The sequence below is a fragment of the Phacochoerus africanus genome, chromosome 6 (genome assembly GCF_016906955.1).
Source record: "Phacochoerus africanus isolate WHEZ1 chromosome 6, ROS_Pafr_v1, whole genome shotgun sequence".
Lineage (NCBI taxonomy): Eukaryota > Metazoa > Chordata > Mammalia > Artiodactyla > Suidae > Phacochoerus > Phacochoerus africanus.
This window is the reverse complement of record NC_062549.1, coordinates 93,749,152-93,819,113: the sequence shown is the minus strand read 5'-3', so window position 1 is coordinate 93,819,113 and position 69,962 is coordinate 93,749,152. Positions and strand designations below refer to the sequence as shown.

General features: G+C 50.9%; 2 protein-coding genes across 3 annotated transcripts; one reads left to right on the top strand and one right to left on the bottom strand.

The window, feature by feature from the left end:
* Positions 1-10,097: 10,097 nt before the first annotated feature.
* On the bottom strand, positions 10,098-54,064 carry IQGAP3 (IQ motif containing GTPase activating protein 3). Of its 2 annotated transcripts, none has more exons than XM_047784300.1 (38): positions 54,004-54,064; positions 50,827-50,914; positions 46,786-46,942; positions 46,108-46,185; positions 43,898-43,974; positions 42,606-42,673; positions 42,402-42,515; positions 41,981-42,159; positions 41,459-41,546; positions 40,468-40,631; positions 39,842-39,929; positions 37,839-38,002; positions 35,932-36,089; positions 34,109-34,230; positions 33,843-34,006; positions 31,954-32,044; positions 30,868-31,035; positions 30,635-30,774; positions 30,359-30,529; positions 26,175-26,258; positions 25,940-26,011; positions 25,770-25,839; positions 23,862-24,070; positions 23,049-23,201; positions 22,600-22,763; positions 21,783-22,007; positions 20,771-20,911; positions 18,761-18,845; positions 17,813-18,045; positions 17,319-17,451; positions 17,083-17,185; positions 16,337-16,463; positions 14,953-15,040; positions 13,979-14,227; positions 13,075-13,241; positions 12,460-12,561; positions 11,908-12,016; positions 10,098-11,262 (listed from the first exon to the last, which is right to left on the bottom strand). In XM_047784300.1, exons 1-38 carry the CDS (start codon positions 54,038-54,040, stop codon positions 11,149-11,151), a joined length of 4,944 nt encoding a protein of 1,647 aa, XP_047640256.1. In that variant the 5' UTR covers positions 54,041-54,064; the 3' UTR covers positions 10,098-11,148. The 2 variants fall into 2 exon arrangements, with proteins under 2 accessions (XP_047640256.1, XP_047640258.1); XM_047784302.1 differs by having other exon boundaries at positions 13,979-14,191.
* A 5,093-nt stretch (positions 54,065-59,157) lies between these two features.
* TTC24 (tetratricopeptide repeat domain 24) lies at positions 59,158-66,159 on the top strand. The gene is made up of 9 exons (XM_047782893.1): positions 59,158-59,925; positions 60,125-60,328; positions 61,658-61,786; positions 61,929-62,041; positions 62,556-62,654; positions 63,902-63,999; positions 64,123-64,236; positions 64,960-65,130; positions 65,908-66,159. The coding sequence occupies exons 1-9, from the start codon at positions 59,220-59,222 to the stop codon at positions 65,987-65,989; spliced, it is 1,716 nt and encodes a 571-aa protein (XP_047638849.1). The 5' UTR covers positions 59,158-59,219; the 3' UTR covers positions 65,990-66,159.
* Positions 66,160-69,962: the final 3,803 nt, after the last annotated feature.

Sequence of the window (69,962 nt, the reverse complement as noted above, 5' to 3'; positions counted from 1 at the left end):
AGCACCACTTCTGTCACCCTTTACTGAGGAAAGCACAGAGGCCTAGCCAGGTTGTGGAGTAGAGGATGGAGCCTCCACCTGGTGGGGTTTGGCAAGGTTTTAGAAGAGCACGTGGGATGGGAAATGTTGTCATGGCCATTTTTGGAAAATACATTTTGCCACGAAAAGTTCATATATGTGAATGCAAATATATAGAAAGAAGGTCTGGAAGGATCCATACCAAACTATCAATAAACTTTCCCTCTGGGGAAAATGGGGTGCAGATACGTTTTACCTTACCTTCACGTGTGTCACTTGAGTCTTTTGCATTGAGATGCAATATATGTCATTTGTTTCATGAAAAGGAAACTAAAGAGGAGAAGAAAGTAAAACTTTTGCTGTAAGCCTTTTGTAATAAAATTATTTGGGAGATCATAATCATAGCTCAATGGAAATGAAGCCGACTAGTATCCATGAGGATGTGGGTTCAATCCCTGGCCTTACTCAGTGGGTGAAGGATCCAGCATTGCCTCAAGCTGCAACATAGGTCGAAGGTGTAGTTCACATCCTACGTGGCTGTGGCTGTGGTGTAGGCCTCCAGCTGCAGCTTCAATTCAACCCCTAACCTGGGAACTTCCATGTGCCGCAGGTGTGGCCCTGAAAAAAAGGAAAAATATAAAAAATTTTAAAAAAATTATTTAATAGATTGGTATTTCTGGGGAATGTTGTATAATGCATGTGAATTTCATGAAAGCATTTAATTAGGTTGATTATAATATATTTTAAGCAAGATGCAGAAATGTGGACAGCATTGTTATTTTTCTGGCTTTAGTTATTTATTTCCTTTTTGGCTGCATCCCAGGCATATAGAAGTTCCTGGGCCAGGAGTCAAATCTGAGCCTCAGCTGTGACCTATGCCACAGCTGCAGCAACACCAGATCCTTAACCCACTGCACCACAGTGGGAACTCTCCAGCTTTATTGAGAGATAATTGACATGTAACATTAAGTTGTACAATGTGATGATTTGATATATGAATATATTGCAAAATGATTACCACAATAGGGTTAGTTAATACCTCCATCAACCTTATGCAATCATCGTGTGAGTGTGTGTGTGTGTGTGTGTGTGTGTGTGTGTGTGTGTGTGTGGTGAGAACATTTAAGATCTACTGGAATTACTGTTGTGGCTCAGTGGAAGTAAACCTGACTAGTAACCATGAGGATGCCTGTTCTATCTCTGGCCTCACTCAGTGGGTTAAGAATCTGGTGTTGCATGAGCTGTGGTGTAGGTCACAGACATGGCTTGGATCCTGCATTATTGCAGCTGTGGTATAGGCCAGCAGCTGAACCTCTAATTCGACCCCTAACCTGGAAACTTCCATGTGCTGCAAGTGAAGCCTTAAAAAAAAAAAAGATTTACTCTCTTAGCAACTTTCAGGTATAGAATACATTATTCTTTTTTTTTTTTTCTCTTTTTGGGCTGCTCCCACAGCATATAGAGGTTCCCAGGCTAGGGGTAGAATAGGAGCTACAGCTGTGTCTGTGACCTACACCACAGCTCATGGCAATGCCGGATCCTTAACCCGCTGAGCAAGGCCAGGGATCGAACCTGCAACCTCATGGTTCCTAGTCAGTTCGTTTCCGCTGTGCCATGGCGGGAACTCCTAGAATACATTATTCTTGTCTACAGTTATTATGCCATATATTAGATTCCCAGAATTCCTCTTATAACTGGAAGTCTGTACCCTTTGACCAACATCTCCTTACCTCCCCACCTCTCATGGACAGCATCATTCATTCATTTAACAAATATTTATTGAATATCTACGTGTATTCATTGAACAGCTAAACCCAGAACATGCGTCCATTTTGAGGGCACATCTCAGAGAGTTCCCTCCATTACCTTATCCTTTTTCACACTTTTATCTGGAAAGAGAAAAAGCTGGCTTGGCAAAGAGTGGCATCTTGGTGTAAAAAAAACTTCAATGTGCCGTTCTCTGGTGGCCTAGTGGGTTAAGGATCTGGACTTGACCCAGAACCGGATTGTCATTGCAGTGGCTTGGGCCACTGTTGAGGCACAGGTTCAGTCCCTGGCCCTGGAACTTAACACATGCCGTGGGCATGGCCAAAACAAAACAAAACAACAGCAACAAAAGCACCGTGACAATGACAATGATGAGGATGAGGATGATGTTCTGGGCTTGACTAACTCAGCCCAGCAGCTCTGTCTTAGAGTCTCTTACAGGGTTACAAACAGATCATAGCTGGAATCCTCACAAAGCCTTCCTCACATGTTTAATTGGCTGGGAAGGTCAACTGGAACACCTACACCTGACTCTTCTGTGTCACCTCGGCTTCCTCACAGCATGGCAGCAGGCTTCCAAGAGCAATTCTTCCAACACTGCCAGACAGAAGCTATACCATTTGTTATGACCTAGCTTCCAAAGTCACATTGCCTCACTTACAGTGTGGTTATGGGCCTGCCCAGATTCAAGGGAAGGGAACATAAATGCCACCTCCCCGTGGGAGGAATGCCAATGCCATGACAAGAGTATGCGGAATGGCCGATTTTGTTATGGCCATCTTAGAAATCACAGTCTGCTATATTAAGTAATTATCAGAGAAATTAAAACTAAACAATGATGCTTGCATTTTTCAAAAGAACTCAGTTAACGTAGAGTAAAAGCCAAGTTCTTCTGTATCAGGTCAGATGGGCTGTGATATTGCCGTGATGACCATCCCTCAAATCTCGGTAGCTTAACATAGCCAGTGCCTGGCTCTCTCTCCAGGGTGCCACCAGGTGGTGGCTTAGCTCATGACATGTCACACAACAGGTTAGTAGAGGGAGGCTCTGCTCCACAGAGTCACTCAGGAGGGATCCAGGCTGATAGAGCCTCTATCATCTTGCAGCTGTACCATCTGGGACACAGATACCAATGAAGGAAAGAAAGACCAGAGAAGCATGTGTGGGACTTTTGTCACTTGAACCTGGAAATGGCACACTACATTTCTACTCACATTTCATTGGTCCAAACTGTCTAACTGGAAGGGGCTGGGAAATGTAGCAGAGTAACTGGGGTTTTGGGTGAGTGGTGGTCTCTGCCAAATTGTGTATGGTCCCAACTAGGCCATACACAATTTGTCCTTCCACCTTACCTCTCAAACCTTTTCTCCAGCCAGCCACATGGCTTACCCCTTCACATCCTTCAACGCTTCTCCTCCGTGAAGCCTTTCCTGATCACCTATTTAAAATTGGAGCCCAGGAGTTCCCGTCGTGGCGCAGTGGTTAACGAATCCGACTAGGAACCATGAGGTTGCGGGTTCGATCCCTGCCCTTGCTCAGTGGGTTAACGATCCGGTGTTGCCGTGAGCTGTGGTGTAGGTCGCAGACGCGGCTCGGATCCCGCGTTGCTGTGGCTCTGGCGTAGGCCGGTGGCTACAGCTCCGATTTGACCCCTAACCTGGGAACCTCCATATGCCGTGGGAGCGGCCCAAAGAAATAGCAAAAAGACAAAAAAATAAAAATAAATTAAAAAAAATAAAATTGGAGCCCACCCCTTATTCCTCTCCTTTGACTATGTTTTCCCTGATCTGCTGTTCCCCTTTTCCAAAGTGTTCATTACTTCTTCTTCTTCTTCTTTTTTTTTAATTGAAGCATAGTTGGAGTTGCTGTCATGGCTCAGTGGTTAACAAACCCAACTAGGATCCATGAGGACACGGGTTCGATCCCAGGCCTCGCTCAGTGGGTTAAGGATCTGGCGTTGCTGTGGGCTGTGGTGTAGGCTGGCAGCTACAGCTCTGATTCGACCCGTAGCCTGGGAACCTCCACATGCCATGGGTGCGGCCCTAAGAAAGCAAAAATAAATAAATAAAAATAAAAATCGAAGTATAGTTGACATACAGTATCTTAGTTTCAGGCATATAGCAAAGTGATTCAGGTATACATATATATGCACATATAATCTTTCAATCCTTTTCCATTATGGTTTATTACAAGATGTTGCATGCGGTTCCTTGTTCTGTAAGGTAAATCCTTGTTCAAAGCCCTTATTACCTGCAACACACTAAAGTATCTTCCTTTGCTACAGTGTCAACACCATGAGAGCACAGTCTATGTCTGCTTTGTTTAATGATGGCTCCCAGGTACCTAGGATAGTGCCTGGCACATAGAGGGCACTTAGTAAATATTTGTTGAAGGACTGAATTTTTAAAAATACTTGCTGTTGGCAAGGTTGTGGTAAGACTAACACTTCTATGCCCTCTGAGTGGGAATATAAATTGGTGCAGTACAGTTTTAAATAAACTTTTAATTTTGGAATAGTTTTAAATTTACAGAAAAGTTGCAAAAGTAGTACAGAGAGTTCCGTATGTCCCTAAAGTTAACATCTGACATTGCTGTGGGACATACGTCAAAACTAAGAAACCAGTATTAACATATTAACTAACCTCTAGACTTTATTCAGTTTCACCAGTTTTCCCCATTAATGTCCTTTTTCCTGACTAGGATCCAGTCCAGGGTACCACATGGCAATTGGCAATCTGTAATTTTAAAACCTGTGTGTTCCTTGCAGAGGAAGGGGCCCTCTTATGCTATGCTGGTTGTGGTAGAAAGGCAACTGGGAGGTTTCGCAAGCCCCACGAGGACAGGTTTGGGTTGATTTGCCAGAGTCAGGCTGGGCTTCATTCTTTTTTTTTTTTTTTTTTTTTTGCTTTTTAGGGCCGCACCCAAGGCATATGGAAGTTCCCAGGTTAAGGGTGAAATTGGAGCTGCAGCCACCAGCCTATATCTGCCACAGCAATGCCAGATCCAAGCCCTGTCCGCGACCTACACCACAGCTCACGGCAACACCAGATCCTTAACCCAGAGCGAGGCCAGGGATCAAACCCGCATCCTCATGGATCCTAGTCAGGTTCTTTAACCGCTGAGCCATGAAGGGAACTCCTGGGCTTCATTCTGGACCCAGGATCCCTGGCCCCAGTAGGGTATACAGTTTTCTCTCACCTTCTGCACCTTTCTTTGTTAATTGATATGGATTTTCTGGAGGACATTAGGCCACATGTAGAAAGTGCCTTTATAAAATTCCCACCCTTTGACACAGCAACTTCCCTTCTAGGAGTACAGTCCAAGGAAATAAACTCAGGCACAATGATTTACGTGCAAAGATAAGTCAGGAAGGAACCTTTGTAAACAATAAAACATGGTGCTGAGGAGTTTCAGTAAGCAGGGATTTGTTGGGAGATGCTGAGTAGCACTCAGGGTTACAAGGAGTGAGATGACTTGACCTGGGAAAGGTGACACGCTGACTCCTCTGGGGATCCCAGTGCCAGAAACTGGTAGCTGTCTCTCCAGGGTGCTGCCAGTTGGTGACTCATCTCCACTGGCTTCTCTTCCTGGGTGCCGCCCTTGGAATTCAAATTCCCACGGCAGAGGGGAGGAGAGTCTGTGTCTGTTCTAGAGCCTTGAGCCCAAGGTCTTATTCAGTGGGAGGCAAGTTCTGCTAACTATTAACCTCACCAGTCATCTGTAGGGAGGGAGGGTCAGTTCCCTGAAGGAGAAGCCCCAGAGAGAACAATGGCAACAGAACCACCCCCCCACCACACACAGGATTTGCAACACATAGCATTCTTCTATACATCAAAACTTAACCTGCTAGGAGTTTCCTGGTGGCTCAGAGGGTTAAGGATCTGGTGTTGTCATTGCTGTGGCAAGGATTTGATCCCTGACCTGGGAATTTCTGTGTGCTGTGGGCACGGCCAAAAAACACCCAAAGCCTCTAGATGGTTATTTTGTAGTGGATGGATGAAGTAAATATGGCATAGCCCATTTAATATGGGGAAATGTTTACAGCGTTAAATGGAAAAAGCAGTTTACACAATAAGATGCATAGTGTGATTCAATTACAAATATGATTGGGGAGGGAAGAATTAGGAGTTTGGGATTAGCAGATACAAACTATTATATATAGGATGGATAAACAAGGTGGAGTTCCTGTCATGGTGCAGCAGAAACAAATCCGACTAGGAACTATGAGGTTGCAGGTTCGATCCCTGCCCTTGCTCAGTGGGTTAAGGATCCGGCGTTGCCATGAGCTGTGGTGTAGGTCGCAGATGCGGCTCAGAACTGATGTTGCTGCAGCTGTGCTGTAGGCAGGCAGCTGTAGCTCCTATTCTACCCCTAGCCTAGGAACTTCCATATGCCACAAGTGTGGCCCTAAAAAGCAGAAAAAACCAACCAACCAAACAAAAAAACCCAGAAAAAACCAAGGTTCCACTGTATGTAGCACAGGGAATTATATTCAATATCCTGTGATAAAACATGAGGGAAAAATATATATTTATCAGAGCCACTTTGCTCTATAGCAGAAATTAACACAAGGTAAATCAACTATATTTCAATAAAATTAAAAAAAAATATTCTTTCATACGCACCAAATATGATTGGAAGAAAATACATCAAAGTGTTACAAATGTTTATCATTTTGGCTTTTTAAATATTTTCTAAATTTTCTACAATGACTATGTGTTATAATCTGGAAAAGACTAATTTTTTAAAAGTTCAGTCTCTTTGATCTAGTAATTTGTTTTAGCATTTTTGTTGTAAGGAGATAATTAGAAATGTACCTAAAGAGCTTATACCCTAAAATATCCATTGCATATTTATATAAAATTCAGAACATTGAAAACAACTGTCCAATATTATAAGAAATACATGAACAATATGGGCTCTATTATAGACATTGATAATGTTTTTGAGGAAAATTTAAAGACACTGAGAAAGGTTTTTCATGGCTAAATGAGTAAAGCAGAATCTAAAATTTCATACATAGTATGATCTCAGCTACTCTATTCAGTCTCTCTGGTTTAATTCAATGGTGCTAATGTATTCTTGTCATATGACTAAAAGCATGCCCTGTGGGATGGTTCTTCTCAGACTGTCTGTAGTGAAGGGCGACATCTGAAAATTTCCAATCTGTTATGGGCTGGTATTTTTGTGGAATACAATAAAAACTAGTTACTATTTTTTACTACTAGAAAAATGAAGTGAGACCTATAAAATATAAACTCAGTCTTTTATTATTAAATTCAGGGGTTAAAACTGCTGGCTGTTTTTTTTTTGTTTTTGTTTTTTTCTTTTACAGCTGTACCTGTGGTATATGGACATTCCCATGCTAAGGATGGAATCAGAGCTGCAGCTGCTGGCCTATGCCACAGCCACAGCAATGCAGGATCCTTAACCCTATGAGCAAGGCCAGGGACTGAACCCAAATCCTCATGGATACTAGTTGGGTTCGTTACCGCTGAGTCACTGTGGAAACTCCTAAGCTGTGAATTTCTAAATGCTTGCTCTCAAGTTCTGCGTGTATCCAGTATTGGGCCAGGAAGAGCTTGTGGTGCCTAGTCTGAGCGGCACTGCTCTAGAACAAGGGACACGCCACTCCTCACACCTGTTCTAGAGCCATAGCCTGTGTTGGCTTCCCTGTTTATAAAACTAGTCTAAGTTCATTGTAATAACAGCACAGAAAGATACATCATCACCAACACATTATTGTTTTACTTTAGCCATCCTAGTAGGGGTAAAGTGGTATCTTAATATGATTTTGATTTGCATATCACTAATGCCTGGTGATTTTGAGCATTTTTTCATGTGCTGATTAGCCAGTTGTATTATCTTCTCTGGAGAAATGGCTATTCCAATTCTTTGACCTTTAATTAGGCTTTCTTTTTTTTCCCCCTTTTCTGGCTTCACCTGCAGCATATGGGAAGTTCCCTGGCCAGGGATCCAATCCAAGCTGCATCTGTGACCTGCACCATAGCTGCAGCAACGCCAGATCCTTAACCCACTGCTCTGGGCTGGGGATCAACCCACACTGCCTCAGAGACACCAGATTCTTAACCCGCTGTGCCACAGCAGGAACTCCTGGGCTTTTTGTTTTTGAGTTGAAGAGTTCTTTATACATTGTAGATATGAGTCCTTCGTCAGATACAGAATTTGAAAATATCTTCTTATTCCTTTTTTTTTTTTTGTATTTTTAGGGCTGCACCTGTGGTATACGGCAGTTCCTAGGCTAGGGGGCGAATCGGAACTGCAGTTGCTAGCCTATGCCACAGCCACAGCCACATGGGAAACGGGCCACATCTGCAACCTACACCATAGTTCACGGCAATGCCAGATCCTTAACCCACTGAGCAAGGCCAGGGATCAGACCGGTGTCCTCAGGGATCCTAGTTGGGTTCGTTACCACTGAGCCATGACAGGAACACCTATCTTCTTCCATTTTGAGTTGCCTTTTTATTTTCTTGAAAGTGTGTTTTGAGGCACAAGTTTTGAATTTTGATGACATTCAATTAATCTACTGTTTCTTTGTCTCTGGTGCTTTCAGTGTCCTAAGAAACCATTGCCTAAGCCAAAATCATGAAGTTATATCCGTGCCTGTAAGAGTTTTAGTGTTAGCTGTGATGTCTATGTTTATAATCTGTTTTGATTTTTGTCTGTGGTATGAGGCAGGGGTCCAACTTTATTCTTTTACATGTGGTTACCCAGTTGTCCCAGCACTATTTGCTGAAAAGGCTATTCTTTCCCCATTGAATTGTCCTGGCATGCTGCATTTACATTGTTGATGTCAAATCGTCCTCCAAAGAGGTTTCACTGGTATATATTCCCACCATCAGAGCTAAGTGCCTGTATCTCAGGTTGGGTATCAATGGTTAAGAAAAGACTTGATAGGAATTCCCATTGTGGTGCAGCAGAAACAAATCCGACCATGAGGTTGCAGGTTCAATCCCTGGCCTCGCTCACTGGGTCAGGGATCCTGCCTTGCTGTTAGCTGTGCTGGAGGTCAGAGACATGGCTCGGATCTGGTGTTTCTGTGGCTGTGGCATAGGCTGGCACCTGTAGCTCCAATTTGACTCCTAGCCTGGGAACTTCCATATTCTGCGGATGTGGCCCTAAAAAGCATAATAAAAAAAAAATTAAAGACTTGATAAACTGAAACTCATCAGGGAACAGTGGCATGAGAGGGTGGGTTGAAGGAAGCTGAAATGTTTCGGAGAAGAGAAAAATGCAGGGAAATATAAACGCTGAGCAGATGGACCTGAATTTAAAGACTTTCTGCCTCCTTACCAGCTGTGTAGCCTTGGGTAGTTACCTAACCCGCTGAACCCCACTTTCATCATCTGTTGAACAAAAATAGCAACCTCTGACTTTTGTAGAGTTGTGAGGAGTAAATGTATGTAAATATCCCAGCAATAATGGTAACTATTGTGACTTTTCTACCGGTAGCATCTGAGGCTGAGATCACGTGGTCATGGGGGAGCATCGCAGTGGGATAGTGTTGGAGCCATTTGGGCAGTGTGAAACTTTTAATGATGACTGATCATGTGTAGACACTGGGATCCACTGGTATGTCACTGTCACCCAGAGCGAGGCAGTACTTGAAGTCTTTGCTGTGACACGTTAAGTGGGGGGAGAGAGGATGTGACTGAGATTGAATGTGACAGCAAGACAGATCCTGAGTGACAGAATGGAACGGAGTGCAGGGAGACAGGCTGCACCGGGCAAACTTGGGTGCACCCGCCCAGGAGGAGCTGCTTGGGAGTTCAAATGTCAGGACAGGTGTCTGTCTAGACGGTCCCCTCCTCCAGACATCCCCTCCTGCTTCCTGAAAGCTGGGAGAAAGGAGGGGGCTTTCCTCATGGACAGGGGATTCGATCAGAGTGTAGAAGCTACAATGCTAAGGCGCTGCAGCTTGAGCACACTTGGTGCTGTCACCCAAGGCTCAGGAAAAGTACCTGCTGGAAATGAGCACAAAACGGGTGGAGTTGAACTCCGACTGGTTTCTCCTCCTCTTGGCTTTAGTCTTCAGCGTGGCTGATAAAAACAGAATCGAAACCTAAGCATTCCTTCCTCCTCTCTGTCCCCTGGGGGAGGAAAGAGAGGAATAAACGCCACATCTCATTAAGCATTTATGAGCTCAGGCAGGCAGAGTAGGCCCACAGTGGAGGCAGGCAGGAGGCTGGGGGAGGCTGCAGGAAGGACTCCCCCGATCACCAGGGAAGATACGTTCCAGAGCTGAGGGGCCTGCTCTGCAGGAAATGAAATAAGGGGTTAACAACAGAGGCGGGGGTGACAGCTTTTATTAAAACGAAATCAGAAGGGCTACAGGGATGGAAGTTGGGTAGATGTGGGGACCAGAGAGACAGTGGCAGAGACGGGGTTGCAGATCTACGGAAATTGCCTGGAAGAGTCAGTGCTCTGGTGCAAGGACCCTGAGGGTGAGAGAGAAAGGGAAAGGCGGCTCTTCGTACCATGTGAAACTGAAACAGTGACATCTTAAACAGGAGTGACCCAAGGTGACTTTATAGACAACATATAAAAGACTGGCATGGATTTTCGTCTGAATAGGGAAATGGGGACTTTTTCTCAGAGCTCGAAAAGAAAGAATTCAAGCCCTGATTAAGGATGCACAGAGGGCAGGGGTAGGAAGGAATAAATACCCCAGTGACCCACATGTAAAACAGACCGTAAACAAGGGAGTGAGATCTGAGGTTAACGGAGGGTCATCTTGACTCGGCCACCACGGAGGGCGACAGTGTCACAGTGCCACGTGGGCATCAGTGAGGGCTGTCTGCCAGGGGTGAGGGTGCGGGGCTGCAGGGTGTGAGGCTTCCCAGCCGCAGAGCGGCCTGGGATTCAGCAGGGCAGAAACACACACTGCTGATGCAGTGGGGTGGGGGCAGGGATCCGGGCCCTGGCTTTGGGGTCTGCAGAGAGAAGGGAGGCGGGGGGGGGGGGCGGGGGGGCGGTATCAGGCCACTGGGGCAGTGCTTATAAATATTGAGAAGGCAGCAGCAGGCACAAGAGCAGTAGCCTTCGTAGGCCAAAGGGCAGGCCCGAGGTTCGTTCCCTACCACCTGGCTGGTGCGGTTCTCAGACTCAAACGCCATACAGCCAGACTCCAAGGCAAGGCTCACTTTAGCCCAGTTAGAGGCTCTGCCTGTGGCCCGGCGCTGGCAGACAAACTCCTCCCAGTCGGGGAAAGGGTGAGACCCCCTTGAGCTCTGCCTAGTCCCGAGCTCTGGGTGTCAGCAGGGGCGTGGAGCAGTGCACTAGTGTTGAGAAAAGCATCCAGCGAGGTAAGAAGGGCTTGCATAGCACCCACTGCCTCGGTCACTTCCGCAAGAATTTCTTGTTGAGGAGGAAGATGAGAAGGTTGACGTTGACCTTGGCCTTATTGAAGAGTTTCATGACAGCCACACCCTCGTACTGGAGCTGCAGGAGGTCCTAGGAGGGAGGGAAGGGGCAGGGGTCCTCACAGTGGCCTCGCTGGTCCACAAAACACTAACATCTTGGAGCCTGACATAGTCATTGCGCATTGAAACCCCCTTCACAGATGAGGAAACCAAGGCCAAGAGACAGGTACAGAAACTTGACCAAATGTCAGTTCAAGCAGAGCCAGGGCTTGACATCATTTAAAAGGCAAAACAGCAAAGCAAACAAGATTTGGATTTAAAATGACTGCTTCCCTGAACACTGGCCTATGACTTAGGCCAGCTTCTTAACCTTTTAGCCCTCGGAGCCTGTAAAAGAGGGATAATGCTTGAGCGCCTCGGAGAGGATTCAGTGAGGTAACGTGTAAAGTCCCTGACACGCGATAGGGCTTCAAGTATTAATTCTGCTCTGACCTCGCCAGCCCACTCCACTCTCCTGGTGCTGGACAGGGGGGTCCGTGTCCAGGCACGAGATCAGAGAGGCTTGGGCTGCCCAGACCATCACCCTTCTCTTCGGGAGCAGATGAGAATTCCCCAGATTGGGAGGGAACAGAGCTGAGGTGCTCCGAGGCCCAGGAAGCAAGGCCAGCCTGCCATCTTTTGGCTGGCACCTAAAGCCCATTGGGCGTCTTGAGGGCTCACGGGAGGGTCCCCTTACCTGATACTGAAGCTGAAACCGCTCCATGTCCACACCCAGGAATTTGGCATTGACTTCGAACTTTCCCGCCTCGTCTCCAGGGGTGATGTCGAAGATCACATTTCTGAAGCTATCGAGAAGAGAATTCAAAACGGGGAGCCACCGCCTCGCTCCAGGGCCACAGCCCCGCTGCTGCTCATGCCAGGCAGTGGTGCGTGTCACCCAGGGCCAGAGCCAGAGTCCCCTCTATCACTCTCAGGGACTCTCTTTCTCCTCCCAATTTTACTTCTGCCCACCACATCTCAGCACTTTTATCTGCTTGGCCCTAGTCCGCTGTTCTCTCCTCCAGGACACTTTCCCAGCATCTTCTGCCCTGGGGTGTCCAGAACTGCGCCAGACCACACCCACTGCCCTTAACTCTCTGCAGAGGCCTGTCTGCCCCATCATCCTAACGGCTCCTTCAAGGCAGGGTCCATGCTTCTCCTTCCCTCCTGCTCAGTGCTCAGCCCAAAGTCCGACCCCCAGGCTGGGGCCTGGGAAGGGGCTGACGTTCTGGCCGCCAAAGACACATACTGAGAGGTGGGAAGATCTTCAATTTCCACCAGGACACCCTTCTCCAGGAGCTGGGCAGCTGTGTAATGGAGTGATGGCTGCTTCTTTCCTTTTCCAGAACTCCTGATGAAGAAAAGGCCCCATGGGAGTTCCCGTTGCAGCACAGTGGAAACCAATCTGACTAGTATCCATGAGGATGTGAGTTTGATCCCTGGCCTTGCTCAGTGGGTTAAGGATCCAGCGTTGCTGTGAGATGTGGTGTAGGCCAGCATCTGCAGCACTGATTCCATCCCTAGGCTGGGAACTTCCCTATGCTGCAGGTGTGGCCCGAAAAAGCAAAAAAAGAAAAAGCCCTAGAGAATTCGTCTAACAACCTCTTCAACACCAAAGACACTAGTTCTCTCTGTGGCTGGTAGGAAGGAAATTAGATCCCGAGAAAGACTTCTCCCTTCTCAAAGGAGGGGCTGCACTTGAGCCCAAGATGGCGAGTGAGACTCAAAGACCAGGGTCCGGAAGGGACCAGGCAGTGCTGGGGTGAGATGTCCCTTTCAAAGCTGGTGAAGGGTGGGGCAAAGGTTGACGTGGCCATGAGGAGAGGTCATAGATAACCTTCAAAGCTAGGAAGGAAACACCTACTTGGAGCTGGGGGCCAAGTGGTCCAGGCAGGCCCGGATGTACTGGCTGTAGTAGTCGCCCTGCTCCTCGTAAAAGGTGGTCTTAGCGCTCAGGCCCTGGAACGTGGCCTGGAGCTTCACCAGCTCTGCTTTCCGCCGCTGCCGGTGCCTGCGCTGGTTGCGGATGTCCTGGGGTTGGGGGGACAAGGGACAGGTGAGTTGACCCTTACTGGCAGCCTCAAGCCCAAGAACAACTCATGGTGAGGATCTCCAGGAAAAGAAAGATTTCAAGGCTGTTTTTTTTTTTTTTCCTTTGTCTTTTGTTGTTGTTGTTATTGTTGTTGTTGTTGTTGCTGCTATTTCTTGGGCCGCTCCCGCGGCATATGGAGGTTCCCAGGCTAGGGGTCGAATCGGAGCCGTAGCCACCGGCCTATGCCAGAGCCACAGCAACGCGGGATCCGAGCCGCGTCTGCAACCTACACCACAGCTCACGGCAACGCCGGATCGTTAACCCACTGAGCAAGGGCAGGGACCGAACCCACAACCTCATGGTTCCTAGTCGGATTCGTTAACCACTGAGCCACGACGGGAACTCCTCAAGGCTGTTTTTTCTAGGAGGAAGACAATCTTGAAACTCTATCCCAAACCCTCAAAGGATGTCTTTGGGGCTTCTCCCCCACTGGGAAGTAAGTGTTCCAAGTTTCCTTGTTTTTGAGTAAAAGAAAGTTGCAAGAAAACTCCCTTCCCTGACTAATTTTGAGAACTTTCCTTCAAAAAGGACCCTTTGGAGGTCACTTGGCCTTCTCCTGGCTGGCAATAACTTTGGGTGGGCACCTGCCAGGCAGAGGCCCTTGAGGTGCCAACACTATGCATGCACGCACACGTGCACATGCACACACCCCCCCACCCCACGCCCAGGCAGTTACCTTGGCCAGTTCATCCACCAGCCCCTGGTAGCCGTCGCTGGCTCTGACCAACCCCAGGCCCTCGAGTCGACGCAGGTTCCGCAGGACACGCCGTTGTTTCTCTGCCAGCGGCAGGAGGGAGTGAGCTGTCATGGAGCGGTGTCGCCGCAGAGGCTCTGGGGTCTGGGCCTCACAGGCCTGGCGTCGGCACATCAGCTGCTTGTGAGCTGCTTCCTGGGGGGCAGAGATGCTGGAGGGGTCCAGCAGATCCTATCCAGCCGGGGGTTCAGGGGAAGGGATGGGGTGGGCTGGCTTGTGAAGGACATCAAAATATATAGCCTCATAGACAGAAGGGCCTGTGAGTCAGCACAGAGGAAGCGGCCAAGGGAAACCCAACAGAAGTACAGCATAAAGGATTCCAGATAGACACTGGGTGCGACTTCTCAATAACAGAGCTTTGTCATGGCTCCAGGGGATTTGGAGGCGTTTCCATCTTCTGTCCTGTTTTGGGACAGGCCTCTACTGGCTGTCCCCACCTTTTCTCTGTGAAGCCCCTGGCTGAGTCTGCCTTCCAGCTGGCCCAGTTTGCCTTGCCCCCCAACACTTACCACCTTCTTTTGCCTCTAGGCCTCTAGGCGGCCCACTCCCTCTGTTGGGTGCCAGCCCTTTGGTGCTCTTCAAGGGAGCCTGCCCAGACTGCCTCTCCGCACCCCGGACAGACCCTAGCACTGCATCAGGGGCTGGAGTCCCAGCAGGGCTCACTCTTGCTTCAGTCGGGAGTAGGGAGGGAGGTGGACTCCTGGGACTCTGCAGCCTGAGGGCCTCTGGGGGTCAAGGGCATGGGCCTGGGCCCTGCAGAGCCTGAATTACTGATGAGCACAGGTGTGGCACAGTTTGTGGCAGGCTGTGGGTGGGGTCCTGGGGAAGGAATTGGCCGCGCTGGTGCGGGGTTGGGGGGAATGAGACAGCACCTGCGGGCCAGCCTGGCTACTCACTTGCTCTCTGGAAGCTGAGAGGGACAGGATCTCCTTGAGGGTGTCCCCAGAGTGGAACTGCATGATGTCAGCCAGCATCTGCTTGGTGCTGTAGGAGGAGGGGCGCAATGGGGGAGAGGTAAGGGACCGGGGAGGGTCTGGACCCGAGGAGAGGGGGCGGAGTAAGTAGACCCCACTCCCCCATCACGGCTGCCAGGGATGCTGAGGAGGTGAGGAGAGAGCGACAGAGGGAGGTGTCGTGAGAACATAACCAGGAGGAAGACTTGAAGGTGGGGTGACAGGCCTGCAGTGCAGAACGACCATGGTTCTGAACACACTGTGCTCTTGTACCACTGTGTCCTCTGCCTGCAGTGCTTCCCACAAACGGTCTCCCTTTGAGTCCTTCAGCTGAAGGACACACTTCCTGGTCTGTGAGCCCCTTCCTGACCCAGGTGGCCCTCTGAGCTCCCCTGCACCTGACACCCACCTCTGTCTTGGTGGCTCTCTGATGTGTTTTCACCCCCCAGCCCCGCCCCACTGTAAGGCCTTCAGTGGCAGGACTGAGCTGAGCACCCAGCTCACTGGTTTACAGGACGAATGGCTGAGTGGGAGCTGGGGGCTGGAGGCTGCCTTGTTGGCAGGGGATCAAGGTGGTGAGCTGGCTCTTCTTCTGCCCAGATGATGACCAGCCCAGCCCTGCGGCGGCTCCTCCCTCACGTGCACAGAACTGGGGATGTAAAGCTCCAAGCCCGTCTCCTGACCGCTGCTCACAGGACAGACGGGCTGTGGGAATTTAGGCAAGTCACTCAACCAGACTTTTCTTGCCTCTGCTGCTCAGCAGGGAAAACGTCACCTACCTCCCTGTTTGTTCCTGAGATTAAATGACGTACGAGAAAGCATGTGGGAAACAGCACCACAACATGCAAACATTTGTGTTGCCAGTGTCCTAACTATTCCTGTGCCTTCAGCCACAATAGGCTGCCAGAGGAAGACAGCTGAGACTGAAGCAAGGAGTCAGTTAGGCTTCAAGGAGAACTTTCCTCTGGTTTTTTTTTGCTTTTTAGGGCTGCACCCGCAGCATATGGAGGTTCCCAGGCTAAGGGTTGAGCAGGAGCTGCAGCTGCTGGCCTACACCACAGCCACAGCAACTCGGGATCCAAGCCACATCTGTGACCTACACCACAGCTCACGACAACACCGGATCCTTAACCCACTGAGCAAGGCCAGGGATTGAACCGGCATCCTCATGGATGCTAGTTGGATTTGTTTCTGCTGCACCACAACAGGAACCCCCAAGGAGAACTTTCTGAAGTATAAGAGAGCCCAGGAAGAAGGTGGACTGTCCACTCCAGAGTCGCTATCCTACTGGCCCCGGGGGCTCAGGAGGCCGAGGCTGCTTGCCCACCTCAAAAGCAGGCTCTGGGCATTGGTGTCATCAGCGTCTGTCTCTAGCCCTTCAAACTTGTTGGTGAGTGTCAGGGACATTTCTAGCTTGCTCAGATCCACGTTCCCATCCGCAGCTACGTTCTCTCCTGAGGCAAATGAGAAAGGAGAGAGACTAGCAACACACACATACACAGATGCTAAATATGCTGCTCCACGCGCCCCTCTTCCAGGAAGCTGCCCCGTAGCAGCACCCGGAGGACCAGCAGAAGGGCTGTTACCCACAGCACTCGCCCCTGCATTACTGGGGATGTGCTTCCCCAGCAGCCCCAGCCTGAGTGTCCTGAGGGTGGGGCTGTGCCTCCCCAAGCCTAGAGCTCCTGACCGTCTCTTATCTGTCACCACCTCCGCCCGGCCCCTCCACCCCGGTAAGCCAGCTTCCTTCCATTCCATAGCTCCTGAAATCCCCCCCACATCAGAGTTACCTTGCGAGACCCCAAACAGGCCCTTATCCCTCCACGTCTACCTCACATAACTTAACTGGCCATGTATATGACGGTACAGGGTCCCTCTACTGTCCGTCCACTCTCTCCGCATCAGTCCGACTGTGGTCCCCCCCAGGGCCAGAGCAGGAGAGGGAGGGAGAGGGTGTAACCAGCTTCCTGGCACACATCCCAGAGCCAACAGAAACTTGAGAGGGCACGTTCCTGGGCTCTGCCCCACCCCGCAGCCCCTACCGCTGGGCCCAGCTGTCAGGAGGGCACTCACCAATGAGGTCAGGGATGGTGGGCAGCTCCCCGAGGTCCTCCAGGAGCTCGTGCAGGGGGTCACGGTGGTCAGGGGCGATCCAGTCCTGGTGTTCCAGCAACAGCTACAGGATGAGGGGAGAAAAAGAGATGCAGAGTCGGAGCCAGGCCTTCCTTCCAGGGCCGGGCCCCCCACCCTCTCGTGGACTTCCAAAGCCCCGCCCACCTACACAGCACCCCCAGCTTGCGGCGCCTCACCCTGTGTGTGTTGACCAGCTCCCCCACGGTGATGTACACCACGGGTTTGGCCACGGCCACCGTGTCCGAGTACTCATCCATCGCAAAGCGCTCTTCTGGCTCTGGCACCTGGCAGGCTCGGCAGATGAACCTCCTGTCTCCAGAGGAAGAGCATGTGAGAGAGGGGGGCGGGCCAGCACCCCCCACGCATGCAGCAGCCCTTCCTCCGGCCCTGTCCACTGATGCTCAAGCCACCTGACTCTCCAGTCTGGGCTCCGGCCCCTCTGTCCAGCCCTTCCTTCTCTCCCAGTGTCCCCCTCAAGCAGCCTTCCTTCAATAGTCCTCTTTTTTCTCCACTGGGGAGTTTTTCCAACCAGCTGTCCTCCAGCTCACTAACTATACCCTTCACCTCTATGCCTCTCTTCCTTGTGGATGTAAGCCGAAGCGGTACATGAAAGAAGATGGGAGGAGGAGAAAAGACGGACAGGGAGGGATAGGATGCCAGGACCCAAGACCTGAACTTGAGGTGCGTCTCCTCCAGATAGTCATTCAAGACCCGCAGGTGCTGGCTCTCCCCGGAGAAGGCCTTGCCCGCCGCAGCATGCTGCAGGAGTTGAGCCACAGCCCCCAGGGCGTGGCGCTGCGGGGCGGCCAGGGCGCCACCTGCTGCCATGGCCACAATGTCGAAGGCGTCAGGGGCCACTACAGCCGGGTTCAGGAAGCGGTAGTACAGGAGGTTCCCTACCACCTGAGGGCAGAGGAGATCCTAGAAGTGCCTGGGTTCTGCCTCCACGGCCCCAGCCCCACTCTTCCAGCTCACTTGGCTGGAAGGACTGCCTAGGTCAACCCCATCATTGCATAGAAGAGAAAACAAAGCCAGAGTAGGCTGGCAACTTGCTCAAGGTCACACCCCGAATTTGAGCCACAGCTGGGAGTAGAACCCAGATCTGCCAAGTGCAGGTTGGTCTACTGTTAACTCACACCCTGGGTGCCTTTCCAGCTGCCATCTGAACCTGGCTGGTGAGCCAGGCTTAAATGACAGGATGGAGAATTTTCCTTCTTGGATTTTTACAGCATGGGGTTTTCTTTCTCTCTCTTTCTTTTTTTTTTTTTTGTCTTTTTGTCTTTTCTGGGGCCACACTGGCGGCATATGGAGGTTCCCAGGCTAGGGGTCTACTCGGAGCTGCAGCCACCGGCCTACACCACAGCCACAGCAATGCCAGATCCAAGTTGAGTCTGTGACCTACACCACAGCTCACGGCAATGCCGGATCCTTAACCCACTGAGCACAGCCAGGGATCGAACCCGCAACCTCATGGTTCCTAGTTGGATTTGTTAGCCACTGAGCCACGACGGGAACTCCAGCATGGGGTGTTCTATCCTTTGGTCTCAGAATGTGGGTTCACAGGCACCATCAGGGCAAAGGTGAGCTTGAGAGGTGGGGGATGGAAGACAACACTTGCCTTATAGACCTCACTCTCTGTGGCGTCAGGGAACTTCTCTGCCAGAGTTGTCTTCAGGACCTTGGCCACATAGCGCATCCCGTACCTGGGGGCAAAGCGGTAGGAGCACCGTGGCCCTGCCCATCCACACTCGAGAGCCGGCTTCTTCTCTGGGCTGAGCAGCACTAGAGCTGAACTCAAGCACCGCCCCCCCCCCCGCCCCGATATCCACAGCCTGCTCCTTGCTGCCTTCCTCCAAACACCTCTGGGCCTTGTCTCTCGCTCCTGCCCTTATGTCAATACCTAGGAACAGGGCCCTGTTACCCATTAAACTCTCACGCGGCCTCCAACCTGGTCTGGGAGCCTCTTCTTTGGCCTCCTTTAGTCTCCCCTGGGGAACACCCCAGATCCTAATATCCATCCCATCCTTTCCCACAGAAGGCAGCACCTTTAGCCCGCACCTTAGGTGTCTGATACCCACAGCCAGAACCCCATCCCAGGACAGTCTGGGAGGCCCTGAGGTGGCCAATCTTGTCTGTTTTCACAGAGCATCTGTGAGAGGCCTGGTCTGGGCTAGAGGCAGGGGCCGAGGCGAGTAACAAACTGGAGTAGAGGCATCTAGTCCTGACTCTATCACTAATCAGAGATGTCAGGTTAGGCTATTTCGTTCCCGTTATAAGTTTGTTTCCTGGTCCAGAAAAATGGGAATGTTCATTCCTGCCCTATCTCATAAGATTTTTATGAAGATCAAGTGAAATTACTGTCTGTGAAAGTAATGGCAGAGTGCTAGTCAAACATGCTAGACTGTATTATTGTTCCTATTATGAATGGGCCACCTATAATTTTTTTTTTGTCTTTTTGCCTTTTTTAGGGCTGCACCTGCGGCATATGGAGGTTCCCAGGTTAGGGGTCTAATCGGAGCTGTAGCCACTGGCCTGCACCACAGCCACAGCAACGTGGGATCCGAGCCTCGTCTGCAACCTATACCACAGCTCACAGCAATGCCGGATCCTTAACCCACTGAGCAAGGCCAGGGATCGAACCCAAAACCTCATGGTTCCTAGTCGGATTCGTTAACCACTGAGCCACGATGGGAACTCCCTTTTTTGTCTTTTTTAAGGGCTACAACAAGGCATATGGAGGTTCTCAGGCTAAGGGTCCCATTGGAGCTGTAGCCATCAGCCTACGCCACAGCCACAGCAACGCGGGATCTGAGCCACATCTGTGACCGACACTACAGCTCATGGCAACGCCGGATCCTTAACCCACTGAGTGAGGCCAGAGATTGGACCCACGTCCTCATGGATACCAGTCAGGTTCTTTAACCGCTAAGCCACGATAGGAACTCCTGCCACTTACAAATTTAATTAAATACATGTAAAGGCTCTTTCCATTTCCTAGGGTACCAGGACAGAAGTTTACAGTTCACTGTGCACTTCCCTTTATTAGTCCTAGGACAATCTTTTCTGCATCCTAATTGTAAATCCTTGATCTAGTTCTCCAGGTCTAGGGAGCTGGGCTGTGAGCTTTGTGGGTTCCCCTCCAGCACCCTCACCTTGCCCTGAGCACCAGAAAGGGGGGCTGGCTGAATGATGATCTAGATGAGGCCCACCTTGTCAATGTTTTCAATAGTCTGCTTTTCCAAAAATAATTAGTAACTAAATTTTATGAAAGGAGAAGACAAGAAAGTGCTTTACTGGTTTGAAGTTTTCTTATTTTTGACTTTATGGACTGAAGAGTTTTATAGTTTCCACCATTTACACTCAATAATATAGCCTCATGATCACTTGGGGTTCCCTTCTTTGGCCCAGCGATGTACTGACTGTCCACACAGACCTGCGAGCTGTACTCCAGCTCAAATCTCTAGCAGGGGCTTCGAGCATTCTCTGCCCATCTCCTGGAAGCCCTTGAGCAGCCCCAGCCCAGTTTCCCTTCCTGCCTTCCACCCTTTGGGACTGTTCTGCTCTCCCCATCATGGCCTGGTCCCCTTGAGATTCCGGACCTAGGCTGGGGTGGGGCTGTTGCACTTACGGAATTTGGTCCACCGATGAGATGATGGCTACAAGGAACTTATCGGTCATGGCAAGGAGGCTGCGGAGCGAGATGTCCAGTCGTCTCTGGACCTCAGGGTGGCTCAAGGCCTGCTCTGGTGTGACGTCATAGGGAAGGTGGCTGTGGGCAGAGAGAGACAAGGGATCAGCCAGAACCCCTCCCATGGCCTCCCCTCCCTGAGGCTCTATTCCTTCAACGCATCTAACAACAAGATCTCATTCATATATGCTGAGGGCAGCCCAGCATGCTTAGGGGGATTAGGCCAGAATAAGGGAAAGGATTCAGAGAGGACTGGTCGGATGTGGGGGGAAGGAGAGGAAGAAGATGGAGTAGCCATGGGGAGGTGGAAGAGTGTGGAGGGAAAGGAGGACCTGGAGCCTGTGGAAAGATCCTAAGCGGAACCAGAGGAGACCAGGGCTGCCCCACACCTAGTCTTTGGCAGCTGCAGTGGGGGGAAGGCTGGGCTGGGGCCTTGCAACATCCCCACCTATATACATACCCCCATGCCACCTATGGAGCCACCAGCACTGCCAGCTCTCTGTAGTGGCTCCATTTCCCTAGTATCCCTGCACCTGAGTTAATGTCTCCAATCTATAAGGCCAACCTATTTCTCCCACTCTCTTATTTGCTTGTTCATCTATAAATCCGAATATTCAGCTATACCCCTATCAATAAGGAGTCCACATCTCAACTCCAGGTAAATCTGACATATCATCTGTAAGCACTGACACAGCAATTAAACACATTTGCATATTCATCTGTGCTCAGTCTGTGTTAAGCACACCAGGTCTGGAGTCATTTACATCAGTTCCATGTTAATTGCCAGAGGGAGTCTAAGAGGCTACCTCATTTCATCCTATAGGGCTGGTGTCATATTTGCATAAATCAGCATGTTTATTTATATGCCACCTTCAAATCACACTCAAGTTTCCCCAGTGAGGCCCAAGATCAAGCTGATCAAAGAAAGCTCTCCCTCTACCTGTCTGCTCACCTGCGCTGCCCTGTCTGGGCCTCAGTCTGGTTGATCCAGCTCTTATAAAGGTGGACAGGGTCTGTGTGGGTGCTGAGCATCTTGTCCTCCAGCACGTCCTGGATAACTTTGCCCAGGATCTCCCGCAGGGCGCTCTGTCCTCGCCCATTACGATAGAATCTCACCACCAGCCTCACCACCGTTGGGTTGCCTGTGACCATGTCCTGGGGCTGCTCCACCTTTGACCTGTGGATCCAGAGGTCATTGAAGCTGGTCTCTTGCCTCTGTGTAGAATATTGCTTTTCCCTTGGAGATTTTGGCTCTTCAAAGACTGCTCTAGAGTCTCTCCTCTTAAGAAATGTCTTGTTATCTCTAGGGCCTTCTGCTAACATGTCAGCCCATGTTGACCTGCCATGCTGTCCTAGGAGGGGTCTTGCCTCCAGGGGAGGCAGAGAAAAGAGGCCTTTCTGGCTCCATTTCTACCTTCAAACCTCAATAAACTGGAGTTCCCATCGTGGCTCAGCGGTTAATGAACCCGACTAGCATCCATGAGGTTGCGGGTTCGATCCCTGGCCTCGCTCAGTGGGTTAAGGATCCGGCGTTGCTGTGAGCTGTGGAGTAGGTTGCAGACGCAGCTTAGATCTCACATTGCTGTGGCTGTGGCGTAGGCCAGCAGCTACAGCTCTGATCGACCCCTAGCTTGGGAACCTCCATATGCCACTGGCGCAGCCCTAAAAAGACGAAACAAAACACCTCAATAAACTACCACATTGTGGAGGAGCCAATAGTGGCCTCTCTTCTCATTCTCTTCCCATTCCTTTGCATCTGGAAAACCTACTTGATTTCCTCCTGGAGTGCTGTCTTGAACAGCTGGAGCAGGAGATAGGCCTCGCGGCGGTTGGAGGCATAGTTGTAGAGACTGAAAATCACTGATTCCATGAACTTGGTGGTTTTGTTCTGTGGCATCTGAAAGATCAGCTTGGCCAGGTAGATGGGTTGAGTCTGGGGGAGATAGGAATGGCTGATGACAGACCTCAGGACTAGTGATCAGATGCGAAAAGCTTTGCTGATGGGAACTTGGAATTAGAGAGGGCCCTGTCACACTTCTCCGTGTCCTGGAAACATTCCAGACAAATGAAAGGAGGCAGTCTCTTTCCCTGGGGACAAGGCATTAGGATTGTGGGAAAGGACACCTTATTTGCAGGCAAAGGTTCAGACATGAAGGCCTCAAGGTCTCAGACCCTCAGGAGATGGTGGTGACATCTCCTTCCAAAGTCCTCTGCTCACCTGGAGCAGGTAGAAGAGGTGCTGGTAAGCTTCTAGTTTCTGCCGTTTCTCTTTGCTCAGAGACTTTAATCCCTTCTGCTTGTCCAGGACCATCATATCTGACAGCTGTTCCTTATTCTTCTTGGTCAGCTTCTTGCAGTGGGAGACCACCTCCTGCAGGGGCGGGGGAGCGAGGCCAGCACAGAGCACAGAACATATGGTCTAGAATCAGTGCCTGGAAGCGCCAGGGCTTTCTGCTGTTCAAAGTATTTAAGGCATGAGCCAAGGGAGATAGACGGTTCTAGGGTGAGGAAGGGCCTCCTGCTTTCCTGAGGCTCCATCTGGAGTCCCCAAAGAGGGCTGGGCTGGCAGACGCTTTGTTTCGGCTATTATTTCCTATTAGGCTGTTGTACAAATTTGAGAAGGAGCTATCGCCATATCATTCCACCCCATCACTGCGTATTTGTGTGGTAATTTACAGTTTAAGGAGCCTTCATATCTGCTTTTACACTTGGCCTGGTGAGGTGAGCACTCTCATTATTCCCACTTTACTAATGAGGAAACCAACCTAGAGGTTAAATAACCAGCCTACGGTCTCATCGCTAGGAGTCAGCAGAGCCAGGCATTCCAATTTTATGTCCAGTGCTTCTTCTACTGTATCATGTGCCCCCAACAAATTACTGGAAGGGCAGAAGACCCCTGGAACAAGGACCTGGGCCAGGTGATAAAGTCCAGGCATTTAAAAAATATCTGATTAGCAGCCAGAGAATGGCCAGCATCACCTCTCCAGAGGCAACTCGATTTGGGGGAAGGGTGGGCCGGTGGGCCCCTCACCTGCAGGGTGATCCGATTCTTTACCAGCAGGCCAATCTTGATGTCCATGAGGTTGAGGTCCTGCTCCAGCTGCTGATTGGACCGGATCTTCCTGACCACCTCTTCCTGGAGCTTTAGCAGCTCTGCCTCAGCCAAGAAGTCCTGTTGGCTTTGATTCAGGAGGTGGGCAAATCTGCGCACGACGCTGAGAGGGGGATGGGGCGCGTGGACTGGCGAGAAGGGAAGAGGCACTGGGATTAGACAGGCCCTCACCAGAGGCTTCTGTGCTAGTCTCCTTTCCCAGTAATCCCACCCTCGGTGTCCATTCTGCTGAGGCTAGCAGGTCCCCAAACGCAACCCTTTTCTAACCAGTTCTGCCTGTAATTGGAGGGCAATGGGCAGCCTTACAGCCAGTCCTGTTCCTGAGCTCCTTGTCTTATAACCAGGTAGGATATGAGAGCTGTCCTGCCCCTGCCTGAATGCACCCCCAACCTGGGCCTATCCCACATCAAAGTCAGAGCCCTAGCATCCTCTGGTGATCCCTTTATGCCCCCGTGTTCTGATTCACTCCCACTCCTGCTGGGCCAGCTCACTCATCCTTCATCCCAAGTTCGGTTCCACCGATCAGCCTCCACTCAGCCCTGCCTGACCCTCATACCACCCACTCTGCCTGGAGTGTAGGGGAGTAGATAGATGGAATGTTCAATGGGTTTTATAATATAGGGAGGTCAGAGCTGGATGGATTCTCCTTGAGTCTCCTTTGAAATGGGTATTTGGGGAGTTCCCGTTGTGGCTGAGCGGAAACGAATCTTACTAGGATCCATGAGGATGCAGGTTCGATCCCTGACCTCGCTCAGTGGGTTAAGGATCCGGCACTGCCATGAGCTGTGGTGTAGGTCGCAGACATGGCTCAGATCTGGCATTGCTGTGGCCATGATGTAGGCTGGTGGCTGCAGCTCCAATTTGACCCCTAGCCTGGGAATTCCATATGCCATGGGTGTGGCCCTAAAAAGCAAAAAACAAAACAAAACAAAACAAAACCCAAAAACAAAAAACAAGAAAACAACCTTGAAGCTCAGGAGTGCAGCCTTAGGCCCAGGAAGGAAAAGAGACTATTTCTTTGGGAACCCGAAGGCTGGAGGCAAACCTGGAGGCAGACCACTCATCCACTTCACCAAAAGGAGGGGGATCTCCAAGGATGGGCTTCTGGACTTTAAGAACAGGAGCCAAGAGTGGCCTAGAAAGACCTCTTTAAGGCTGTAGATGCATAACCAACTACTGGGAACCATGGCGCAGGAAGACGGAGCTCCCTCAAATGCTCAAGTTCCCCAACACTGCGGAAAGGATGCCAGGCACCTCACCAGGCTTCTCTCGGGCTGGGCTACAGAGGGCGGAAGAGTCATGGGTCAGGGAAGAGGACAAGGTGGGAGAAGGCTGGAACTTGAGAGAGGGGAGAAAGATCCTTTTCTTTTTTTGCTTTTGTGGTAGCAACAGGAAGATAATCTAAGCCCGGTACAGAGGCACAGACAGAACCTGGTCAGAGGGGCGGTTCCTATGATGAGGCTACGGGGTGGGGCAGAGGGCCTTTCATTCCACATTCCTCCCCCTACCTGCTGTGTGGCCCCAGGAGGGATATCTAGACCCGCTAGGCTCTGGGGGGATTCCTATCTCTCCCATTAAACAGCGGATCTGCAGAGCCAGGAGCACATCTCCTCCCTCCTCCACCCACTGTGTCCTAAGTCAGGCTGAAGGTCAGGGACAGCAGCTGTTGGTGAGAGAAAAAGGCTCAAGAGGAACAGACAACTTCTCCAAGGCCCTGGTTGGTGAGCTGTGGGCTCGTGTGATGTTCTGCTTGCTAATTGTTGAAAACCATGAGACTCACATAGACAGACGCCTGAACAGACAGAGAAGGCAAACCAGGCAGTTTACCTAATGTTCTGTAGTCGTCCCGGGCTTTCCTGGCTCGGAAAAAGGCCTGGATCTTCACAATGGAGTTAACCTGCCATGAATGCAGATGGGAAAAGGGTGGCTGGTTGCCTGTGCCCTCGTCTCATGGATAGAGGCTGGGTATGGGGACAGGGGAGCGGGATGACACTCACATTCTTCTGGAAGTAACCCAGACGCTTCCTGTATCGTCTCCGAGCCGCCCACATCCGGGCCCAAGCCTGGATCTGGGGGCACAGACACAGGCCTCAGAGCTCTAAGCTCAGGGCCCGCCCCCAGACCCAGGCCAATCTGGCCATGTCTAGAGGTCACAGGAGGTGACAGGACTAAAAACTGTTCTCCGAAGGTCCTTCAAGGGAGACAGGAGCCCACCCAAATCATGACAGTTACCTTGATCACGGCATTTGTGTTTGCTTTTAAATACTGCAACCGTTCCAGGTAAATCTTCCACTGTCTGTAACCCCGCCAGTGAGCCTGCGGATCAGGAGAAAGAGGTGACCCCAGCTGGTCCCTGTTGGCGTGAGAGGCTTGTGGGAAAAGCCTCATCCTGGGCTTTCCAGAGAAGGGGGTTGGGGAGGCAGGAAATAGAGGAGGAAGAGGCAACTGGCCCTGTTCTTAAAGAACTTGAACTTCGTGGGGATAGACCAGATGTCTCCATGTATCCAATCATGCCCTCTACCACACTCCCTAGTCACAGCGTGGCGTTCACACACACACACACATATACACAGGCATGCATGCATGAGCGCACTCTCTCATGCATGCATCATGCAATCAAACATACATATTTATGCTAACCTACAACTCCTCACAATTAAACAATTTTTAATTTTTAATTTTAATTTTAATTTTTTGTCTTTTCAAGGCTGCATCTGTGGCACATGGGAGTTCCTAGGCTCAGGGTCGAATTGGAACTATAGCTGCTGGCCTATGCCATAGCCATAGCAACGCCAGATCCGAGGTGCATCTGTGACCTAGACCACAGCTCACGGCAATGCCGGATCCTTAACTCACTGAGTGAGGCCAGGGATCCAACTTGCACCCTCAGGGTTACAAGTCAGATTCATTTCTGCTGAGCCACAGCAGGAACTCTGGAGAAACAATTGTTAGGATACAATATCTCTTAAGATATTAACGAAGCATACACCTACTCACCAACTTCACCACGGCATCCACCACATCCCCCCGCAACACACTCACCCACCCAGATAGCGACGACCCACACCGATCACACACTCCACAGTCTGGAGCGGTGCCTGATGGCATGGGTGGAAAGTGTGTGCAGGCACAGAGCTGTGTGCCCACCATCTGGACAGCAGGTCCCTCATGCTCTCATAACACTTCTCTCTACAGCTATACCACTCAGCTCTGAGCCCCAGCTCTAAGCAAACCTTTCCCTCTAAAGTCCCCAGGAATGCAGCTGTCAGACTGATGGTCTCTCCTGACTAGTCTGCTGCAAACTGTCTAAATGACCATCTCCTCCATAAATCGCAACCCCTTTGGCCTCTGAGACACAAATCTCAGGGCTCCCTTCTGTTTTCGTCTCCTTCCAAGAGGCCTCTTCCCTTCTCCCCCAAGCTTGCGTGAGATTAATTTTTCTAAAACACAACTTGGACTGTTTCTCCCAGCCCCAAAGTTTCCAGAAGTTCTCAACCATCTGACCCCATACTCCCTCCTGACAGTCTACCGGCCCCAGCTTCCTCACGGGCTCTAGCTACATTTCACTTTCTTCTAAACATACCTGATGATCTTCTGTCCCCGAACCTTTGTCTATGGCCACCCTCACCCCAGCCCTATTTCTTATTTTATTTTATTTTTTTGTCTTTTTAGGGCCGCACCTGCGGCATATGGAGATTCCCAGGCTAGGGGTCGAATTGGAGTTGTAGCTGCTGGCCTACACCACAGCCATAGCAACACAGGATCCAAGCAGCATCTGTGACCTACACCAGAGCTCACGGCAACGCTGGGTCCTTAACCCACTGAGCAAGGCCAGGGATCAAATCCACATCCTCATGGATGCTAGTCGGGTTCATTAACTACTGAGATACGATGGGAACGCCACCTCCAGCCCTATTTCTACCTACTGAAAGCCTGTCTTTTCGGGCAGACATTAAACATCTCCTGGGCGCTCAGGCCCTGGAGGACATTCTGCTCCTGACATTGTCGTGGTTTGGTGCATTAAGAGCATCTCCTCTCAGCAACTGTCCTCCCAGACCATCCTAAAGCCAGCTCTCCTGGCCAGGCTCCCCCCAAGACTTAAACTATCCCTCTGTTGGGAAAGGATGTAAAAGAGGCAGCTTGGCCCCATGAAATCAGCTGTCCTTCTTGGAGCCTAGAGGCCAGGAAGCCCTAAGTCTGTGCCTTTCAATACTCCTTCCTCTCCCACTCCAAGTGCTGCCTGACATTGTCAGTTGCTGTAGGGAGAGGCAGAGGGGTCTCCTTCTGTTCTTACCACCTACCCACTCCACTTGCTCCTCCTTAAAGAGAAGGCCTCCTCATCTGGATGGGTCAGAATTCAGGACCCTGACTGGGGTCCTGGCCAGGGTCAGAGCTCTGAGAAGAGATTAAAGTTTCAGCACAGCCAAGTGGCTTCATTTCTGGATCTCACTGCCCCCTGGCTGGAGAGCAGGTGGCCTGGGGCTCTGGGCCCCCTCTCCCTTTCTGACTCCCAGAAAGCCGGAACAGCTCCAGTATCGGTAGCAAATGTGCCTTCTGAATCTGTCCCCTCTCCCACTTCTAATGTGGCTTTTCAGCTCCTTAGAGTTGGTATGAAATTCCAGGCTGGGCTCAGAAGGGAGGAATCCCTATGACTCAGGTCACTAAATGCTGATTACTAAGGTTCTATATTGAGTTCTGGGACCAATGCCTCGAAATTGAACATCTCATAATGGCCCCCACTATAGCGCTGACTGCACTAAGTGCTGCATGTACTTTTCCTCCTTTATCCTCAGTCAACAGGAGGTGAGCACCATCACTGTGAATGAGACTGAGCGTCGCGGAGGGCTTAAGTAAGGTACCCAAGGTCAGATGACCCAGCAGTAGGAGGACCAAGAGGCAAAGTGCAGCCTCTGACTCCAAAGCCTGGGCTCTCAATGACCACATGTCCCAGATCACAATCAGGGGCCATGTGCCAGTCTCAGTCTGTGCCTCTGCCTCCCTTGGGATTCTCGGGTATTATCTTTGTGTCCCTACTATCACAACGGCCAACAGCAACTGTGTTCGTTCCTGAAACGGGAGAGATGAGATCACTCATCTGCATCTCTCCCACGCGTGCCTCCCTCCTTGCCCAGTGCCTAGTGGCATCTTTTGCAGACACTGGGCATTCGGAGGTGTTCATTAAAGTCTCTTTACACTGACAACTTTGCCACGAGGCTCTCCAGATCACATCTGCCCTGCCTCGAACCCACTGTTCCCGGCCTGGAAAGGGCCCCAGTCCAAGGTCTATCTTCCCAGTTAGCCTCATGTTCCAGTTACTTCTGGGTCAGTCTCAGAGGCCACGGTGGACCACCTAAAATTTGGAAGGATATGGGAGTTCCCACCATGGCTCAGTGGAAACGAATCTGACTAGTATCCATGAGGACATGGGTTCAATCCCTGGCCTCGCTCAGTGGGTTAAGGATCCAGCATGGCCAAGAGCTGTGGTGTAGGTCACAGACGCGGTTCGGATCTGGCGTTGCTGTAGCTGTGACGTAGGCCAGCGGCTTATGGCTCCAATTCAACCCCTAGCCTGGGAACCTCCATATGCTGCGCATGTGGCCCTGAAAAGACAAATGAATAAATAAATAAAGTTTGGAAGAATAAAAATGGAAAGGGCTGGCTGGAAAGGGCAGAAGTTCTTTCCCTAAGGGGTTCCACTCCTCTTCTGTTTAACCACCATCACCTCTTCACTACTCTTTTTCTCTTCAGGAAGTCCTTCTGGTGTCTAAACCCTGATGTCTCATTAAGTCTCCTTCCAGTCTCCCTATGGTGAAGCTAAAAAGCAGCTCTCATACGCTCTGGATGATGGTGCTGCTATAATGAGCACTTAGACCGTGTTCCTTCCTATCTGCCAGGCAGTTACCTTCCAACAACCCTACGAGGCCGGTGCTACAATTTTCAGATGCCTAGTTTTCAGATGAGGAGATTGGGACAGAATAAGAAACTTTCTGAGGTCATCCAGCTAACCTGGTGAAGCGGGGATTCAAACCCAGGTCGTCTGGCCTTCAGAACCCACGCTCTTTTTTCTTTTTCTTTTTACGGCCACACCCATGGCATAAGGAAGTTCCCAGGCTAGGGGTCAATCCAGCAATGCAGGATCTGAGCCACATCTGTGACCTACACTGCAGCTCACGGCAATGTTGGATCCTGGACCCACTGAGCGAGGCCAGGGATCAGACCTGCATCCTTGTGCATACCAGTTGGATTCGTTTCCGCTGCGCCATGATGGGAGCTCCCTAGGACCCATGCTCTTGACCACTACTTTCCAGAGGCTGAAGATCATCCCAATACCCCTCGACAAGCAGGAAGTAGGGAGGAAACCCCGAAGCTCAGGTTAAGTCCAGGCCCTGCAGCCTCAGACAGCCAGAGTCTGCCACCTGGATCTTGACGATCGCTGGGAGCCAGGTCCTCAGAAAGTAGGAACGTTCAGCAAACTTCTGCCGAACCAGGAAGCCGCGGAGGCGGGCCTGGAGCCGGATGATGAAGCCCACGTTGGCCTTCCAGAGCTGTTGGCGGTCATGGGCAGCGGTGACCTTGGTGACAGCCAACTGTGGAGGTTAAGAGAGAGAGGCTATGGTGTCCCGTGGGCAGGAGTCTCTCTCGTGACCAACTTCCAAGTCACAAGCCCCCACCCTTGCGGTGACCCTGCCAACCTGGATCTCCTCCCGAGTCAGGTGGGAGGTGTTGAGGCGGCAGCCGGGGGGTCGCTCCCAGGTCCCCTGGAAGGTCTGCAGATGGAAGTAGTAGGCGGTGCCATCCTTCATGTCATGTTGGACCCAGAGCGCTGTATCCCCTAAACAGAAACCAGGGATGCAGAGAAGGCTCAGAGGTGGTAACAGGTGGCTGGGGCAGGCAGAGAAGGAGAGGGTCATGGGAGGGCCACTACCTGGGCGCCGTTTCTTTGCCATGGCATCTTCCAGGACTCGCTGGTAGCCGTTCGCACAGTCGGGAACCACCCCTCGGAGGGCCACGGAGGGGTTCCTTAACACGCGCTCTGTCTGGGCTGCCTTCCCCTCCTTGATGGCCTGATTGATGGCGGCCACACCAAGAGCCACTAATAGGGGCATCGGGAGGAAGTGGTCAATCTTCCCCTGAGCCCCTCCCACGGGCCCTGTTCTATCTACTGGGGAGGGATCTAGGGAGGGATCCAGAGGAGAAGACACAAAACCACTTTGATGGAAGGGACAAGGACATCCCAGGATGGACACAGACACAGATGAAAAGAAGCGGCGTGCAGCTGTCCTTGGAGGAAAAGGTAGTGGTTGGTCAAGGAAGGCTTCCTGGAGGAAGGCAGTGTGAGGCAGGGCTGGGGCTTGGTTAAAGGAAACCCAATTTGCATAGTAGCTTCAGGGCTGGATATGGTCGGGGAACCTCAAGACAGTTTCTTAGGAGGAGAATAAAGTCCCAGAAGTGGCAGGAGTTGATGTGGCACCTGCCTTCCAGTCGCTCACAGACAGCAGACAGGCTCTTGACAGAGAACATCAGTGCCTGACACCCAAACACCAGGGCCTCTGCATTGATCCTGCCTACTTCTCCCCAAAGCCAACTCCTCTCTTCTCCAACCTCGAGACTAAATATTCTCTAACCAGAGCTGACTGCTGTAACCCAAACTCGAGCTACCAGGAGAAAATGGGTTGGGTTTTCGGCCTCCACATGGCTTCACATGCTCACATTGCAGGAGGAAAGCATCCGCAGGAAGGCAGGGAAGGAGGCAGTGGGTGGACTATAGGCTCTCGACTCATGAGGATTTCCTGCCCAGCTGACGGCCAGGAAATCCACCCTGTGGTCGAAGCAGCAGCCCTCCTGTTCTCAATCTGGCCTGCCTCCCCAAAGAGGTGGAAATGGAGAAAGGTGGAGGGGGGTGACTGGGGAAGCTACCTGGTTGTCTGGGCTCCCACTGGGCCCACAGCTCGACTCCCTCAACCCCTCTCCCCTCCACCCCTGTCCCCCATCCCCGCCCTAGCCCATTTACTTCTCTGAGCTGTTTTTGTGTCCTGGTTGGCTCTAACCACTTCTTGCCGGATCTCTTCCAGCCACAGCACAGCCCCGGGATCCCCTGTCACCTGGTAAATTAAGAGAGATGGGACAAGCTGAGGGCCAGGCTGGTCTCCCCAGGATCCCAGGCCCAGCTGCCCAGGGGAACCAAGCAGCAGGTAGACACCGGGAGCCACGGGAAGGGCAGCCTCCACTCTGCCTGCTTATCTTGCGTAGGCACAGCCTTGCCGCCCCCTTGCCTTGCTGCCAGGCTCCTGGGTCTTTCCTACCCTGCTTTCAGGCCCATGTGTCAACACAGCTTGGCCGCAGCGCCCCCAGAACTCTCCTAAGCCCTCAGCAGCCACCACCTTCTCGGCAGCTCTCTTCCCCGCCCTGGTGCCTCAACTATGCTCAGGGGGAGCCCACACCAGAGGCTCCAGCTACTTGCCCTCCTCCCCATCCCCCTAGACCTCATCTCACAGCTTCTCAGGGGGATCCTGACCCTGAACTCCACCTCCCCCTTCCCAGTCCTCTCCACACACCCCTCCCACACAAGACAGAGGGAAGACAGCACGTAACCACAGGTCCGGTGAGCCTGTAACTGCCATGCTGCCAGGCTCGTTCCCTCCCTGGCCTGACCCAACGCCAACCCCAGACTCTATGTTAATAGATTGACCTTTCTAAACTAACATTTTATTTAATTGATTTATTTATTTTTGCTTTTTAGGGCCGTGTGCAGCATATGGAGGTTCCCAGGCTAGGGCTGAATCAGAGCTGCAGCTGCCAGCCTACGCTACAGCCCCAGCAACGCAGAATCTGAGTCATGTCTGCGACCTACACCACAGCTCGAGGCAACACTGGATCCTTAACCCACTGAGCAAGGCCAGGGATCCAACCCGAAACCTCATGGATACTAGCAGGGTTCGTTACTGCTGAGCCACAACAGGAACTCCCTAAGCTAACATTTTATGGAGCACTGTGTTCCAGGCACTTTCTCATGAAGTAATATTTGTAAAGCACATAAGAAAATGCTTGGCACAGAGTGAGAACTCCATCAGCATTAGCTGGTACTCCTGTCATATGATCTCACTTAAACCCCCTAATTCTGAGATAAGTCCATTGTTATCATAAGCTTGTAGGTGAAGAAAGTGAGGCCCAGAGAGGGTAAGTAACACGTGCAGGCTCAGGTGCCAGGATGCAAACTCAACTGGTCTGGCTCAGGAAGCCCAGCCCTCAGCCACTCCCTACACTGCCATCTATTCCAGTTGTTACAGGTTCAAAATCCTGCTCCATTCTTCAGCTCACTTGGGTTTTGTTTTGTTTTGTAATTTTAGGGCTGCACCCGTGGCATATGGAGGTTCTCAGGCTAGGGGTCGAATTGGACCTGTAGTGCCGGCCTATACCACAGCAAACAGTAACGCCTGATCCTTAAGCCACTGAACGAGGCCAGGGATCAAACCTGCATCCTCATGGATTCTAGTCAGATTCATTCCTGCTGAGCCACAATGGGAACTCTGCTCACTTGGCTTTTACCAGTAGGGAGGTAGGACCAGGGCATGCAGCATTTTGTATGCATATACGAAGGGCTCAGGGACACGAGAGATTTGCTGTAGGTCACATGGGTAGACTGTCAGAGCAGGGAATCCAGCCCTGTGGGTCCCAGGCCTGTGTTCTTCCCATGCACAGGGCCTCACCATCCTCTGTGCTGGCACCCAGAGCTCTGCCCTTCTTCCCCCACAGCCAGATCGGAATCCCTTCTATCCCCCCGCCACCAGAAGGGACTGTGTCCGTGGGACTGCCTTTTCCAGGGTGCATACTGGGCACAGCTCTTCCCATGGGGGATGTTCTTCCTGTTCTGGTGATCAACTCGGCCAGCCCAGACCTCACCTGCACCTTCTGCCTTTTGGCCGCCACGAGGAGGAGATGGTACCGAGGGGCAACGGGAAGGCTGACATCGTCCAGGCCAGCTGCGGGAAGCAGAAGGGAGGACAGGGTCTTCTCGGGGTTGTCCTGGTCCAGAGCCTCGTTGATGAGGCTGACCGCAAGGACCTCTGGGAAAGAGAAATCTAGGTGGGCAGAGGCCCCAGATTTATGACTAAGGGAGAGGGCTGTTCGAGTTGGGCCGTCTTTCCCCAGTCCTGGACTGCACTCACGATCGGTCTCTTCCTGGACCTGAGCATTGACCTGGCTCACAGTGGCCTGCAGGTCATTCCAGCTCAGGAAGGCTCCATCCACTCCACGCACCTGTCGCAGCTTCACCAGAGCATCAAAGTACCTAGCAGCAAGGTGAGTGAGCATGAGGGGAGCAGCATGTGCACCATCAGCCAGAGGTCAGAGGAAACATCTGAACTATTTTTCTTTTCTTTTTCTTTCTTTTTTTTTTTTGCTTTTGAGGGCTGCACCCATGGCATATGGAAGTTCCCAGGCTAGGGGTTGAAAGGGAGCTGCAGCTGCTGGCCTACACCACAGCCACAGCAACACGGGATCCGAGCTGCATCTGCGAACTATAGCACAGCTCATGGCTGGCTCTCTAACCTACTGAGCAAGGCCAGGGATTGAACCTGTGTCCTCATGGATAGTTGTCAGGTTCATTACCACTAAGCCTGGGAACTCCTCCAGGACATCACATTCTCCTGGTTCTCTTCTCACACCACAGGTTGTTTTTAAAGTCTCCTCTGCTGGTTCTTCCTTCATCTCTACCCCCTGAAGCATCCATCCCAAAACTCAGTCTTCAGGCCTCTTCTCTCTCCATGCTCACATCCTAACTGATCTCACCTAATCTCATGGCTGGAAACACCATATTCCAATGACTCCCCAAAGTACACCTGCAGCATTCATATATGCCAGCTGCCTCCTCAGCATCTCCATGCAAATGCCCAACAGCCACCTCAAACCCAGCAGCTCACATCTGAACTCCTGATTCCCCCCACTCAATCTGCCTCCCCTAGTCTCTCCCACTCTGATAAATAGTCACTCCAATTTCTCAGGCCAAAAAATGTGGGCGTCATACCCAATTCTACGCTCTCTCACACACATATCCATCACATAACCAAATCCCTTCAGTTCAGCTTTCAGAATATATCCCAAATCTGGCTCCTTTTCACCACCTCCACTGCCACCACCCTAGGCCAGGCCTCTATCAGCTCTCGCCCAGTCACTCCAAGAGACATTTAACAGGTCCTCCTGCTTCTTTTCTTCTAACCCTGTAGTCGATTCTTGGCAGAGCAGCTGGAGTGATCCTGTTAAAAGTAGGTCAGATCACCTCCCTCCTCGCTCTAAACCCTCCCATGGCTTCCTTCCTTGCTCGGATTTAAAGCCAGAGGCCTACATGGCCTGGCCTCTGCTACCTCATCTCCCATTATTCTCTCTCCCTCTGTTCCGCCCCATGGCTTGGCTGGTGTTCTTTGAACACACCAAGGTTGCTTCTTTTTCAGGGTCTGTGCCCCAGATAGCTCATGGCACAGATAGCTTATGGCCTTTAGGCCTCTCTCAAAATGACCCCCTTACCAAAGAGGGCTTCCGTAACCACACTGTGGAGCAGAGACAAGCTGACCCGGCACGTCCCTACCCTCTAGCCCCTTAGCTGTTTTATTTTTCACCATGGCTCTTCCAATCATCTGACATGTTTGGTTTTTTTTGTCTGTCCCCCTCTATGAGCATGTAAGTTAGATGAGAGCAGGAACTGGGTTTTGTTCACTTTTGTTTTCCAGCACCTAGAGTAGTATCTGGCACATGAGTGGGGACTTCAACCTTTGTGATGAAAGAGTAAATAAATGGAGGAAAGGACTGTGAACCCACCCATTCTGAGACACGCAGGCCAGGGAAGTGCACATAGACCCAGAGGGTGGGCCTGGCCTCCAAAACAGGGCATCATGCAGAAGGCTAGTCTCCAGGCAGAGAGCGAGAACTCGGAGTCTTGGCTACATTCGCTCCATCACCCATCCCCGCTCTCAACACGCGGCTAAAACTTTCTCACCGCTGAGCATTCTCCCCTTCCACCTCGGCCAGGCCCGTGGCGGGGTTCACCAGACTGCTCCAGAAGCCACTGGCATCCCTGGCCTCCAGAGCCTGGTTAATCAGGACCACGGCTGAGAGCATCTCCACGGCCACGAAAAGCTCCTCCTGGCCAAGCTCCTACAAGAGAGGGAAGGCTGATGAAGGGCCCGGGGGCCCCACCCGCCATCCTACCCCCGAGACACTCTCACATCCCAGAGTCTCTATCTCATAAGGCCCATGGCCTGATCCATTCACTAATAATCAATCATACTTAATACTTGAAAGTGCTTACTACGTGTTCAATATATTAAATGCTCCATGCACATTATTATTTAATTTTCATAACAAGCCAAAGAGATAAACACCACTAATATCCCCATTTCACAGATGAGCCCATAGCCAAGTAATATACGTTAAACCAAACTGCTGGATACCAGAGCCCACATTCAACCTGTGACTTTGACCTGCTCCTTTCTGGTCCCTGCTACACATCAAGAACTGCGCTAGGAAAAAAAAAAAAAAGAAGGAACTGCACTAGGACCTAGACACACAGGCTCTGGCCTCTTTCCTGCCTAGTCTTCTCCTCTTTCTCAAATATCTGCTTCTGCTATTCCCTGTCTGGAGCACTCTTCCTGTCCCCTACAAACAGAAGGCTGCAAATAATAATAATAATAATAATAATAATAATAATAATAATAGCTAAAACTTTCATGCCAGACTCACTTCCAAGCACATATGTTAACTCATTTAATCCTTACAACGATCCTATGAGATAAATATATTATTGTTCCCATTTTATATATGAATTGAGAGGCAGAGAAGGTAAATAACTTGCCCAAGGTCACAGAGCTGGGAAGTAGTAGAAGTGGAAAAAAAAAATTTTTTTTTTAATTTTTTTTAAGGGCCGCACTTGCAGCACACGGAGGTTCCCAGGCTAGGGGTCGAATGGGAGCTGCAGCTGCCGGCCTACACCTCAGCCACAGCAATGCCAGATGTGAGCCACATCTGCTACCTACACCACAGTTCGTGGCAATGTCGGATCCTTAACCCACTCAGCAAGGCCATGGATCGAACCTGTGTCCTCATGGATACTAGTCAGGTTCGTTACCACTGAGCCACAACGGGAACTCCAGTAGAGCTGAAATTTAACTCAGGCAGCCTGAGTGCACAGCCTTAGTTGCTATGCTTTACCTCTTGGGACTTATTTTATGCTGCTTCCTTGTACCATAGTCTCATACATTGAGAACATGCCCTCCCTGAGAGTTGTGCCTGGAGTCGATGCTCTATAAATGCCTGCTGTGGGTAGGATTCTCTCCTGAGTCTCTTCTCTTCCAAGAAGTCTTCCCAGACTTACCCTGAGCTCTGCCCCCTCCGTTTCCCTAGTTTGAAGTCAGCTATTTCATTTACATCAACGACGCTTCTTTCCCCATGGCTCCGCCTGGACTCGGGTATGTTCTAACTCCTGTAACAGGCCGGGAAGTCCCTGTGGGAAGGCCCTGTCACCTCACTGTCACAGAACCTGTATGGACTGGGGGAGGTGGGACAGCAGAGTGGTTAAAAGCATCAGCTTCAAGGACATTCAGCTCTGCACGCACTCCCAGCTATGTCAGCTACAGCTGTTTTAGACAAGTTACTTAACTTCTACATCTGTTTCCTCATCTCTAAAGTGGAAATAATAATATTTACCTTATAGAGTTCTTTTTGGATTAAATGAGTGTTTAAAGCAGTGTTTGCTCAAAGGTATTTGCTATTAATTCAACATGACAGGATGGTACCTTCCTCCCACACCTAGTCTCTTGCCAGCATCTAAAGGTGCCCTCCAGGGGTGCTCTGATCCCTGCGGCTGTTTGGGAACCCGAGAGCTGGACCCTCATTTCTAGGGCTTACCCCCTGTTGCTGCCGTTGCAGCACTGCCAGCTCCTGCTGGTACATAGCTGAGGCAAAGGGGTACACTGGAGGCAGCTGGGCTTCAGGGCACATCAGCTCCTTCACAGTGTCAGCTGCCACTCCCCTCTGGATGGCTTTGTTGATCCTCTGCACAGCCTGGAGCACTGCACGGGAGGAAAGAGAGAGGCTATACAGGCTGGGCATCCAGTGCCACTTCCACTCACCCAGCTAACTGGATTCTGCTGGGGATCTCAGGGAAAATGGCTCTGAAGCTCTGCTAGTTTCAAAATGTGTTTCTTTTAAATGTTCAAGAGGAAAAGGGGCTGGGTCGCTTTAAGAAGAGGCTCCGGAGGAAGCAATTTGTCAGGTCTAGAAGTTGAGTAGCTCAGCAGGTGCTGGAGTGGCTGTCATAGCAGAGGTGAGTTCCTAAGCTGGTGCGCAAAAGACTGACAAGAGGCTATGGAGCACAGCTAGGATGAGGTTAGTCAAGGGGCTCCAGGGACCCAATCTTGACAACAGCACAGAGGAAAGAGGAACCAGCTCCAAGGTGGAGCCATTTAGGCTGCAAAAGATGAGAACGGCTAAAAACGGGCCGTGGTGCATCAGTGGAGTTTGAGTTTTGAAATTCTGGGGCTTATAAAATGCCAAGCAGATATGGGCATGGACATCAAGGGAAAATACGGATGCAAGATGACCTACATGGCACCACTGTCATTGCTATGTGAGAGGCAGTTCCCCTCCCCCCAGTGCTCTGGCAGTGCAGGGGAGGGATTCTAGGCGGAAAGAGGAGGACGATTTCACAGAGGAGGAAGCATTTGAGGCAGCTCTGCAGGATGTTTTCATCTGCTTCCACAGGAGAAAATGTAGATCTGTAACCCAGAGCCCCGGAGGCCTGGCCAGGGAAAAGGCTGGGGGCACTCAGGGAAGAACGGGTTGTCCCATTCGGCTGGGCTGGTGGGCTGCAAAGAGAAGGGTTGGGGGAGACACTGGAAAGGCCTCACCTACCACGCTGAGGAGACGGGAGTAAAATCCAAAAGGTGGAAGAACCCATGAAGGGCCGAAGATGTTCAGCAAAGATAGGATCGGATCTGTGCTGGAGAGATTACTCTGGCGTGAGGAATGAACAGAACGATAAGGCAGGCAGTTAGCCAGGAGTGGCCTGGGGGCGCCGCGAGTTAGTGCTGGAGAGGCCCTGCCAGACAACGGTGAAGGGTTACTGAGCAAGTCCAGACCGAGGCAAGCATGTGCGCCAGCCTCGGTGTCTGCAGGCTGCTGCGTGGCGCCTCGGCACTCTTCATGCCTGCTATCCAGACGGATCCCCTTGGAGGGTGACGGTCACTAACTCACGTCCTTTTAATAAAGAATTATATCTGGGAGTTCTCGTGGTGGCTCAGGGGTTACGCACTTGACTAGTATCCATGAGGACACAGGTTGGATCCCTGGCCTGGCTCAGTGGGTTAAGGAGCCGGCATTGCTGTGAGCTGTGGTGTAGGTTGCAGATGCGGCTTGGACCCAGTGTTTCTGTGGCTGTGGCGGAGGCTGGCAGCTGCAGCTCCAATTCGACCCTAGCCTGGGAACTTCCATGTGCCGTACCTGCAGCCCTAAAAAGAAAAAAAAAAAAAAAAAAGAATTATATTTGTCTGTCATGTTAAGGGAAACTGAGCTGAATCATGAGTTTCTCTCTCATCTGGGCTGTCACTATATTTCAAAAGCTGAAGGAACTCAAGCAGGTTGAAATGGTCAAAACACAGCAGAAGAGCCTAGAAGGAAAGCGCCTACCCCAGGAGTCCAGCCTGGTGCAGGACTGCCTGTTATTATCTCCAAGGCTTTAATGAACTTCTCTGTAGCATCCCCCACACAGCCGGGAATAGGGCACACTACGTGAGGGGCTGGAAAATCAGGCAGCGGTCTGCACTGCTCTACGTAGAAGCCAGCAGGAGTTACATGCCTTTCCAAGAGCCAGTGATACACCCAGACCAGGCCATGGCCTAGAGACGACTTACTGGCTTTTTCCTGATCACCCTTTATGTTGGCTGCAGCCACACCAGCTTGGACCTCTTCCTTTTCTAGCAGCTCCACCAGGCCCAGCTCCTGGAAGAGAGAAGAGCTGCAGTAGAAGAGAATCCTCCTGGGGCCATGAACATGCTTCAGGAGCTTCCGGCATGAGCCCCAGGTCCACCCAGTCACCCATCCTCAATACCCCCTCCCTTTGGCAGACCAGCCTGGCTCACCCGTCCCCATGAACCCATCTCTTAACCTCTGCCTCTTTCTTACCCAGCAAACATCTGAGATAACAACATTGGCAACACAAATATAGTGTCTGGGAGAAAGTTAACAGCATTGAAAATAAGACTGCTAAGTTGTGAAACCTCAATTCAGCAATGGGGGAATATATCACTGCCTCTGGGATTGCCCCTGGGTACCTGCCTCTGCCCCCAGTCAGTATGAGAAACCCTTAGAGGGCAGAAGCTGATCAGTCTGGTCCATTAGGCTTTGGGGCAATTTAGCCATTTAAACACGTAGTCAGCACTTACTGAATACAGAGATCTGACAGTGGTGATGCCTAAGTAAGAGGACTTTCCCCATCCTGTAGGCAACAAGAGGTGGCATGACATTGACAGAGCCTGACCTGTGCTTTCTGCTCTCTGTCTGAGCTCAGCTGTTCCAGGTACCAGTCAGCAAAGTCTCTCCTCACTCCTTGCAGGGCCAGGGCAGGGTCTTGAAGGGCCGCAAGCAAGGCCTCAGGGCTCTGTCTTTCCAGGGCATCATCAACAACTTCTACAGCCCCATGGACTGAAAAGACCAAGGCTCTATAATGGATAGTGTGCGAAAGGCCACCCCTCACCATCCCGAGGCAGCCCTCTGCCTGCCCACCCAGGGTTATCTCCACTCTTGCCCCCTGGGCTCCTGGGCCCATTTAGTCCAGCCCAGATCCCTCAGCTTGATCTTCACAGTCTTCCCATCTCACCGCCCCAGACCCTGAGGACATCCTGACTCAAACAGGCAGATGCATACTCCACCCTGGGACTTCAGGCAGCCTCTCCTGCCTGGATCCCCGCCCTCAATCCACTCGCCACACTTGCTTTTTTTCTTTTTGCTTTTTTTTAGGGCTGTGCCTGTAGCATATGGAGGTTCCCAGGCTAGGGGTCTAACCAGAGCTACGGCTGCCGGCCTACACCACAGCCACAGCAACTCGGCATCTGAGCCACGTCTGTGACCTACACCACAGTTCACGGCAACGCCAGATCCTTAACCCGCTGAGCCAGGCCAGGGATCGAACCCGCAACCTCATGGTTCCTAGTCGGACTCGTTTCCGCTGCGCCACGATGGGAACTCAGCCACCCCTTCTTCTTGAAGGACCCAGACCAATTGCCCCCAGCACCAAAAGCTTCTGTCCTCTCCATGGGTCTCCATTAAAACAGAAGCCCCCTTGTCAGTGACTACTTCTCCAGACATTGCTAGCTGGAAAGCAGAGCACGCGCTGCCTTGACCTGGATCTTTCCTGGAGGTAAAGACTGGCTAAAGTGAGATCATGGGCCTTCTGGCCTGATAGAAGTAAACCCCCAAACTCCCTCTGCAGGGGCTTAGCCCTCGAACCCCTCCTGGCCTGTCTCGCTTACCATTGACACGGTTGATATTGCCCTGGATTTCAGCCTGGGTTAGGTAGCAGTCATAGACGTCCTGGCTTTCTCCATCATTCTGCAAAAACTACATTGAGAGGGGAACCTGGTTGCCCAATTCAATCGCTCTTATTCCTCTCTCCCTGTCTCTCTTTCTTCGGCAGGCCTTCCCAAGGACAAAGATCAGAGTGGTTGGAAGGAATCTGGGGAAATCGTGGGATCTAACCTCCTGGCACTGACACAGCTAAGCTGAACGAACCTTTGCATCTCCAGTCCAGTCCCGCCCAGCCCTGCATTCCAGTCTCTCAGCTCTGCCCAAAGATCCACGCCATCTCCCCTCTGGAACCCTTTCCCTTGTCTCCTCTTTGGAATTCTCATTATTCTCCTGCGTTCCTTTTCGATCGCTCTAAAATAACTGACAAGTTACAGTTTCTCTAAGCAAATTTGGAAACCAGAGACAGGACACTCAAGATTTTTCCGAGCCACCCAGCTTTTTGGTCTCTGCCCTCCAAGGTTCCTTACGTGGTTCCTGGCATTGGCAGTCTTCTCCATCTTGGCCTGAGCCAGCAGCTCCTGGTAGATGGCTGCCAGAGGCTCTCGAAGATTCTCCAGCAGAGCACTGGGATTCTGCAAGGCAGCCAGCGTGTCCTTGACCACGCCTCGCTCCACTGCCTCATTGATGGCCAGAACAGCTGCGTGGACTAGGAGGAGGCACGGAAACAAGGTTAGGAGGCCAGAACAAACCCCAGTCCAGTGGCAGCATAGCCAGCTGCAGGCCACTCCGACATCATCTCCTTTTTCCATCCACAGGGCCCAGGCAAGCCAGGTAGCCTGATGGCCCTGCCTCTGAGGAGACGCATCCAGAATTGGATGTAAGGTGCTAGAAGGCTTACAGTCCTCCCACACTCACTAAGCTACCCCAGCAGGGGAGCCTGGTTTCTACCTGCAGCCTCATCCACCGAAAGTTCATTGGCCAGGATGCCCCCGATCTTGCTGAAGGCAGGCAGCTGGAGGCCGTATTTGGCCAGTTCAGAGGCCATGTTGCTGAGTTCTTCAGCTGCAATGATACCACAGGGGCCCTTCATCAGATCCAGAAACCCCAAGACCCTGCCCAGACTCAGGTGGGTGGGGAAGGAGCTGGGCTTACCTGTGAACTTCACTTTCCCATATAGATCGTGTATCTGGGGGGCCAATCCCAGCCGGAAGAGGAAGAGACTGGGAAAGAACGGAAGGCATTGGGGCTTATTTGTTTTGACATGCTGCCTCTAATAGGTTTGTGGGAGAGACTGTGGGGACCTGGAGAGGAAGGGCATTCAGCATCTGCCCTCGAGTCACCCCCCATCCACAGGGAGAGATGTTACGGAAAGTCAGCCCAGGGCAAGTGCCAGAGCAGATAAATGAGATGCCGTGGGAGGTCTGGGACTGGGAAGCCTTCACAGAGAAGGACACACTGCAGCAGCAGGTCACCGATGGAGATGGAGGAGGGGAAGGGAAGTGCAAGCAGAGACCCGCCGAGCTAAGGCACGGAGGCCTGAAAGGACATGGGAAAAGAAGTCAGGCAGAGATGCTGTGGGACACAGGAAGTGGTCCATCACGTCCTATGATTTAGCCAACTGGTTGCTGATGGCTGGCTGTGGGTAGGACCAAACAATCTTTACCGTTCACAGTGACTAGCACGTGATACTCCTGAGACATCCTACTCTGACTCCTTTGCTACCCAGTCTCAAGCTGAAGACTCTTTCCTGCCTGTCGCTGTCCCTTCACCCACACAGGCCACACACAAATGTGCCCTCAAGCAGGCCCATCTGAGACTCAAAAGCTCACTCTCCTGGAGTTCCCGTCGTGGCTCAGTGGTTAATGAACCCGACTAGAATCCATGAGGATGCAGGTTCTATCCCTGGCCTCGCTCAGTGGGTTAAGGATCCAGCGTAGCCATGAGCTGCGGTGTAGGTTGCAGATGCGGCTCGGATCCCATGTTGCTGTGGCTGTGGCGTAAGCCAGTGGCCACAGCTCTGATTGGACCACTAACCTGGGAACCTCCATATGCCTCGAGTGCAGCCCTAAAAAGACAAAAAAGGAAAAAAAAAAAAAAAAAAGCCCAACAAGTATCCATGAGGATGTGGGTTTGATCCCTGGTCTCGCTTAGTGGGTTAAGGATCTGGCATTACTGTGAGCTGTGGTATAGTTTGCTTGGATCTGGTGCTGCTGTGGCTGTGGTGGTGTAGGCTGGCAGCTACAGCTCCGATTCGACCCCGAGCCTGGGAACCTCCATATGCAGCAGGTGCGACACTTAAAAGACGAAAAAAAAAAAAAAAGTTCACTTTCCTGAGAAGTGCTCCTTGTGGTCGACCCTCCATCCTTCCTGCTGCAGTTGTTAGTTGCTGCTGACTGCTGGTTGTATCTACCCAGAGGAACGTGGATGACAAGTTGTGGTCTCACCTGAGTGCGTGGATACAGTAGACCACTCGGGGCATGTTCTTCTTGTCATAAATGTCCGTCGTCTCTGGGAAGAAGGTCTGGGGGGAAAACCGGCTGATTACTGCCATTGGAGATTTTAAGCATCACTAAATATGGAGAGAGGGGCTGAAGAATGGGGTCTTCCTCTCCAACCTGGGGTAAGTGATCCTTTGCTGCCTGAGGATTCTGGGTCAATCTCCCAACTCTTTTTTTTTTTGTCTTTTTGCCATTTCTTGGGCCACTCCCATGGCATATGGAGGTTCCCAGGCTAGAGGTTGAATCAGAGCCATAGCCGCCGGCCTACACCAGAGCCACAGCAATGCAGGATCCAAGCCATGTCTGTGACCTACACCACAGCTCACGGCAACACCGGATCCTTAACCCACTGAGCAAGGGCAGGGACCGAACCCGCAACCTCATGGTTCCTAGTTGGATTCGTTAACCACTGAGCCACGACGGGAATTCCAATCCCCCCAACTCTTTACAGCCAACACTGCACCCACACTCTCCATGTAAAAGAGCACTGGGGACACATACTCAGCCAAGACCCAGCCACAGACACACAGCCCCGGATTAACAAACACCAGACAAAGCTATCAAGGCTCTAGGAGGCAGGCCACATGCTCTGGGAGAAATAGGCTCCCCATTCATTCTTTCTTTAAAATTTAATTAATTAATTTTGCTTTTTAGGGCCGCACCTAGACATACAGACGTTCCCAGGTTAGGGGTCAAATTGGAGCTATAGCTACCAGCCTATGTCACAGCCATAGCAACACAGGATCTGAGCCGCATCTGTGAGTCTGTGACCTACACCACAGCTCACAGAAACACCAGATCCTTAACACACTGAGTGAGGCCAGGGATCGAACCCACATCCTCAGGGTTACCAGTTGGGTTCGTTACCTCTGAGCTACAGCCGGCCTTCACCTGGGATTCTTTTCAGAAAGGTGACATTCTGGGAGCTGGCCATGACTCTCTGGAGGCCCAATGAGGCACATATACCGACAAAGAACCATGAAGAGTCAGGGCATGCCAGCTCTGTCTCCAAGTCAGAGGCCTCAGATCAGTGGACCCCCTTCTAAGATTTGAGTCGGCTCAGGCATGTCTTCATATGCCACCTGGTCACTGTAATGAGGTTTAACCTGAGTACCTCTTGGTTACCTTAGATACATAAGAAAGGACCAAATTTAGGAGTTCCTGTCTTGGCGCAGTGGTTAACGAATCTGACCAGGAACCATGAGGTTGAGGGTTTGGTCCCTGGCCTTGCTCAGTGGGTTAAGGATCCAGCATTGCTGTGAGCTGTGGTGTAGGTTGCAGACGCAGCTCAATTCTGAGTTGCCATGGTTCTGGCATAGGCCTGCAGCTATAGCTTCGATTCGGCCCCTAGCCTGGGAACCTCCATATGCCGCAAGAGTGGCGCTAGAAAAAGCAAAAAGACAAAAAATAAAATAAAATAAATAAAATAAAATAAAAAAAGAAAGAAAGGACCAAATCTAGAGACTTAAAAGTATTCTGGCTTCACTAAGGACACATGGCTTCTATTGCTCCTGCCTCTCACCAAAGCATCTTTCTTTACTGCTGTTTCCTTACCTTATGGTTCCCTTCACAGTGAAGAAAAACACTGCAGAATCTTATCATGCCTTCATTTGTGTGGTTTTTCTAAGTCGCAAAATGAATTCACACAGATCATGTGATCTCTGGGCAACCTTCTAAGGTAGACGGGGAAGGATTACTATTCCCACTGTACAGGTGAGAGTCAGAGCGAGAGGACACGCAGCATGTGTCCAACTGGGGTCCTGGCCTAGGCTTCCAAATCTACTGCCTAGGGACGTGGCGTGTCCTTGCTCATGCTATGAAATCCTGGTGGAACGATGGCTGGCCAACTTGAGGTCCATCTCCTATGTTATATGGGTGCCCCGATGACTAATGGGAACAACGCCTCTCAGGCCAGGACGCCTTCACCTCCCTTCAGTTCCCTCACTTACCCACAGAGACGTGGAAGCAGAGACCGATTAATAAACAGGTTCAAAGATAAACAGCCCCAGGGAACTTAAATGCTTCGACTAAATTAGCTTACATGACACAAGGAGATGAGCACTAAAGAGTGTCAGGGAGATAAAGCATGTGTGTGGTGGGGGTGGGGGTGCAGGTGAAGAGGAGACATGAACCCCAGTCCTGAGGCCCAGTGTTACCGAAGGCAGACCGAGGTGCGCGATTGCAGACAGCCAAAAGTTGATGTTGTCCGTGTGACGGAAATGCAAGCCAGTTGCCTAAAAGGGAAGGAAAGAGAAGATAATCTATTTCCAAAGTTCTCAGGGCAGGGCCCAGATGACAGCTTGAAGGCTCAAGAGGAGGGGGCAGAGGACCCAGCCCGATGGATTTCCCATCCCCCCAGGACAGAGACACACACACAGAGACAGAAGCCAGGAGCAGATGACCCATCCATTTGGGGAGGATGGCATAGGGAATGGGATTAGCAAGCTAGTAAGGCTTCAACAAAAAGGGGAGCCCAGAACTAGGATGGGAAGAGGAGGCAGGTTGGGCTGCCTGGAGCACAGGGAAGGGCCTTCAAGGCGTCAAAGCCTCTGAGTGTCGTTGGGGGTACAGAAGTCTGCTTGGAAATCCGTGTCATGGGCATCTCAAAGCCCGCCGAGCAAATGTCCCTTGCTGTTAATGACAGTACGCGCTGCCTGGCTGGGAGACACCAACCGGTGCAAGACACCAGTGCGATGATTAATAGCACCCCTTTTCATCCTCAATAGTACCCAGGGTTGGACAATAAATTATACAGCCACCTTACTCTCACAGCTTTGAGGAGAAGAGGTAGTTTGAGAGGAAGAAGGTAGACAGTGGAGACCTCTGTTCCCCACCTGGTACCGCAGCTGCTCCACATCATAGATCTTCTTCAAGGGAACCACAGAGGGTGCAAAACAGTGGCCCAGCTTGGCCAGCAGCACTCCATTCCGCAGACTCTCCTCCAGCTCCACCGGGGAAGGAAGCTCCTCCTTCAGGCAGGCCTCCATCCAGCTGAGCGCATAAGAGCACCTTCTCAGCCACTCTGGCAGCCGCAGCAGTTCACTCTAACCGCAGGACCTCCCCGCCCTCTCCTCTGAGCAGCTGCTGACTCTCTTTTTTTTTTTTTTTTTGGTCTTTTTGCCATTTCTTGGGCTGCTCCCGTGGCATATGGAGGTTCCCAGGCTAGGGGTCTAATTGGAGCTGTAGCTGCCAGCCTATGCCAGAGCCACAGCCACAGCAATGCGGGATCCAAGCCACGTCTGCGACCTACACCACTGCTCACGGCAGCACTGAATCGTTAACCCACTGAGCAAGGGCAGGGATCAAACCCGCAACCTCATGGTTCCTAGTCGGATTCATTAACCACTGCGCCATGAAGGGAACTCCTGCTGACTCTTTCCTGCCCCCTGTTACCTGCTCTACTCCCAGCTCCCCTCTCTGGGAACTAGCCAACCCTGGATTAGCCAATCCTCAGTCCCCACACACCCTGGTACCTCTTCCCTGACAGACACTGAACCTGGCCATCTTCGGTGAGGTTTAAACAGGCTCTTACCTGTTACATGATAGAACCTCTCACTTGATCGGGTTCTGCCTTTGACTGCTGAACCAAACCAAAGTGAGTAAGTATCTGCTCACTTCCCTTATTCTGCATGTTCTGAGAACCCAGGTTACATGTCTACATAACCCACAACACAGCTTTGAGGATGACGAGGGGATAGGAAGCCTCTAGGTGTGAAGGGAGGGGGACAGCACAAAGGGACAGAAAGGTCACAGCCCTTGGAATCAGAAGACCTGCTTTCCACATCATCTCCCCCACTTCAGCTCTCTTGAGTCTCAGTTGCACAACTTACAAAATGAAGACACTACCACTTCAGCAGGCAGCTGCCAGGATTAAATGAGGTAATGGATGTGAAAATACCTTGAATACAAAGGTAAAGTATTATTATAGCTGCCGATTATATGAGGGAGAGAGTAAGGGCTCCTCCGATGGGATCTCCAAACTTCTCCACATTTGGGGGCCTATAGGAAAGTATCTGCTTTCTAAGAGAGAGCCAGTCACACCTTGCTTCCTGCCTTCCCTGTCACAGCACAGACCCTCGGAATTTCCCATCTACCCCATCCTGTTTACTTTTGGGGATAACATTAAAAATATGCTATCGAGGAGTTCCCTGGTGGCTCAGCAAGTTAAGGATCCAGTGCTGTCAATTCTGTGGTGCTGGTTATAGCTGTGGTGCAGGTTTGATCCCTGGTTTGGGAAATTCTTCTTCTGTTTTTTTTCTGTTTTTGGCAACACCTGCAGCATATGAAAGTTCTCAGGCCAGGGATCCAATCTGAGCCACATCTGTAACCTTTGCCACAGCTGCGGCAATGCCACAGCTGGATCCTTAACCCACTGCGCCAGGCCGGGATCGAACCGGCAATGCCACAGAGACAAGCCAGATCATTAACCCACTGCACCACAACGGGAACTCTCCTGGCCTGGGAAATTCTGCCTGTCTTGGGTGCAACGACAAAAAAACAAAAACAAACAAACAAAAAAACTCAACTAAAAATGGAGTATCAACTCAAAGATAAAACACAAAACTGCAAAACTAGAAGATAGCCAAGGAGAAAATCTAGATGACCTTGGGTAAGGCAATGACTTTTTTTTTTTTTTCCTGGGTTTCAGCATGGGCACTCAGATGGCATGTTGGAATCATCACCGCCCAGGCAATGACTTTTTAAGATACGACACCAAAGGTACAATCCTTAAAGAAATAACTGATACATTGGACTTCACTAAATTAAAAACATCTGCTCTACAAAAGGCAATGTCAAGAAAATAAGAAAGAGAAGTCAGGAGTTCCCATCATGGTGCAGCAGAAACGAATCTGACTAGAAACCATGGGGTTGCAGGTTCAATCTCTGGCCTTGCTCGGTGGGTTAAGGATCTGGTGTTGCCATGAGCTGTGGTATAGGTCACAGACACAGCTTGGATCTGGCGTTGCTGTGGCTGTGGTGTAGGCTGGCAGCTGTATCTCTGATGAGACCCCTAGCCTGGGAACCTCCATATGCCGCAGGAAATGGCCCGAAAAAAAAAAAAAAAAAAAGACAAGTCATAGATTGGGAGAAAGTATTTGGAAAAGACACATCTGATAAAGGATTGTCACCCAGGATATACAAAGAGCATTTAAAACTCAACAATAAGGAAACAAACGACCTGACTTAAAATTCAGGTATAACAGACATCTCACCAAAGATATACAGATGGCAAATAAGCATCTGAAAAGATGCTTTACATGATATGTCATCTGGGAAATGCAAATTAAAATAATGATGGGAGTTCCCGTCATGGCTCAGTGGTTAACGAATCTGACTAGGAATCATGAGGTTGCGGGTTCGGTCCCTGGCCTTGCTTGGTGGGTTAAAGATCCAGCATTGCCGTGAGCTGTGGTGTAGGCTGCAGATGTGGCTCGGATCCCACGTTGCTATGGCTGTGGTGTAGGCCAGCGGCTACAGCTCCGATTGGACCCCTAGCCTGGGAACCTCCATATGCCACAGGAGTGGCCCTAGAAAAGGCAAAAAGACAAAAAATAATAATAATAATAATGGTGAGATAGCAATATACACCTATTAGAATGGCTAAAATCTGGAACACTGACACCAAGAAATGCTATTGAGGATGTGGAACAAAAACTCTCATTCACTGCAGGTGGGAATGCAAAATGACACAGCCACTTTAGAAAGCAGTTTGGCAGCTTCTTCCAAAACTAAACATACCCTCACCATATGATCCAGCAATTGTGCTCCTTGGTACTTACCCAAAGGAGCTGAAAACCTATGCCCACATAAAAACCTAAACACAGATGTCTACAGCAGCTCTATTCATAACTGCCCAAACTTGGGAGCAACCAAGATGACCTTCAGTAGGTGAATGGGTTAATAAACTGTGGTACATCCAGACAATGGAATATTATTCAGCACGAACAAGAAATGAGCAATCAAGTCATGAAAAGATATGGAAGAACCACCCTAAACGCATATTACAAGGAAAAGAAACCAATCTGAGAAGGTTATATATATTGTAGAATTCCAAGTATACGACATTCTGGAAAAAGCAAAACTATGGAGACAGTAAAAAAATGAGTGGTTGCCAGAAATTGGGGGGCGGGGAGGTGGGCTGAGGGGATGAAGGTGAAGCACAGAGACTTTTTAGGGCAGCAAAACTACTTGATGATACTATAATGATGGATGAATACATGTCATTATATATTTGTCCAGTCCCATAGAATGTACAATACAAAGAGTGAACTCGAAGGCAAACTATGGACTGTGGGTGATAATGTGTCAAAGCAGGCTCATCAGCTGTAACAAATGTACCACTCTTTTTTCTTTTCTTTTTTTGTCTTTTCTAGGGCCGCACTCGTGGCATATGGAGGTTCCCAGGCTAGAGGTCTAATTGGAGCTGTAGCCTCCGGCCTATGCCAGAGCCACAGCAATGCAGGATCCGAGCCACGTCTGAGACCTACACCACAGCTCACGGCAATGCCAGATCCTTAACCACTGAGCGAGGCCAGAGATTGAACCTGCAACCTCATGGTCCCTGGTCAGAATTGTTAATCACTGAGCCACGAAAGGAACTCCATCAAATGTACCACTCTTGAGAGGGATGTTGATAATAGGGAGGCTGTGCATATTTAGGGGCAGGTGGTATATGAGAAACCTCTGTGTCTTTCTCTTAATTTTGCTGTGAACCTAAAACTGCTCTTAAAAAATAGTCTAAAAAAAAAGATGCAATTTCAACTCTTCCTTTTCCATAGAATGGACTCTCTCTTTTTGCATTTGCTTTAGGGGTTGGTGCATGGGGTGGGCGGGGTGGGAAAGGGAGACCAGAATGAGGCAGTCCCTCTGCTCACCGTTTGGCTTCCTCCAGCCGGCACAGGTACTGATAGGCAACATTCTGCCGCCTCTGCTCATCCATTTCTTCAGCTGTGAGGCGTTCATCTGGGGAGTTAGAGAAGGGAGCCATTAGATAGAGGGCAGGAGCCCTGAAGCTTCTTACCAGACATTCTTAGGCAACTCTGCTCAGAGACCAGGGGCATCTCCCATGTGTCTGCCCCCCCCTTTCCAGGACACTCTGGCTCCAATCTTCTGCTCCTATCCAGTAAAGCTATCCTAGTTGGCGTCTTGTTAAAGGGTGGCCTCTCCATCCTTTAACAGAGGATCTTTTTTTTGCTATTTCTTTGGGCCGCTCCCTCGGCATATGGAGGTTTCCAGGCTAGGGGTCGAATCGGAGCTGTACCCTCCGGCCTACGCCAGAGCCACAGCAACTCGGGATCCGAGCCGCATCTGCAACCTACACCACAGCTCACAGCAACGCCGGATCGTTAACCCACTGAGCAAGGGCAGGGACCGAACCCGCAACCTCATGGTTCCTAGTCAGATTCATTAACCACTGCGCCATGATGGGAACTCCTAATGGAGGATCTTTCCTGTATTGGAGGCATTCCTTCCCAGTCCTCTCCAGCCATCTTCCTGACCTTCTCCTTCCCAAGCCTACCTCATGGCCCTTCCCTCAGCACCTCCTAGCAGGGCTGTCCAGATCCGTCCTTGACTGGGAACTTAGCTTCTCACTTTATCCCTAATTAGACTCTGAGTTCTTTAAGAACTGGACTTGTATCATCCTCCTCAGGTGCTCCCCAGAGGCTAGATCAGTTAACAGAGCAAATTAGGACTCATCATTCCACAGCCCTTCATGCCTTCAGTACTTCCTGTATGTCAGGCACTGCACTAGTGGACCCCTACTCTCCAGAAATACATATTGTTATTAGTAGAGAAAAACATGTAAGTAAAAAGCTTCAAACTAATATGATAAATGAGATTACAGCTCATGAATAGTCTATGGAAGCAGCAGAGGAAACAAAGGATTCTACCTATAAGCAGAATTTGTTTTTTTTTTTTTTTAGTGCTGCACCTGCAGCATATGGAAGTTCCCAAGCTAGGGGTTGACTCAGAGCTGCAGCTATGGCTTATGCCACAGCCACAGCCACAGCCAAACGGGATCTGAGCCATGTCTGTAACCTATACTATAGCTCAGGGCCACGCCGGATCCTTAACCCACTGAGCAAGGCCAGAGATCAAATCCATATCCTCAGAGATACTAGTTGGGTTTGTAACATGCTGAGTCACAAGAGGTACTCCTAGGAGCAGAATCTTAAAGAACGAACAGGTGGAAAGAGAGAAAAGGCAGTTCAACAGATAGAACCACATGAAAAAGGCCACTCACTTGCAGTAAAGTAGAAGGACAGAGAATTTTAAAAGATCACAAAGGTGCGTTTACTCTCCCTTTAGGTGTAGCTCAACTGAGGAGGAAAATAGTCTCCAAGCGAAGTAAAGTGCAGACAATACTCTGACTCCCAAACTCAAGAAAAGGAAATCCTTTAAATGAGACAGCATTAACATTCTGCCTTTGCCACAGCCTCCTTTTTTTTTTTTTTTCCTTTTTCTTCCGGCTTTTTGTCTTTTGGGGCCGCACCAGCAGCATATGGAGGTTCCCAGGCTAGGGGTCTAATCGGAGCTGTAGCCGCCAGCCTACACCGCAGCCACAGCAACGAGGGATCCGAGCCATGTCTGTGACCTACACCACAGGTCATGGCAACACCAGATCCTTAACCCACTGAGTGAGGCCAGGGATCAAACCCGAATCCTCATGGATGCTAGTAGGGTTTGTTAACCACTGAGCCATGATGGGAACATTTTTTTGGGGGGCCACAGCCTCCTTTTATCTTTTCCCTTCTCTTCTTCCCTATCTCTCTAGTCTCCTTAGGGAAGACAGTACAAAATCAGAAAAAATGAGAGAAAGCTACACATATACACCAAGAAAATAAAGTCAGAGAGCTTAAAAAGAGACAGAGCTTAGTAAATCTGTCTTTGACTCAGCACTAAATGTCGTTCCCACTCATTATCTCTTTTCCTTGTATTGCATATCCTGCAGTATGATTTGGGAGAGGGGCAGGGCTTATTTGAAGTGGCAGTTAAGCAAATTAAAAGACACACACATACACACACCCTCCACGTTCAGATTTGAAAGCACTGGCCAATCACAGGAAATCCATTGGTTCCTTTAAGGGGGTGTAAAGGAACAAGTGTTGGTTGCTAAGCATGGAAAATAAACCAGTAAGTGAGTGACATCATCTCAGAGTTATGAATTGAGGACTGTGAGAGATGGGCAGGACTTTACACACACACACACACACACACACGCAGAGTCTTAAAAAAAAAAAAATCAGTTTTCCTGCCCTTTTCAGGTCTGGAACCAGCTTTCCTTCAACATATAGGTGGACGTGGCCTTTGCTTTTTGTACCCTAACGGAGAGGACAGGAAAGGGGTAGAAGAAGAGCTCGATTTTGCTTTTCTTTCAGGTCAGATGATAACCTTTCTGCAGTCCCATTTTTCCGACCCCAATCTCTCTTTCTAAAGCAGTGCTTTTGAAAGCGTGGTACACAGACACACAGTTACCTGGGGTGATCGGAGAAGCGCAGCGGGGCTTGCTATAAATGCACATTATAGGTCCCAATAGAGACCAACTGTTGCTAAAGCTCTGGGATAAGATTCAGGAATCTGCGTTTTAAATTAACTCCACAGGTAATTCTGACACCATAAAACTTTGAGAGGCATTGTCTCAAAGAGGCATCAAAAAGTCAAGGAAGGCCCCCAGGTCTTGTTGGGCGACCCGTTCCTCGGTAGCACTTGGCAAGTTATGGTAGCCATCAGTAATTGCTGAAATTTAAGGAGCCATCCAGACCACCCACAGCCTCTTAGCCTCGGAGCCCCAGAATCTGGGGATAAGGGGAAAAGCTCTTTGTAAGCTCTGAAGTGCGGCACAGAAGTGGGAGCGTTTCGTAAACAGCTCACAGCTTTACTCCCGCCCGCACGAGTCCGGACTGAGCGCTCCCTCCCCACTCAGCACAGTCCGGTCTTTCCTGGCCTGACGGCCCCCCTGCCCCGCCCCCGCCCCCCCCTCTCCCAGGACCACCGAGTCCCCGAGGAGCAGCACCACTGCTGGACCCTCCTCGGCCCCTTCTGGCACTCACAGACCGCCCGGCCCGGGCCCGCTCCTCTCCCCTCCATGTTCCTTCTTCTAGGTTTGAATCTCCCGCCGCCGGGCCACCGCCCCTCACCGTAGCCAGAGGCGAACAGGACACTTCCGGTCTGCGCCGCCGGGGCTCCTGGGATTTGTAGTTCCAGGCTGCGGAGGTGTGCCGCCAGGTGAGGGAAAGGGTACCGCCCGAGGCTGGGAGGGTCTCTCCCCATCCTGCCGTACTTTGGTTGCTGTTTCTCTTCGCTGCTAAACTGTCTTACTTCAATTAGCCCCTGCCCCTGCCTCTATCGTTTCCTCCTAATATTCCCATTAACCCCTCTCGGCTTCCTGTAGTATTCTTTGGTGCAGGTAACCTGAGGACCTACTTATTGCTATGCACTGAACTGGCTGTTGCCAATGGAGAGATAAATAAGCACAATCAATGCCTTAAAGAAGCTTGTGGTTCTGTAATGAGCGATAAACATATAGTCAAATAATTTAGAGGTCAATGATACACAGAGGGAAATTATTGCTGTGATTAAGAGCAGTGAAAGACAGGAAGACTTCCTAGTGGAGGTGACAGCTGATCTGGGTTGAAAAGTTAACAAGAATTCATCCGATTGACGGAGGGAGGGATCTTAGTCAGTGGAAACAGCATGGGCAAGAGCAAGGAGGAAACTGGGGCTTAGAAATGTCAAACAGCTAAAAATCGGTAGAGCTACAATTCAAACTCTCAGATAATCCAGTTCCAAGCCTGAGTTCTTAATCATAATATGCTGTACTTCCAAGGCCCCGGTCATGTGACTGCGGAAGAAAGGGTACAATGGAGAGAGGTTTCAGAGGTGGAATCAGTAGGACTGGGAGCTAGAGTAGAGGGGGTTCATGGATATTTCTCAGGTCTCTAGCATAGAGACTGGATTAGTGGCTTATCAAGTAACAGTGGATACACAGGATGGGTAGATTTGAGGAAACAGGAATTTCACTTGGCAAGCTAAGTCTAGAGATATACATTTAGCAACTATTGGCTCATTAGCGGTGTTAAAAATCAAGGAAAGAGTTATTGGTGGCTCAGTGGTAACAAACCTGACTAGTATCCATGAGGACTCGGGTTCAATCCCTGGCCTCGCTCAATGGGTGGGTTAAGGATCCGGCATTGCTGTGAGCTGTGGTGTAGGTTGCAGATGTGGCTCGGATCTGGCATTGCTGTGGCTGTGACGTAGGCCGGCAGCTGTAGCTCTGCTTGGACCCCTAGCCTGGGAACCTCCATATGCCGCGGGTGCAGCCCTAAAAACAAACAAACAAAAAAGGCACAGTGGGTTGTGGAAGCCAAGTGTGGAAAGAGTGGCAAAGATATGTAAGATACCAGCAGGGAATCAAACAAGGAAAGTGATTCAGAAATGATCACTAGATCATTGTGGCCATTAGAACCTCAGTGAGAGCAGATTCAGTCCCTGCCCCCTCTGCAAATGATCCTCACCCCTTAGGGAAGGCTGCTCAGTGAACTGCAGACTGAGCTGCATATTTGGCTCTGGCTATGCTGTGGTAGCATCCCAAAGGCCCAGCCTTTGGACAAGAGCAGCAGGCAGCTAGGAGAACCTGCCTCGGGCATGGGCGCTGACTGTGGTGTGTGCACCATGTCTGCCAACAGCAGGCCCTTAGCAGAGGCTGCCCGGCAAATGCTGTGAGCCCAACTACTTCTTTATAATTTTATTTCTGGCTCTGGCCTCTCTATTTAAAAGAACCCTTTCTCCTAGATAAATGAGGACATTTTTTTTCTGATGCAGGCCACCCTTGGTGAGGTAGGGCAGTGGGTGCCTGTTCTCTTGGTGCCTGCTGTCCTCTCATTAAGCCGAACCTGGAGGCTGCAGATCAGTGGAGCTGGGAAAAGGAGTCCGGGGGCAGAGAGGCTCTTCTGATCTCCAGGCCTTTCCTGACCATCAACCTTTCACCCTGTTCCCACATGTGAAACTACCACCCAGAAGCACAATGTGTGTGTGTGTGAGAGAGAGGGGGGCGGGCAGATTTCACTTCTGGGACACCCCAAGCCTCATTAAAGCTTTCAGTCATAGTTAATGGAAGGGACCTTAGGCTAGTTAGCCCAGAATCAGAAAACCTGGGCTCTAATCCCAGCTACGTGACTGTTTTTTGACCTCAGGCAAGTCACGTCTGCTCTCAGAGGTCCTTTCCTCTGTGAAATAAGAGAAAGGGATAGATGGTCTTTGAAGCTATAACTAGTAACAAGCCCTTGCTGCTTTGATTCTTGCTTGAAGTGAAGGACTTGAGGCCTGTGTCTGCACGGGTGGGGAGAGGGGAGGCGGGAAGGGCAATGGAATCCAGGTATCTGTGCCGGAGTAACAGCAGAGTTCAGCACTAAGATAGGCCATTTGAGCTGTCAATCAAAGAATTTCCTAGACATGGAGGGCGGTACCTGGTTGTCTGGTAACCCCAGCGGCTCTGAGCTAAGAGTTAAGGTAGGTAACTCTAGCCAGAGGGACCATTCCAGAAAGCCATCTACAGAGAGGATCTTAGGAGGTAAGGCGTCCTGTGGCTGGGGCCCCAAGACCTGGTGGGGGTAGTTAGGATTGCCCCAAGAACCAGGGCCTTGAAGAAGCAGCATTCCTGCATTCCTGCCTGGGTGTTTTTAGGAGCAGGGAGAGGGGAGAGTTTCTTTTTCTTTTTTTGCTTTTTAGGGCCAAACCCGAGGCATATGGAAGTTCCCAGGCTAGGGGTCCAATCAGAGCTACAGCTGCCGGTCACAGTCACAGCCACAGCAACTTGGGATCTGAGCCGCGTCTGTGACCTACATCAGAGCTCACAGCAACGCCAGATCCTTAACCCACTGAGTGAGGCCACGGATCGAACCTACATCCTCATGGATACTAGTCAGATTTCTGCTACACCACAATGGGAACTCCCAAGGGAGAGTTTCTTGAAAAAAAGAATGTATCACCCCTGCCTGCTTCTCCTAAAAAAAAATGTTGGGGAAGAGAAAAATGGGAGGGGCTGAGAGCCCAGTTCCTGGGTCTTTTCCATTCCTTTCCCTGTCTCTTGGGAGAAGGGTTCATGAAAAAGGCTTCTGCCTCTGTAAGGGAGAGATAGCAATGGGGAACCACATGCTGCTGAGGGAGAAATGTGTTTAGGTTTAAGAGGGCTCTGGAGACCAGAGCAGGAAGTCAGGGGACCAGAACCAGCCAGCAGACAGAGAGCCAAGGCAGTAGGGGAGAAGGCTGCTCCCCTTGGGATAGGGAGTAGGCAGTCAATGGAGAAACAGAAGCCTTGCTCCTGAAAGTTGGCTCTTTGCCAATCCAATGGCCTATTTAGCTTGGTGCCCCGGGTGCCTTGTCTGGCTCCTGGCACAGCAGGGCTTGCTGAGTATTTGTCGAACTGACTTGAACTATACCTTGAGATTAGACAGCAGGAGAACCTAGGTTGTGAGTGGATGCGTGTGTGTGGAGACACAGGCTGAAGGAGAGGCTTTGTATGGGCTCTGTTCATTCATCCATTCATTCAGTCAGTCAAGAAACTTTTTTTTTTTTTTTTGCTTTTTTCAGGTCACACCCAAGGCATATGGAGGTTCCCAGGCTAGGGGTTGAATTGGAGCCACAGCTGCCAGCCTCCACCACAGCCACAGCAACACCAGAGCCAAGCCACATCTGCGACCTACACCACAGCTCATGTCAACACTGGATTCTTAACCCACTGAGCGAGGCCAGGGATCGAACCTGCGTCCTCATGGATCCTAGTCAGATTTGTATCAGCTGCACCACAACGGGAACTCCAAGAAACATTGGAGTGGTCAAATCTATACAGCCTACTGTTTACCATTTTAAACCATTTCTTTCTTTCTTTCTTTTTTTTTTGTCTTTTTGCTATTTCTTTGGGCCGCTCCCGCGGCATATGGAGGTTCCCAGGCTAGGGGTTGAATCGGAGCTGTAGCCACCGGCCTATGCCACAGCCACAGCAACGCGGGATCCGAGCCGCGTCTGCAACCTACACCACAGCTCACGGCAACGCCGGATCGCTAACCCACTGAGCAAGGCCAGGGACCGAACCTGCAACCTCATGGTTCCTAGTCGGATTTGTTAACCACTGCACCACGACGGGAACTCCCATTTTAAACCATTTCTAAGCACACAGTTCAGCAGCGTTAAGTGTACTCACATTGCTGTGCAACCTTCACCATCACCCATCGCCGCAGCTTTGTCATCTCATTCAATAAACACATATTGAGAATCTACTATGTTCCAGACCCTTCAAGTTGCTCTAAATCTAGCAGGGGAGACAGACAAGAAAGTGAACAACTCCAACCCAGTGTGATAAATGCCATAAAAGACAGAGTGCTGTGGGAGCAGAGAAGAGAGTACCAGTTGGTTGAGGGGAGAAGGATTTCTTTTCTCTTTTTCATTTCTTTTCTTCCTTCCTTCCTTCCTTTTTTTTTTTTTTTTTGTTATTTAGGGCCGCACCCACAGCATATGGAAGTTCCCAGGCTAGAGGTCCAATCGGAGCTACAGCTGCTGGCCTACACCACAGCCACAGCCACAGCAATGCCAGATCCAAGCCACATCTACACCCTACACCACAGCTCACAGCAACGCCAGATCCTTAACCCACTGAGCGAGGCCAGGGATCGAACGTACATCCTCATGGTTCCTAGTAGGGTTAATTACCACTGAGCCACCGAGAACTCCTTCCTTGATTTTTTTTTTCTTTCTTGGCTTTTTGTTGTTGTTGTCTTTTTGTCTTTTCAAGGCCGCACCTGCAGCCTATGGAGGTTCCCAGGCTGGGGGTCCAGTCGGAGCTACAGCTGCCAGCCTATACCACGAGCACAGCAATGCCAGATCTGAGCCTCGTCTGCGACCCACACCACAGCTCACAGCAATGCCGGATCCTTAACCCACTGGGTGAGGCCAGAGATCAAACCCAAGTCCTCATGGATACCAGTCAGATTCGTTTCCACTGAGCCACAAGGGGAACTCCAAGAGGGCTTCCTGCAGGAAGCTCTTACTTGAACTGACTCTGGTTCAAGGACTAAACATTAGTCAGGGCACTGGAGTGAGGGTTGGTGTGGTGTCCAATGGGATGGATGCAGCAAAGTGTGATGGCCGAGAGAATCCTTGAAACTCGAGGGTCACACCAGGGCAGAGGTAGAGCTGAGTTACCCAAGAGGGAGAGCGCTTGGGAGGCAGCCGGGATGATGAGCTGACCCCTCTACTCCCTATTGTCAGCACCATGTCTTCCCTCAACACTGAGGATACCCCCCAAGAGCCATCACCCTCACCCTCAAGCTCTAAGAAGAAAAAGAAGAGAAGGAAGTGGCCACAGCAAGAGGCCAGCATCCGAGCTCTCACCAGCGCTGGCCACAGAGCCCTGCTGGCTGGCCAGAACCACGAGGCCTTGACCAGCTTCCAGAAGGCCTTATTCCTGGCTTCCAAGGCACCACAAACCAGGGATACCCCTGTTCTCCAGGCCTGTGCCTTCAACCTGGGGGCTGCCTACGTGGAGACTGGGGACCCAGCCAGAGGCCTTGAGCTGCTCCTACGAGCCCAACCTCAAGAGAAGGCCCAGGGCGGGAGTCACGGAGACCAGTGTTTCAATGTAGCTTTGGCCTACCATGCCCTGGGCGACCTGCCTCAAGCTTTGGCCTGGTACCACAAGGCCCTGGGCCACTACCAGCCGCTAGGTGACCAGGGGCAAGCCCAGGCGAAAATGGGAGCCTGCTACCAGGCTCTGGGACAGCCTGAGCTAGCAGCCCACTGCCTGCAGGAAGCGAGCCAGGCCTACACCCAAGCAGGGCAGCCCCGGGCTGCAGCCCTGGCATTGGGGGCTGCAGCGGGGTGTCTGCTGAAGAGCGGGCGGCATGGGGTGGGTGAAGTTGTGCAGGTGCTGGAGGAGAGCCGGAAGCTTGCTGAGAGGAGCCCTGAGCGGGAACTGCTGGGTGAGGCCTTTGGGCATAGGTGTGGGATCCGGGGAGAATCAGACCTGGTGATACTCTGAGAAGTGGGGTGGGAGCAGAAGCATTTCTGAGGACTTGGGAAGGGGTGGTGGGAACCCTGGGAGAGTGGGACAGAGGCTGTACCAGGACAGCTTCAGCTGCGTCTGCCCTGGCCACCAGTGACCTTGGCCATGCCCTCCAGGGCAACTCTATAACGACCTAGGTCTGAGCTACTCCCAGCTCCAGCTGTTCCCGCTAGCAGCAGAGGCCTTCCAGCAGGCCCTGCCCCTGTGCCGGGGGCCAGGAGAGGAGGCCACAGTGCTAAGAAACCTTGGGATGACCCACAATGCCCTCGGCAACTATCAGGAAGCCCGGGAGTTCCACCAGAAGGCTGCCAACCTGCATGGTGAGTACCAGGGACTGGGGAATGGGATTGGGACTGGGGGACCAAGAGGGGGCTCCAGCTGGGGCCCTGAGGCTGCAGAATTGATGGATATTTATTTGATTGATTGGTTGATTGATCGATTGTCTTTTTAGGGCCACACCTGGCATGTGGAGGTTCCCAGCCTAGAGGTCTAATCAGAGCTCTGCTGCCAGCCTACACCATGGCCATTGCAATGTGGGATCCTTAACCCACCGAGCTAGGCCAGGGATGGAACCCACCTCCCCATGGATACTAGTCAGGTTCATTACCACTGAGCTACAATGGGAGCTCTACTGATAGATGTTTAGAGCTAATTATGGGACTGGGAAGTCCAGAACCAGGGAGGTGAGGGCTGGGGTACAGGAGAGGGGACAGTCAGACAGGACAGGGGGTTATGGGCCCAGAAACTGAGGCCTGGGGTTGGGAAGACAGCAATGGGCAGAGGGAAGAGCCCTGGCTGGGAGACGAGGCCTGAAGTGGAGCCCAGTGCTTCCTCTAAATGATTGTATGACATTCAGTGAGTCACTTTTGCTCTCTAAGTTTCAAATTCCACATGTATACACATGGAGCTATTGGAGTCCCCACCATGGTGCAGTGGATTAAGAATCTGACTGCAGTGGCTCAGGTCACTGCAGAGGTACAGGTTTGATTTCCAGCCTAGCACAGTGGGTTAAAGGATCCATGTTGCCACAGTGGTGGCATAGGTCACGGCTGTGGCTTGGAGTCAGTCCCTGGCCAGGGAACTTCCATATGTCATGGGTGCAGCCACAAAAAAAAAAAAAAAAAAAAAAAAAAAGGAGCTATTAATACTGCCTCCCCTGCCTCCCTGGGTTTTTACATGGCTCAGACTAGCCAGGCGGGAATTCCCATTGTGGCTCAGTGGTAATGAACCTGACCGGTATCCATAAGGATATGGGTTTGATCCCTGGCCTTGTTCAGTGGGTTAAGGATCCGGCATTGCCCTGAGCTGTGTGCAGGTCGCAGATGCAACTTGGATCTGGCATTGCTGTGGCTGTGGCGAAGGACGGCAGCTGGAGTTTCGATTCGATCCCTAGCCTGGGAACCTCTCTATGCTGCAGATGCAGCCCCAAAAAGATTTAAAAAAAAAAGAGTCTGACTAGCCAGGGGGAGGCATTCTGGCCAAAACTCAGAACTGAGGAGAGGCTGGGTTTGAGAGTTCAGACCTCTGCCGTGCATCAGGGTTGAGCACCAGGACTGCTGGCAACCCTTCCTTTGTTGCTGGGGTGGGTAGGGTCCTGATGCTTCAGCAGCCAGGGTCCTTTCTCAGGATGGGGTGGGCTCTGTCACCAGGCTCTGTGGGGCAGCGGTGGGAGCAGGGCCGGAGCTTTGGCAGCCTGGCATTTGCACTGAGCCAGCTTGGGGATCACAAGGCCGCCAGAGACAACTACTTACATGCTCTGCAGGCTGCCCGGGACACTGGTGAGGCTGAGGGGGTTAGCAGGTGGCTTGGGGTGGGGCCTACTAGCAGGGGCTGGCGGGAAGGCAGATGGGGGCACTTGGGTGGGGAACACCCCTGGAGGGGAGGGTCCCTGGGGAGGATCTCGCAAGCTTTCTTCCCCAGGAGACGTGAAGGGGCAATGGCAGGCCTGCGAGGGTCTGGGGGCTGCTGAAGCCAGATTGGGGCAGCATGACCAGGCCTTGAAATATTACAAAGAAGCGCTGGCCCGGTGTCAGGTGAGACCCTCCCTCCCAGAATCTAACTCTTCCCTACCATCCCCCCAGCTGCTGTCCTGTTATCCCTTCCCCAACAGACATATCTGCCTTCTCCCCACCATTCATTCACTCATCAAGCAAGCATTGGGCAGGGTTCCCATTGTGGCTCAGCAATAATGAACCTGACTGGTATCCCCGAGGATGTGGGTTCAATCCCTGGCCTCATCCCACTGGGTCCCACTGGAACTTCCCTATGCTGCAAGTGCAGCCCTAAAAAGACAAAAAAAAAAAAAAAAAAATCAAGGATTGACCACCTTGTATGCTAGGTCCTGAGGCACGGTTGTGAGGAAGAGTCCATCTCCATCCACAATTCTGGGCAGGCAGTCAGGATGGTAGCAGAGCCAGGGGAATGGTGTAGAAAAGAGGGAGACAGAGTCCCCTTCCCTCCCTTTTTCCTGTTTCTTCCTTCTCTGATCCCCAGAAGACCACCAAGCCCAAGCCTTCCCCATTATCCTATTATCCACCCTCTTCCTAGAAGGAGCCAGATTCTGTACGAGAGCGGCTGGTGGCCAAGCTGGCGGATGCCATGAGGACCCACTTGGCCCAGGGTGGGCTGGTCCCGACTTGCACCCTGGTGAGATGATACCTGAGACAAGGAGCAGGGGTAGGGAGCAGTTACACAGAGAAAGGGCTGTGGGGAGCAGAGCTGATGTCCTCAGGGACATGCTGAACTTGAACTGCTCAACTGCGTTCATCTGCCCCTGGTGCCTGCATATGGCATATATCACTTTCCGGAGGCCACAGGGGGTGGGGAGGTGGGTGGGGGACTGTGGCATGTCTCCAACACTGGGGCAGAGCCAGGACTTTGGCGCAGTCATAACTAGCCCAGTGGGGGAAGGCGAAGGGGTGCCTTCAACGATACTGAGCCGAACCTGGGAGGAGGTGGAAAGTTTTAAGACCTTGCCTGCAGTTTCCAAAAAGGCCACAGGATGGCAGCAGTGCTCCAAGGACGTGCCTCTGTCCCAGCTCATTCTCTGGGGGCATTTCTCGGTGGGTCACTGCAGTGTCCCTTCTTTTTGGTTCCCCTCCCCCTCTCTCTACCTCCCTGCCTCTCTCAACAGGTCAGTGTCTCTCCAACTGGCTTCTCCCTCACATTGGAGCTTTCTCAGGCAAACTCTTACCCCAGGAGTTAAATAATTAATATTTATTATATATATTTACTAGGTTTTATGTCCTCTCTTATTCGAAAGACTAGGCCTCCATATTTGTAATTTTCAACTACAATTAAATTAGCCTGGTATAAGCAGAGGACTGGGTTGGGGTTCAGAAGACCTGGGTTTCATCCGAAGTTGGCCACCAACTATCTGTGACTTTGCTCCTGGAGAGCCCAGGCAGGATGAGGTGGTCGTCAGGCTGTGGCCAGGCCTGAAAGTCCATGAGGCTGTGTTCTACCTTGAGAGTTACTAGCAGGGACCTTAACAGAACAAAGGGACTTGTCCTGTAAATTCTTTCCTTTCTTTCTTTTTTTTTAAGGGCCGCCTGTGTGACATATGGAAGTTCCTGGGCTAGGGATTGAATCGGGGCTGCAGCCAGTGGCCCACACCCCAGCCACAGCAACACACAATCCTTAACCCACTGAGTGAGACCAGGGATCAGACGTGCATCCGCATGGTTACTAGCTGGGTTTGTTACTGCTGAGCCACAACGGGAACGCCTCCCTCTGTAATTTCATCCTCAGACACGTGGTCTCGCCCAGCTTGTCTAGCACCCCTCTGTCTCTCCTGGGCCATTGTGTCTGGAGGGGACACACGAACACCACCTCCACCAGCTAGATTGGCCATTTTTTTCAAACTGATTTCCTTTAGTCCCCTTCATTCCCAGACCTCAGCTCCAGGGAGGCCCCAGGCTCCGGGTGGAGACTTCCTGGTGGCAGGAACCCAAACCATGGTGGGAAGGGGCTCGGCAGGAGTGCGGCACAGGTGAGCAGGGCACAGGGGTGGATGTGTGTTGGGAGGTGTTGCAGACTGACTTTGGTGGGTGGGACCTGGGAAGGAGGGGACTTAGCCAGGGTGCCACTCTGTCCCCGTTCCCTGCCCTTACAGATCTTTGGGTGAGTGGGAAAATGAGTTAGAGGACGGCCACGAGGAGAAAGTGGAAGAAGAGTCGGTGAATGTTCCCGAGATGTCTGGAGCACCAAGACCGGAGCGTGAGTCTAAGTAGGCTGTTTCCACTGTGTAGCCCCTTCCCCCAAATGGGAGCGCTCTCCCCAGCCCTCTCATTTCCCTTACTGCTCCCCCCCTTCTTCTCCCTGCCCCAGGCTCACACTGAGACCACCCCTCCACACACACACACACACACACACACACACACACACACACACACACACACACCTTTTTCCCAACCCCAGGACCAGCTCTCCCTCCTTTCTGCTTCTCTCTCAAGACCCCAGCCCATTTCCCCTAAATCCTTTTGCCTCTTCCTCTCTGCTTCCAAGGAGCTTTCCTAACTTCTAGGAAATATGCAGCTTCCCAGGCTAGGGGTGCTGGGGTCCAATCGGAGCTATGGCTGCCTGCCTACACCACAGGCACAGCAATGCCAGGTCCAAGCTGCATCTGCGACCTATACCACAGTTCATGGCAACGCTGGATCCTTAACCCACTGAGCAAGGCCAGGGATCGAACCCGAAACCTCATGGTTCCTAGTCAGATTCGTTTCCACTGCACCACAACAGGAACTCTGCTCCTTGGTGACTTTGAATTCACTGATATCTTCTTTTCAGTGTGTTTTCTTCCAGGCACCAGTGACACTGATGAGTCATTCCCAAGTCTAACCTCTAATCGGCCCAGGTTTGCCAAGCACCTGCTCTGTACAGGTGTTCCCGCCATGGACAGTGACCAAGGCATCCCTGACCCCCACCCTCCCTTGTTCTTCTCCCAAAGGTGTCTCTTTTCCACCATGATGGTTCTTGGTGCAGGGAGGCCTGGGATGAATGTGTCTGTCCTTCTCCATCCAGGTCCAGGACCCAGGGCCCATCTCCCACTTGGAGGCCAACGCCCCCTCAGAATGGATGACCCTGGCCTTCTGGTACCCAGTGGCCCCCAAGCCAATAGGTGGGTCCCTGGGGGAAGGGAAGAGACCTGAAGAATAGATAAAAGAAGTAGGAGATGGAGTTCCTCTTGTGGCTCAGTGGAAACAAACCCGCCTAGTATCCATGAGGATGCAGGTTTGATCCCTAGCCCCCACTCAGGGAGTTAAGGATCCAGCATTGCCATGAGCTGCGGTGTAGGTCACAGGCTCCACTTGGGATCCACGCTGCTGGGGCTGTGGTGTAGGCTAGCAGCTGCAGCTCCAATTCGACCCCTAGCCTGGGAACTTCCATATGCCATGGGCATGGCCCTGAAAAGAAAAGAAAAGAAAAGAAAAGAAAAGAAAGAAAGAAAGAAAGAAAGAAAGAAAGAAAGAAAGAAAGGAAGAAAGAGAAGGGAAGGAAGGAAGAAAAGAAAGGGAAAAAAAAGAAGTAGGAGAGGCTGTGGCTTTGGGTGATTTTAATGAACATGATCACTGTTCAAGCTGATGGAAGATGTGGTCTGGTGCTTGGGCATTGAGGGCCCAAGGGCTTTGAGCCTCTCTGTCGTCACCCTTTAGCCATCTGAACAACCCTCATCCTGCTCTGGAGGCCTGGGGTATCCCTTGTTTCCTACACAACCTGAGAAAGGGAGAGTCCTGCTGAAGGGGGGATACACTGCTGAAGCTTACTCCCTCCTGCCCCGGAGTCCATGAGCAGAGGTGAAGGCCAGAGAGGGTAACAGAAGTTGGAGCCAGAGCAAGCTGCTTTCTCTCCTCTCCCCAGTCACTCCCTCTGGCCAGCCCCTTTCTGCCTCCTTCAGGTCATCCAAACAGCCCAGGGGCACACCCAACAGGAACGCTCAGAGGAGACCCACGGAGTCTGGCTTCTGCATGATCATGTGACCCCGCCCTGCCGGCCACAGCAGCCCTGCCCCAGCAAGCACTCTTCAGGGGCTTCTGGAACTTGGCTCCTTCCCTGTCATTTCCAGCGAGCAGTGTATGGACATCAGCAATCGGGCTCCCGAGCAGGCTGGACAAGGGCCTACAGTCTCAGCCCTGAGGCATGCTGTGTGCTCCTCATTGGGATTAGAGAAAGAAAAAAAGGAAAATGGATGATGAATTCCTCCCCCTTTCCTTTCTAGATTCAAACCCCACAATTGCTAAGACCCTTGCCAGTCCTTAAAACTATGACATCTTGGTCAAGAGGCTTCCGAGTTACTCCTTTTTCTCCTATGGGAAACCAACGGTACAGAAGATACACCTTAGCTGACCAAGGAAGGCCCTCCTCTTCCTCCAGGAAACAGCAGATGCTAGATGCAGGCTCCTCAGGCCTGTAGCCTGTAGGAAAACTGCTGCCAGCAGCTGCAACAAGAATATGATGTACCACATTGCTCATTCAGTACATGCCACACACTGTCCTAAGTGCTCACAAGTGTCTTCTCCTTTAACCCTCACAGCAGATGAATATGCCCTTTTACAGAAGAGGGGAAAGGACGCAAAGATGCAGTGGGTTGCCTCCCAGGTCACACAACTTGTTAGTGAAACTGTGATTCAAACCTAGGCAGAGGAGTTTCCCGTCGTGGCACAGCGGAAACGAATCCGACTAGGAACCAGGAGGTTGTAGCCTCGATCTCTGGCCTCGCTCAGTGGGTTAAGGATCTGGCGTTGCCACGAGCTGTGGTGTAGGTGGCAGACGTGGCTCAGATCTGGTGTTGCTGTGGCCGTGGTGTAGGCCAGCAGCTGCAGCTGCAATTAGACATCCCTAGACTGGGAACCTCCATATGCCTCGGGTGCGGCCCTAAAAAGACAAAAGACAAAAAACAAACAAACAAAAAAACCCACCTAGGGAGTGAGTACCTTCTAGAATGCTGTGCCATTCTACACCCCCAGTTAAGCCATTGCTTACCAAGAGTTGGCTGTGTCTGATACCAAAAGTGTTATTTCTGGTTGTGTTATTGTAATTTGTAATTTAATTAAACGTGCTATAACTTGATGAAATGAGTGTGAAAACAAGCCGTCCCTATGAAAACTAAGTTGCATCCTTAGAAGTTGTGAGGCAGGTGTCACTTTAAAACTGCTGTTGAATTAGACATGAGCAAAGAGACCATTACAAGTTGGGGGGAAATCATAAAAGTCCAGATAAATTTTGCACTCAGATTGCTTCAAATATACCATTCATTTTTTTGCCCACCTTAAGGAAGTAAACTGCAAATTGCAGGTGCTATGTAAGTTGTGAAATTTATGCAAGAAAGAAGATGGACAGCTACAATCTTTGGCCCCATCTTCAAACACAAGACCCTGGTCACACTTTGTCAGGCAAATGGACGTATCTTTTTTTTTTTCTTTTTCACAGCCGCACTTGCGGCATATGGAAGTTTCCAGACCAGGGGTCAAATTGGAGCTGCAGCTGCCGGCCTACGCCACAGCCACTGCAACACCAAATCCCAGCAGCATCTCTGCTCTTTGCTCCAGCTTGTGGCAACTCTGGATTCTTAACCCACTGAGTGAGGCCAGGGATCAAGCCCACATCCTTAAGGAGACAACATCAGGTCCTTAACCCACCGAGCTACAGCGGGAACTCCAAGAATGTATCTCTTGTTGTGTGTGTTTTTTTTTTTTCCTTTTATTTACTTGTCTTTTGTCTTTTTTAGGGCTGGACCCATGGCCTATGGAGGTTCCCAAGCTAGGGATCTAATCCGAGTTGTTGCTGCTGGCCTATGTCAGAGCCACAGCAACGCCAGATCCCGAGCTGCGTCTGTAACCTACACCACAGCTCACGGCAACGTAGGACCCTTAACCCACTGAGCCAGGCCAGGGATCAAACCTGGAACCTCATGGGTCCTAGTTGGATTTGTTTCTGCTGCACTATGACAGGAACTCCTTTTTTGTTTTGTTTTAAATTGAAATAAAATAATCCATTCCTGGCCATGTCAGATAAGAGGGCTTTGAATTATTTCACGGTGAGATTTTGAGAATTCATTAAAATATTTGTAGAGGACCACCTATGTTCCAGGCATAGAACTATGTACTGGGGACACAGCTGTTAATCTTCCTTATCTAAATGGAGGTTATTATCATTCAAGATGTTCTGATTAGGATGCAGGTTCACTAACTGTTACAAAAGCCAATATAACCGCCTTTATTTTTTTAATTAAAAAAAATTTTTTTTTGTCTTTTTGCCATTTCTTGGGCCGCTTCTGCGGCATATGGAGGTTCCCAGGCTAGGGGTCCAATCGGAGCTGCAGCCACCAGCCTACACCAGAGCCACAGCAACGCAGGATCCGAGCTGCATCTGCGACCTACACCACAGCTCACGGCAATGTCACATCGTTAACCCACTGAGCAAGGGCAGGGATCGAACCCGCAACCTCATGGTTCCCAGTCAGATTCGTTAACCACTGCACCACGATGGGAACTCCCTATTTTTTAGTTTTTTATTAAAAAAAATTTTTTTTTGGCTTTTTAGGGCTGAAGATGCAGCATATAGAAGTTCCCAGGGTAGGGGTGCAGCTGCCAGCCTATGCCACAGCCACAGCAATGCCAGATCCAAGCCACGTGTGCTACATACACAACAGCTCATGGCAAAGCTGGATCCTTAACCCACTGAACAAGGCCAGGAATCAAACCCATATCCTCATGGTTACTCCCGAACCACAAAGGGAACTCCCTAACAGTGCCTTTAAATAGAGAAGGAAGAAAGGAGAATGGATTTTGAGGAACAGATAGCATTGTCTGCCACACAAGAATACTGCCACTGGGTCAGACCAACCCAATATCAACCGTCACTGGCTCTACCATTTCATAGCTGTATTATCTTAGGAAAATCACTTGATTTCTCTCTGCTACTCAATTTCTCACCCATAACATGAGGATAAAAACACATCATCGGGAGTTCCCGTCGTGGCGCAGTGGTTAACGAATCCGACTAGGAACCATGAGGTTGCGGGTTCGGTCCCTGCCCTTGCTCAGTGGGTTAAGGATCCGGCATTGCCGTGAGCTGTGGTGCAGGTTGCAGACGTGGCTCGGATCCCGAGTTGCTGTGGCTCTGGCGTAGGCTGGTGGCTGCAGCTCCAATTTGACCCCTATCCTGGGAACCTCCATATGCCATGGGAGCGGCCCAAGAAATGGCAAAAAGACAAAAAAAAAAATCATCGGATTGACAGGATTAGATAATATATGTAAAAAGCAACTGGAACTCAGCAGGTGCTCTATCTATATGTTCTTCTGAAATTGGTTTTGAAGGCATTTCCCAAAGAAAACTCCAAAAGTCTGAAAGGTAGCAAGGTGGACTAGGTCTTGGGCACTGCTTTCCTGAGAACAGCCCTCATTTGGTTGTTTCATAAATTCTGGGTGTGTGGGGGGAATATGTTTTGTATTATTATTATTATCATTACTATTTTGTCTTTTTAGGGCCACACCCACAGCATATGGAGGTTCCCAGGTTAGGGTTCTAATTGGAGCTGTAGCCGCCTACACCACAGCCACAGCAACGCAGGATCCGAGCTGCATCTGCGACCTACACCACAGCTCACAGCAACGCCAGATCCTTAACCCACTGAAGGAGGCCAGGGATCGAACCGCAGCCTCATGGTTCCTGGTCAGATTAGTTTCTGCTGCGCCACAGAACTGCTTGTGTCATTATTTTAAAGTTACATCTCATCAAAATGAAGTCAGCGGTTGACAACCCTTTAATGACATAGTTCTGCATCTGGTGAGGCATTTCAGTCTAGAACAATGCTTTAGACAGCAGACTCTAGGTCAAGCTACTTGGATCCTAGCTCCACTGACAGCTGTCGCTGTATCATTGGACATGTCATTCAACATTTCTGAACCTCATCTGTAAAATGGGGATAAACCAGAGTTGTTGTGAAGATAA

Coding starts and splice junctions, on each gene's coding strand:
- IQGAP3 (XM_047784300.1), bottom strand. CDS start 54,040: ATGGAGGGGAGAGGAGCGGGCCCGGGCCGGGCGGTCT. Junction 22,008..22,599: donor GCACTCCAGGAGGAAATCAA/GTAGGTTTTCCA, acceptor CTGGATCCACAG/GTCAAAGGTGGAGCAGCCCC. Junction 12,017..12,459: donor GAAGATCTTCCCACCTCTCA/GTATGTGTCTTT, acceptor TCTTCTCGATAG/CTTCAGAAATGTGATCTTCG.
- TTC24 (XM_047782893.1), top strand. CDS start 59,220: ATGTCTTCCCTCAACACTGAGGATACCCCCCAAGAGCCATCACCCTCA. Junction 64,237..64,959: donor AGACCGGAGCGTGAGTCTAA/GTAGGCTGTTTC, acceptor CTTCTCCCAAAG/GTGTCTCTTTTCCACCATGA. Junction 65,131..65,907: donor AGTGGCCCCCAAGCCAATAG/GTGGGTCCCTGG, acceptor TGCCTCCTTCAG/GTCATCCAAACAGCCCAGGG.